The following is a 61,569-nucleotide window of genomic DNA, read 5'->3' as shown; positions in this document are numbered from 1 at the left end:
TGGGGTTTAAAGAAGTATTTCCAAAGGATTTTTAAACTTCTGCTAACTTCTGCTAAATCTCTGGTCCAAGGAATAAGTTGTCTTTATGTTTTGAAAGCACATCCAACACACACCTAAATTACAACAGCACAGCTTTTACCAAGAACGGAGCTTTCCAGAATATCAAACCTTATGCTTTGATAGGCCAATTGAAAATAATTTGAATCATTTTAAAGAAATCATTCTTAAATATATTATATTCTTCACTGCTTTATTAAACACAGTATATGAAACAGATTAAATGGATTCTTGGCTGAGTGGTTAACATCAAAAAGACTGCTTATTGCAATGCGCTAAAACATACGGTGCTACAGTTGGGTGAACCTAACTGGCCCCAGCTGCTCTGGTGGTTTCCCATTTGGTGATTCTTTGACTTCCTCTACACTTTCATCTGTTACTTCTGTGTGTAGTTGTTCTCCTCACAATCAGCCATTGCTGCTCATAATTAACTATAAGTTATAATTTAGAGAAATGGAAAGCTGTTATAAGACACGAGATAGCCAAGCTTGGCAAGTGAGTAATATCCTTCACTTCCTAATTCTAAGTCTGTGTGTTCTGACCTGCAATGTTTCTCAGTTCATTTGCAGAATAAAGTTTATGGGCTTCATTACTGCTATTTTTGTCTTGCTCAGAGACCTGTTTTCTCTTATTTCTGGAACTGGGACTGTGTTTCATTTGGTTCAACCTGATTGAAATTTGAATATAAGAGAAGCCTAATTTCACAATCATTACCCAAGAGGCTCACAGACAAAGGATAAGAGAGAAGTGAAGGTATTCAAGAGAGAATATCCAACATTGTCTTTCCTCGTTTCCCAATAATAAACAAATGGATTATGCCTAAATTTTACAGAAGGAAATCAGTCTTCAGCCACTATTCTTCAACTGCATATATGTAAATGGTAAATGAATATAGAAAGCATTTCACTATATTGTGTTTTTTGATTGTTTCTTAGAAAAGTTAAGTTTTGGGGCCAAGCAACCATTTAAGAATGATTAAAATATATATTTTTAAAATATCTATGCACTGAAATTATCTGCATAATTTAATTGAAACTATAACAATACTGTGATATGATGAACTGAAGTTCAAGCTCTGGAAAGGATTACAGAAGTTTTCTTAAAAGTTTAATCAATAAGGAGTACGAAGACCTTCACTGAAGCATCTTCCTTGTTTCTGTGACATTTCACCCAAGGAAGTTGAGTCTGCAAAAATGAAAGTTGAAATTGTTAAAGCTACTGAGAACTCTGTAAATAAGGGGAAATCCATCAACTTCAGGAGAGAAGAGCTAAAACTAATTACATGAGGTTTCATTGTAGCTTTTATGTAGGTGGTTTTTTTTATTGTAGAGACAATAATGCAATATGATAATTTTGGATCAAAATTCATTAAAAAAGAGTATTTTTAATGTAACAGCTAGGTGCTGATGCTGAACCCACACTTCCTTTCTTCAGGTACCTCTATTTATTTTGAGTTTTCAATCTTAGAACTGAAGCCTATTAAAAATTCAAAACTTTGGCTCAATATATGAATGGTTGGAGGAGGACACTGTATTAAAATCAGATTATCTTTCTTCTCAAAATACCTATGGGGAAAAGAAATCAGTATTTGTTCCGGAAACTAAGTAAGACACAGCAGCTGCATCTAGACTTGACCTCAAACCAAGAAAAACTTCCATGATTAGTGCCAGTTTCACTTTCAGTGTGAAGACTTATAGTGAAACCCAGAAGGTGAAAACCCACAAATAAAACTGCTCCAAAAGGGTATTTATTACCTCCTACAGAAGTGAAATAAAGATTTTCATAAAATCTGAGATACTGTTTCTGTTTGTTTTAGAAATCGATTAGCAGTGAAGTCAGCATCAAGCAATGACAATTTAGCACCTAGACCTTACGAATGGTCAGGAAGAAAATGATGACCTAGAAGTCCAGAGAGCGTGGGTCCTAGATCTTGCTCTGTCCGAGAGTTCACAAAATTGGGGACAAATCAGTGTTCTTTCATTGCCCCAGTGTCCTCACTTTGTTTTTAAAGAAAGATTTAGATTAAATGAGACTTTACATTCTTGAATCTCTAATGATTTAGCTGCATGATTATGTGAAAGTTATTTAATGACTCAAGTTATCTATTAAATGATGGACATACTATGCCTCTGTTTAATTCAAAGGAATATTGTGATAACAAGAAATAATATACCAAAAAAGAATTTTGAAAAGTTGAAAGGAAGTTAAGAATATGTTTTTATGGCCTTTATAATTTATTTAATATAAAACATGAAATTTCACATGAGGAAGTCAGAAAGTGTCTGAGAAATCTTGGTGATGGTGGCAGGAAATAGTGAAAAGAAACAATAGTTGAGCAAGTGAGCCCACAATGACTGACAAAAGGGAATTAGAAAGCACATGACGTGAAGTTCTTTTCTAAGCCTATTCTTTTGTGATATTACTAGCTTGAGATTTTAATAGTAAGGACAGCGACTGTCATGATACTTTTAAAAGTCTGTTAGGGAACTGCATTCACTATCTTGTAATAACCTTTCATGAAAAAGAATATGAATATGAGTATGCGTGTATATATATATGCCTGACAGGGACATTGTGCTATACACCAGAAATTTACACATTGTAACTGACTATACTTCAAAAGAAAAAAAAAAATCTGTTAAGTGAAGGAGATAATATCCTAACTTGGATTTCACTCAACAGTGATTCAGGAAACATTAATTGAGCTCCTTTTTCATAATTTAGTAGCTTTCTGGAGTTTTTACTCTCTAAAACTTCATATAAAAGTTTATAGGAAAAATGAGTTTCTTGTATGATTTTTTAAAAATCATAACCTGTTTTGGTTGAATTCAGAAATACTAAAATGGTAATAAATACTAGGGTTGCAAAGGTGGAAGGATACATGTGGAAACCAATTGAAATTAATTATTTTAACTTAGTGACATGATGTTATTAATACAGAAAGAAACTACAGGACGGTGGCCCTGATGTCAAGGAGATATTTGATTTTTAACAGCGCTTAGTTCCTACTCAGATACAATGCGGTGATCTTTAACAACCCTGAAGAGGGACCATACTTGGTATAGCTCTAGATATAAGGAGTTCAAGGAGTGTTTTGAAGATGGTGCTATTCAAAAGGCAGTGTTATTGGCTAAGTTCAGTAAGTCCTCCTATATTTATGGACATTCAGTAACTTCATCACTTCATTGATCAAAGACTCCACAGAGGAAAAAAAAGACAATTATTTTAACTAAGTCACTCTGAGAATGAGAAAGCTGACACAAAATGCTGACTTTTCACTGTGGTTTAGAGTATTTGATAAGGAGAAAAAAAATGGCATGATTTAAATTCAAAGAGGGTCAAGGCTCATGTAACGCTTCTGGGGCCTCTGTATCGTCAGTGTCTGAGGATTATCTTGAGAAAACCAGAAAGCAGAGTTTTCTCTCTGTAGCCTGAAGTTGTTAAAGCAGTTACGGGTTGTCTTATCTGTCTGGGAGGAAGGTTACATCCTCTGTAAGCCCTACTGGGAGAAAATACATTGCCTAGATTTTACACCCAACAAATATTTAGTGTTTAAAACATATAATATTTGTGATTACATATATTGTTTAAAATACAGGCTAAGGATTTAAGCCTTCTGGAGTTGAATGCTACCTGTATCACTTACTAGCTATGTGGCATTGTGAGATAATTATCTAAGCTTTCCACTTACTTGTATAATAAGAATAATAATAATTGAGTACTTAATACATGTCAGGCACTATTCTAAGTGTTTAATGTATATGAACTCATTTGTCCTCAGGACAATGCAATGTGGTAAAAATTATTATTATCCTCATTTCATGAAAGGGAGTTTCAAAATTTAAGCAAGTTGCCACAGCTGACAGATAGATGACCTGGAATTTGACCCACAAAGCCTGATCTACTTTTACCCTTATAATGTACTACTTCTTATGATACTGAAATAGTAATAGTTTTTACTTTATGGAACACGAGGACTAAATGAAACAATGTATGTATAGCACTAAGTTTTGGGGTCAGCACAGAGTGAATTTTCAGGACTGTAATATAAGGTATTATCACTTGTGTGTCCAATACATCCTAGGACTAGTACAAGCATCTAGTTTAATCCTCACAAAACCTTTATGCTATCATTTAAATGTACAAGCTACAAAGAAATAAGGTGCCTTGATGGGAACAAGATAATGAATGTCAGAACCAGGATTTGAATTACGTGTCCTGATTCCATGGCGAATACTCTTTCTTCTACATCATTCTCTTTCCTATGTTCCATGGTACGATATTCTAGTAATGTAGTTATTGGCAACAAAATGATATGTGTCACTAGGATGTGTCTTCTTCATGATAGAAGTATGGTTATGCGTGAATGTATATTTATGAAGGTGATTTATTATTAATTAGAATTGCAATCTTTTTTGGGTATTAATATTCAATAATTATATAGGAATCTGGGAGAATTCTTAAGTCTTTTTATTAGGGTGAAGTAGATCTAAGATATTGTTTTTTTAAATATCATTTAAATTATTTAGCATCAATATACTGATTGACTACAGAAATGTTTGAAATAGAGAATTCATAAGCTAAGAAATCAAAAGGGGGACTTATGAACCAAGATGGGTCAATTGGCCCATTGTGAGATGTTAATCAAAGCCTGCATGGATTGTCACTTCTTCAAATTGTACTCACAATTGCAATCCTTTAGCCTCTGGAATTTGAAAGTCGGTTTCTGCCAATCCGATCCACGGGGATACCAAATCGCCTTTTTGGATTATCTACTACTTTCCTAAAAACGAACCAAAAATAACATTTTTAAGCTAAATTCCAAGTCATCAATCGTCACTTTCACACTTTTAATTCATACAGATCTAGCGGCTTTCTACCGGGGTTGAAATAACCGTGAGAGCTTTCATTCATTGGCACCCGCTCTGTGTCAGACACTAGCTCGTATCTTTTCAGCGTCTGTTGAAGTAGGTCTGACTACCTCTGTTTTACTTCTAAGGATACCAAAGCTTAGAGAAATTAAATAACTTATCCAAAATCAAGTCGCCCAGGTGAAAAGCCAGGTCTTACCGGCATACCAACTTGCTGAGTGTTTCGTTTGGGTAAGTCCTTTTCCCTTTTTAAGATTTTGGTGTATTCCTCTGTTAACTGAGGAAGGTTACACTAGGTCAATGGTTTTCCCAACCCCTTTCTCAGAATGGTTCTTCTTTGGAAGGGCGGTGGTGGGGGAGGGAAGCACTGATGCCAAGACTGAGTGTGGACTAAGTGGGCCTCTCGCGTCTTCGCTCAGATTTTACCCAGAGGAGCTTCGTCTGTCTGTGATGGTCTACGTTTGTTATACACGCTCTGCGTCAAATATTGCTTGGGAAAAAATATTTCATTATTAAAATAAAGTTTAAAAAATTCCTTCAGGAGGCCTTACGCTTTGTATATTCCATAAATTATTTCTTTCAAAAGAAACATTTTATCTTGATTTGTGGTTGTCATCACTTGGTGCTAAGAAATTTAGCAGGAAAGGTCCCAGAACTTTGAGTGCATAATGTTCACTGACCTTGGAATTAAAAGAAGTTATCAGTCGTCTTAGTAAAGATAGAAACTGAGAGAAGCTAAAAAGCCTGTGTTAGTGACTTGTCTCACAGCTGATGGCAGTTGACTTACAGATTTGTTAGGCTATTTATTGGTATAATATACATGCAAAAAGAGGATAAATATTTTATAACTGAATATTATTATATATGTACAGATTACAAGCACAATAAGGACCCAAAATCAAGCACAGAACACTACCAGCAGTTAAATACTTCTGGAATAGGAAAGAGTCTTAAAGGTTATTCTCCCACCAAATATTAGAATTTCTGCTTCAATTTTTGACCAGCTCATCACTTGAAAATCTCAGTGACGAAGGGCTAATCACCTTATAAGACAACCTTAGTCAATATTCAACAGCTTAAATAGTTAAACAAGGTTTGTTTCAGAACATTTTCAGCAGCTTCTTTAGTTTTTTCTACTTACTTGTTTTATATTGTCAATATATACTACATGATTTAAACACTAAAAATGAATGAAAACTACAATATCTATGATTTTTTTATAGTATCATTTACTATGTAGCTACTATGTATAAATTTCCTTTTGTGGTCATCTTGGGATCAATACGTCAGAAATAGTCTTTGCTTTCAAAAACCTGTAAGTAAGTACTGTAATATTGGCAATGATTTTATAAAAATAGTAGAAGGAAAAATCCTCTCATTTTTCTTGATGCCAGGTTTTTAACTTAAGGCAAAATTTTTCAATTTTTCTCATATCACTATTAGGTAAATAATTTATTTTAAAAACTCTGAAAAGAATAAAGAACAATGAAAATGAGAGGTTTTTATTACTGTATCTTGCATATAGAAAGTTTTGTAAATGTTGTTTAATTCTAATTAAAACAATTAATTTGAAGCCAATTAATATTTATCTAATGCTTTCAATATGCTAAGTACTGTACTTAGTGCTGTGTATAGAAGGATGATAAAAAATAGGCATTGAACCTGATGGGGAGCTTACCCTCAAGTGATATTATAGAAATAGAGTCATATTATTTTTTTTTAATATAATGTAGCCTTCTTTTCTGCTGATTCACATCGGTCTTCCTTTCTAGGTTGGCCCTTAGTTTTGCTAGTCAGTGCAGATAGCATTGTATACATGATCTTATAAGACTGTCTCTTAGACAGCAGTTTGATTAACAGGGGAAAATTTGGGGAAAAAATACTTAGTACCTATCCTTAACCTATCCATATTCTACTCTTCAAATTTCTGAAAAACACACCCTCTTAAGTGGTGCCTATTGTTTGCACTTCTGGATTTCATGATAAATTAACTACATATTTTTCAATTTGATAATCAACTGGGAAATATCTGTAAAATTAGCCCAAAATTAATTGTCAAGAGAAATAGGAAACCATGCACATGAATTGTGCTTTAGGTCTTCTGATGTAATTATAAATAACGACTGTTGAAAAAATGTCTTCTTTATATTTTTAAATTATTTTTATTCACATAAGTAAATTTATAGACTCTTTACTTAAGCAGTTGTTTTCCTGTGGTCACAGTAATGGTCCCCCCCACCTCTGCTGCTGTAAAGGATGTCTGTGTCACAATCCACAGAATCTGTAAATATGTCACCTTGCTTAGCAAAAGGGACTTTGCAGATGGGATTAATACAAACCTTGAGATGAGAAGATTATCCAAGATTATCTGGAAGGCCCTGCCTAGTCCTTAGAAGTGGAGGACGACTGAAGAAGAGTGGGTCAGAGAGCTGCAGTCTGAGAACTTAACCCACCAGGTTGCTGGTCTGGAAGGTGCAGGAAAGAGCCACAAACCAAGGAACGCTGTGGCCTCTGGTTGTTCTCAAAAGAAAATGAGGACCTCTGTCCTATAACCAAAAGGAATGGAATTCTGCCAACAACTTAAATGAGCAGGAAATAAATTCTCTCCTAGAGCCTCCAAGAAGGGGCACAGCCCACCAACCCCCTGACTTCCTCTGTGCCTTGCTGGTAGACCAGCTGAAAGAGAGAGCCCAGAGCAGCACACAGAGGAGCCTTAGGGGCCACCCACTGGTTGGCAATCAGTCATGTCAGTGTTGGCCAGAATGATACGTGGTGACCGGTGAGGATATACTGGACTTCTGACCTACACAACTGTAAGATAATCAGTTTGTGTTGTTGTCAGTCCAGAAGTTTGTGATAATTTATTACCATAGCAATAAAAAAATACATATATATATTTGTATGATTTAGGGCTGATGTTTAAGTGTAATGTAGCTAATAACCCCCCCCCCCCAAATTAAACTGATGATATTTTTATTCCTTGAAACCTTAAATTCCTTCACGGACTACTCCCATTATAAGTCTAGGGAAGGGGTAAGGTGGAAGCTGCCTGAGGATGGAGAATAGTGCTCAAGGAAAGTCCCAGACAAACAGGAAGAGGAAGTGAGAAACCAGCCCTTCCAGATGTTTAAAGGACTGGTGAGAAGAGGAAGGACTTGGTAGCTGGGAAAAAAGTCGTGCCCCATATGTGAGCTGACCTCCCAAAGCATCTGCAGAATGGAGGGCGCCACAAAAAATAATCCTTTCACTTTTTTAAAGAGGAGGGTGATAGTCCCATACATCATTATAAATTAGAACAGAATATTTATTGGTCCATACTACCAATGTATTTTTTTCAAAAGTGACTGTAAAATAAATGAAAATAACATTTTTTTCATTACTACAATTAATCTACTTTTCCTGCTCAAGTAAATGAGAGGGAGCTGTGGTATGGTGAAAAACAAAACTAACCCCTTCTTTTTTCTTCCTTCTTCCCTGATTCCCTGTTCTTTCCTTTCCTTTTTTTCCCCCAGATTTGATAAAAAAAAGTATTAGAAACCAGGAGATGGTTGACTTTGATTCTATTTATTTCTCCTACTTATCAAAAAACAACAATAGCTCAGTAAGTTAAATAGTTTTTATATAGTTTCCATCTATTCAGAAGCCAAATGGCAAAACAGTATTTAACAGTTCTTGCTGATACGAAACGTATGTAACAGTAATATATTCTACAACACATACCCTGACACAGTATGTAAAACATAAATGTTAACATAGAAAAATACTCTTAAGACCAAGAGGGAAAACTGTACTTTCTGACTATCTAGTCCCTCTTGTGACAAAATAACGGTATAACACGGCTTACATAATGTATCCATTTAAAACAATCCACCTTTTCCTTTCTACAACATTCTGAAAGTAGTTTAAGGATACAGAATGTCTATCAAAGTAATATAAGGAAGATGGATGATTGTAAATATAACTTTGAACTTCACGCTAAAATATAGACTTCTTGAGCCAAATAAGATTTTCTTTCAAATTTATATTCTTGGATAATTCAGTTTCTAAAGGTGTTTGACATTCTAAAAAACTATCAGAAAACTTGGATTTAAACTTTTTGTATAGAATCACCTCACACAGACAAGAGTCTATAAATTTATCTGTGTGCAGTTGAAAAAATAAAATGAACATCCCTATTGGTAGCACCAAGTTAAGAAATAAAGTATCACCAGTGCTTTAGAAGTCCTCAGTGTTCCTCCTCCCAAATTGACTCCCTCTCATGGCTTAGTCCCAGATGTAATCTGTAAGATGAATTTTGATCCAATAGCTCCCTTGGTTTTTCTTTATAATCCTTATGTATTCTTGGTTAGTTTAGATGATCCTAGAATTTTATTTGGAAGAAGTTATGTGTGAATTCTTTGACTTTTTTTCAGCAAATATTATGTGTTTTGAGATTTGTCCATGTTGACATGTGTAGATGCAGTTCTTTTATTTTATTTATGTTGTAAAGTAATTCACTGTGTGAACATACAATAGCTCATTACTGTGTTTTACTGTGAAAGGGAATTTGAGGCATTTCCTTTTTGTTATTATTCTTACGTACTGTTCAGCTAAAACATTTCTTACACATGTCTGTAATGCACGTTTAAGGATTCCTCTCTGGTATACTTTTAGAAGTAAGTTGCTCACTCTGCCTATAATTCATTTTATTACCTAGTGCCAGACTCTTTTCCAAAGTTGTTATATCCATTTACACATCCAGAGCAGTGTGTGACAGTTCTTATTGTTTCAAATCTATGCTAACTTGTGCATTGTGGGCCTTTAATTTTGCCAGACTAATGCATTTGTTATTGTATCTCATTGTGGTCTTAGTTTGCTCTCTACAAATACTAATGAAGTTGCACATCTTTTCCTTCGATTATTGGCCACTTAGGTTTCTGCTTTTGGAAGTACCTGTTTAAGTCTGTTGTCTGTTTTTCTATTGGTTTGTTTTTCTTTTAAATGTTGATTTGTAGGAGTGTTTCTTATACTCTGAGTATTAGACTTTGTCAGTTATAAGCAAATATATTTTCCCATTTATGGTTAATCTTTTTTATTGTGTCTTTTATGAAAATCTTTAATGTTGTCTTAAAATTTATCAACATTTTTACTTTTTGTTTATTAAATCATCTCTATAATGTTATAAAAATATTCTTTCATGTTGTCCTAAAATCTTTTTGAAGTTTTGCCTTTCACATTTACATTTTTAATCCTTTTGAAGTTATTTTTTATTTATGGGGTGACATAGTGGTCATGTTCCTTTCTTCCATTTTTCTCTATATCTGTAGCTAATTATTCATAAATTTTAGATTCAGCTTGTCAAGTTTCATGGAAAATCCTTTCACAATTTTACCTGGAATTGTATTGAAGTTAAGGTATAAATAAATTTGGAGAAAATTGAAATCTTTATAATACTGAACCCTGCCATCCAAGATCAGTTATTAAGTTATCTTTAATGTTTTCTTATTTTTTTTATAATTTTCTCCATAAAGATCTGTAATTTTTTGGATTTGTTGTTTTTTTAAGTGATATCACAGGCATTCAGAAATAAACCAGGAGCACTGGAATCAAATAATGAGATTGAAAGGATTTACTGTAAAGTACCCAGGCATGCTTGATTTGGAAACTACTGCAGGGTTGTTGGATTAGGCAGAAAGGATTTTCATTTGCTTGGCTCATGAACCTCTTTGAGAGTCTAATGACACTTGAAAGTTCTATCCAGCAAATGAATTTACACAAAAAATGTCTTCTAGAATTTTCTTTTTTGGGGGAGTGTGTAATGTACATTTCAAAGTCCATATAGAGAATCAAGTATTACCCCTTTTGGGAGAAAGTTTTAAACCTTCATATACGAGTTAGGGTAGAGGGGAAAAAGTAAAGCAACTGTGTCTTTCTGTGAAGTTGAGATGGGGTGGAAAGAGGCAAGCAGTAGAGAGTAGTTATTGGGAGAAATGGCCCGAGATCAATGCTCAAGGCATTTCCTAGAGCACAGCCAGGCTTTTCAAATATGAGGAAGAAAACATGGAAATAGGGCACCACACTCTGAATCCTTGTTCTGTGGTTTCCACTCTGAAATGAAACCCATTTTTGAACTTCTTCCTTTGGGAGTTAACAATTAAGAACTGGAAAAGAAATAGCAATCGTGAGATACCTAGGATGGCCTTGGTCTGGGGCATGGCTTCCTGATGAATTAGAGAGGTGAAGTGCTAGGATTTTTAACCTTTAATCTTTGGCCCTGTCATCGAGAAGGGCAATTGTATCTGACAAATTAAAGCTGGAATTGTTATTCTCAACTTTAGCCTGAACTTTTATGTCTGGCTTCGGATAGAAACACATATATCATTTGTATAGTTTTTCCAAAATGATTTCTTTAATGCATGCATTCTAAGTGAATCTCACTGTTACTGACCTTGGACAAGTGCCTTATTCACACATAACTTTAATTTCTTTACATAAGCAGCTTATTTAAGTGGACAGTCGTTGGTGTTCAAGCTAGGTTATCTCAGGGTTATTATTTTATATCTGTGAAAGTATACCAATAAAATGAGGATAATATTTTCTTAGGGCATTATAGGGATTAAAAAAATTGTACCAGAATGTTAAAATGGGGTTCTTTCTATCTCAGCTTTTGGCTGTGGCCCAGAAAAGCTGAGGGGCAAAAAGAAAAAAAAAAGAGAGAGAGTAGTCTTTCCTCTTGGATTCCAAAGTGAGGTGCTAGACTTCTGCAGTATTTGTAAAGGAGTTTGCTACAAATCGTTTTTCCCAACTTTAATCCACTAAAAAATGATATTGAATAGCTACAGAAGGAGGATTTCTCTGGAGCAAGTTATTGAAGAACAGTGACAGTTTCCCTCTTCTTTTGATAGAGAAAGAGTTTCAAGAAAAGCTTGACATATACCCACTGAAGCCGGGTAGACCCCATAGAACAGACTGTGAAATCTAAAGCACAGAGTGAGGAGATGGGTTTCACAAGAACAACTTTCCTTTCAGTGACCAGAGTCAAGGATGTGGGTTTTCTGGGGAGCAGATAAAGAGCAAGCATGTGGGTAGAGCTGGTCTAGGTTAACCATAAAAGGCAGCTTCCCCGAAGGGCTGCCTGCCTGGGGTTATGGGTGAGGTGACCTCAGCAGGATGCTGGTGGTGGTGTCAGATGAAGAAGCTGAGAGGGTAGGGTGACAATGAGGAGGAACACTGACCTGCATGAAGAGAAGCATTGCTGGAGGCAAGGGTATTTATGTCAGTGTTCTCAGCGGGGGTTATACAATGACCCCACAAAAACAGCCCATGGTAAGTTGTCAGCTTTGAGCATTTCCTGAGGCCAGAGAGCATACAAATCAGGTCATGGTGGTATCAGTCATGCACGACTTTTCTTTACCTCTCTGCACCTCCATCCCCAGTGCCTGGGGAGACAGAAGGCAGCTTACTGCGGCTGGGAAGGGGTGAGGAGAACCTGACCGCAAACCGCTTTCCACTGCAGCTTTCCAGCTTGAAAAGGAGAAACTTTTATAATATTCAGAGTTTAGTCTAGGACTATGAATGGTTATTTTAATTACTTAAATATAGTTATTTTTCTAATAAAAATGAGGGGCCAGATATTTGTTATTTCAATGTGACCTGCAGAGCCATAGTACCTGCCTTTGTTTTTACCCAAGAGATAGGAAACAGCTAGCACTGAATGTGTTTGAATGCATGTGGGTGGGAGATAAAACTGCTTTTCTGATTATGTCCTATGGAGTCCTCCTCTTTCAATTAAGTAGTTATAACAACAATGATATGGATACAAGTGTTTATTGACCTGATTCTGTAGAATGTGTGTAACTGTGCTGAGTATCTTCTGTCTGCTCACCAGATATATTCTTTGCCCTTTCTCATTCTACTTTCAGTCCAGAAAACTAACCTGTCTGAATCCCAGAGAAGTTCCTGTGCTCCCTGTCTTTGGTTTGGGGCAGGCAGTGAGCAGCTTTGGCAGGAGAGACCGGAAGGAGAGAGGAAGTGAAAATCAGAATAATTTTCCCCTCACTCCTTCCTTGCAAGATCACTTCCTCTTAACCAAAGGTCAGGGCTTCTCCAAGGCATCTGACTCTTCAGGCCAGAGTCCTGGGTTGCTGCTCCATCCATTGTGATTTGTCTCTACTCAGCCTTTTGAAAATAGCCTTGCTGTGTCTAACCATCCTTGTATTCTCCTGTTTCAAATATGCTACCTGTTTCCTGCAGGAACCCAGACTGACACAATAGTATTACTGTTTTGCTGACCTCAAGATATTAATGGGAGAATTAAAACAATAGGAGTTGTGAAAATGTTTCTAGCAATTAAATTCAAATATAAAGTATTATACTATTGTTAATGTTTTACAAGGCATTTTCAGTATTGTGTGAAGTGAGGGAAACCATCCTTTAGAAGAATTCCACGCAAATCATCAACATTTTCTAATTAAAAGGTTTTTTCAAAGAGTAGATAATATTTTGCCAGGAATATTGTCACAGCTGCTTCTTTTTATTTGCATAAACTGAATGTTCACAAACTTCAGGCTTTCAGCAAGTGAACTGAATGAAGAAAATATTTTGGATTTCAAAGAATGATTGAGCTAACTTTGTGTTGAGAGTTAAAGTAATTCTCACATCCAATTGAAAATGAAGCTAGGGTCATGTTTAGATGAAAAAAATGTTGAATATAATTTAAAATGGGAAACAATAGATGGCTGTCTGCTTCATTTCAATATGATCTGATATTGACTTTTCCCTGTTTAACTTTTTAAATATTTCTTTTCTTTTTTTATTTTTCCCCTAGCTGTTCTTTCATTCTTATATTTCCATGTCTTATAGACCTTTTTAAAAGCAGAGTTTAAAATTTTTCTTTTCTGAAAACTTTATAGTATGTTAAACTAAAACAATTCATTTCTTATGGTTGAGACAGAGTTTTAAAACCCAGGACCATGTCCCAATGTAATTCAGAGATCCATAAACATGGATGGGAAATGTTACATCTTCAGTTTCATTATCCTCTATTGAAATATAGCATTTTCTTCAGTTATGAATGCAGAAAACAAGTCACAATAGTATTGGCAGTAAGTAGACCCATGCCACAATTAGAAATCACAGATACATTCAGATCACATTTTTGTCATTATGGATACTTTGAAATTGTTTTTATGTTCCGCATTATTTGAAATTATCATTCTTTTTTAGAAACATCTCAGATCTTATTTTATGCCTAAATAAAGAAGCATATATGTTGTCGTATTACAAAGTGATTTTTTTAAGTCTTTTGATAATTCTGTTTCTATATATTGGTAACCTTTAAATTTACGACTTTTGTTCATTTAAAAACAACATTCTGAGAAGGGGTTCATGGGTTTCACCAAAGTGCCAAAGTGGCCCATGACACAAATAAAGCTTATGAATTCCTGGATTAAGAGATGGGTGAGATCTTTGAGCTACAGTGTAGAAAATGAATCTCAGATCTATAATCTTGTCTTGGTGAGTATAAGAAAATAGAAAATGCATGTCTGAGAAGCAGAAAAATTGATGACATATACTTGAACAGCACAGTTGTTTATACGCAACAAAGAAAGTGTTTTGTATACATTCATGCTAGTAAGGTAACAAGATAATTCCCAGCCTTGTGAAGAATTCAAAAACAAGTAAGGAAGAAATAAAGCTATCTGGACTAAAGGACCAAAGCTATTATCTCATGTAATGTAATCAAAGAACAGCAAATAACTTTATGTACAGCTCTCCTAAGCAAAATTATTATAATTTTTATGAACCTTTTTTTTATAAAATAGTTGCAAAACTCTAAACTGTATATTCTTGCTACAAAATATGCAAAAACATTCATTTTAATCCTGTGACTTTATTACATATATTTAAATGATGCTCAAATAATCTTTGTAACAGACAATAGAAAAATTTAACATTTAATTTTGTTTGAGTTAGCATTATACTTTGAAAGAAATCTAAAATTATTTTTCAGTTAAAACTCAAGAACGTGTATAGAAATCCATTATGCAGTAGCTATTACTTACCTCCCATTGTTTTCCAACTCTTTAATATACAAATTTAATATTTACTTTAAGACCAAGAACAAGAATTGTAATAAAAAGTGAATCCTGAAGAAAAATTTCATAGGAAGTATCCTTGGAATCTAGTTTGAAGGAGTAAAACATCAACTATGGAAAATAAAAATATAAAAAACTTGTACATAAATTGTAAGTAAAAAGAAAATTATTAATTTGTATATGTCACTCTAAATAAATTCTAAATAAAACAATCCTGACATTGAAGGTCACCTCTCTCATAAAGCCATAGAGTACAAAGGAGCAGTCTCTGTGTTCTGATCTAATGGCACTCATGAAGCAAAATATAGAGTATAGATTAGGGGAAATCCTCAATTTTTCAAGCCCCTGGGCAAACATCTATGCAAAGTAAAAATAAAAAAATAAGCTCTCTTTAATACTTCCAACCTTCTGAAAATAGTTGAAGGTAAAGGAAAAGAGAGAAAAAGGGAAAAGAAAACTGATACTTTTTGACCTCTGAAGATCATCAATTACTCTACTTAAATTCTTTCTTTCTTTATACGACACTGGATGGGACCATCACAGTTTGGTTCCAGAGACACTGACTAGGGTTATAGAGGTTTTGTACTGCATAGTCCAGAGGTGACAACCTGAATGATCGCTGAATACAGCATCCCTGTGTGGTCCCAACTGTCCTTCCCAATTTCACTTCTTGTCCTGCTTCACCTGATACTGAGCCCACATCATGCTATTTAGTCCTCCCAAGAACATGCCCTGAATATTTGAGCCTCTAAGCCATCACTTACATGACTGCCTTTTAACAGAATAATTGTTCTTACCCAATTAACTTTTCAAACATGGTACTAGTTATTCGGGCCAAAAATGTTGTTATTGCTGAATTTGACAAATCAACTTTTTTCATCAATTCTGGAACATTATTGAAAAAATGCCTGGGGGTGGGTATAGCTCAGTGGAACAGTGGGTCCTTAGTATGCACAAGGTCCTGGGTTCAACCCCCAGTACCTTCACTAAAAAATCTGCATAATTAAAAAAATAGTGATTCTGTTCTTTTTCTCCCCACTAAACTCTAATTAGATTAAATTGTATGTTATAATTTCCCATTCTATTATCCATATTTTTGTGATATATTCTGAGTCATTTTCTCAGTGTTATCATATGATAAATGTATTTACTCTTCTGCCAGATCTGCTTTGTGGTTTATCTCACTGTTTAATTTTATTTCTTTAATTTGTTATGAAGCATTTCAGACACGGACCAAAATAGGATAGAATAACTGACTCTTACGTGTGCATCATTCTAAATTAACAATTACTGATTATGGCAGGTCTTGCTTAATTTATTCCACTCCCACTCCTGCGTTATTTTGAAGCAAATCCTAGAAAAATACCTTCAACTAAATATTTAAATGACAATAAATCTAACTTTAATGTAACTCATCCACAGAATGAGTGGATGAGGTAGAAATTCCCCTTTATAGAATTATTCTAAGCTAATAAATGAAGAAAGAATGATAGAATATCTCTATTTTGTAAACCCTAATGAAATGATGGCTCTAGACAATGATCATTAATTTCTGGTGATCATATTTAACAGTAAACAGTATTTTAAAATTAAATAATAATTTAAAATTAAACATATTTATTTACTAAGTATAGTTGATTTTTAATATTGTGTTAGTTTTAGGTGTACAGCTTCACATTCTTTTCCATTATTACAAGATATTGAATATAGTTCCATGTGCTGTACAGTAAATCCTTGTTGTTTATCTATTTTATACATAGAAGTGAGTATCTATTAATTCCATACTCCTAATTTATCCCTCCACCCACCTTGGTAACTATAACTTTGTTTTCTATGTCTGTGAGTCTGTTTCTGTTTTGTAAATAAGCTCAGTTGTATTTTAAAAAAAAATTTTTGTTTTTAAAGTTGTTTGTATTTTTTTTGGAGTGGGGAGGTAATTTATGTGTTTATTTTTAGAGGAGGTACAGGGGCTCAAACCCAGGACCTTGTGAATGCTAAGTTTGCGCTCTACCACTTGAGCTATACCCATTTATATTTTTTTTGATTCCACATATAATGATATGTAGTATTTGTCTTTCTCTGCCTGACCTACTTCAAAAAGTAAACATATTTAAAAGTAAACAATCATTACTTAAAATCATCAAGTAGCCACAGTTCACCATTGCCTCATATATGTTAATTTTAAAACATATCATTGTTTGAACTAGGACCTCCCCCCCAAAGTATGATTGGTTAATAAATCCCTTAAACCTATTTAATCTCTTGGATCCCCTTCCCCCTCCATCTCTTCTTGGACTTTTTTTTTTTTTTTTTTTGCAGTTCTGTTTTATAGGTAGTATTGAGTTCTTCCATCAGGGGGCATGTAATGACTTGCTATTTTTCTTCTTGTGATGCCAGCAGAAATTGATGATCACTGTCTAGAGCCATCATTTCATTAGAGATTGCCAAATAGACATTCTAATACTATCATTCCTTCTTCATTTACTAGCTGAAATAATTCTTTAAAGAGGAATTTCTACCTCATCTACTAATTCTATCATTTCTCTCTTTTTTATTGAAGTATAGTCAGTTTACAATGTTGTGTCAATTCCTGGTGTACAGCATAATATTTCAGTCATACCTATATACACATACTCATTTTCATATTCTTTTTCATTATAGGTTACTACAAGATATTGAATGTAGTTCTCTGCGTTTTCCTTTGATATATATTGTTGCTCTCTTTCATTTTTAATTTATATGTTTTTCTTATATAATTAGTCCATTCTTTTATTGTCAATCTTTCTAAAGCTCTTTGTTTTTACTTGTGTCACTTAAATGCATAAAAGTTGAATTTTTCTTTATCAGCCAATTTGAAAATAAGTGTTAATTACATTTACATTTATTGATATGATCAATATTTTTTGAATTCATCATATTTTAAAGGTTATATTTATACATGATTCTTTCACATATAGTTTTTCACTGTCTTATTTTATGTTGCTCTCTTTTTTATAGGAAAATTTTTATTTTTATTCTTACGGTTATTTTTTGTATTCATATTTTATATAAAAAACTTGGTCACCTTTCTTTTCAGTTTTTGTCTTTTATTTTTTTAGTAAAAGATTCACTAAACTTAGTTTGTAATCTTTTCTTTTCCTTCTTCTCCATGTCCCCAAGCAACTATCTGTGGTAATAATATCCCTTTATTCCCAGTTAATAGCCACGAAACAATCAAAAACTCATTCAAATTTTTATAAGCTCTCACTATTGTCCCTGAATTGTTTGATAATTTGCTGTATCTATATTGTCAGACTGTATACCTATAACACTGGGAGCTCTTTTTTTTTTTTTTGCAACTATCATTTGAATTTAATTCTAAAGTTATGCTCAAACCAATTCTTATGATAATATTTCTCCAGTCATTTTGATTGTCTGAAGAAATTCGTCTAAGTAGCTTACTCAGGAAGTGCTCATGAGAACAATATTCTCTAATTTTTGCTTGTTTATAATAGTTTATTTTTAGCCTTTATATGTGAAAATCTATTCAAGTGCATATTAAATGCTTGCCAATTTCCCTTTATTTCTTGAAAGCTGAACTATTTTCGAACTATATCTTCTAGTGTAGTCTCTCTTTATAACACTTCCTAATGAAACTATGATGAAACTTCAATGTAGTTTATATATATTTATGATATTTATGCAATACAATTTGGTGTATATGCTTATATGCTATTATAAATTCATGTATACATATTTACATTAACATTTATATGTTGATTTTCAAATTATTTAGTAGACTATGTTGCAAGGCTCAAGTTTAGTAGACTATGTTGCAAGTAATATTTATTAGAAGGCATAATATTTTCTTCACTTATATTTGGGATTTCCATGGACTTCTTTATAAATTGCCTTTAAACATATCTCTTCTTGCTTTATGTTATAATTCATTATAAGTATTTCCATGTTTTTTATTGGTATATGATTTCTTTGAGGGGCAAAGACTATTTTTTGACTCTGTACAACATAACCCACCACAGTGCCTAAAACATAAGTGGAACACGTTTGAATTTGTTCAAATAAACGAGGGTCTGAATTTCAAGATACAGGTGTGGGATTTGTTTCAAGTACAGGTAGGATAAATTACAGTCCCAAAGTGATGATTTTATTTCCTGTTGTAGCTTTAAGACCCTTTCAGAACAGAAGTCTAGCAAATTGCATCCTGTATGCTAAGAAACATGGAACAGAGTAAAGTCATGGACCAGGGATAAGCACGGCAAGTTCTGGAGCTACCCGTAACAAGGCGCAACTCAAGCAGTGATGTGGAGACGAGTGCATGAAGAAATTAAGTGCTGGATTATGAAATTCTTCACAGAATTTCCTTAAGGAGTTTGCTTTTGTCTTGTAAGTAATGGGAACATTTCCTGAACAGATTTTTGTGTGAGTTGATCCCCTGGCAGCAAAGTAAAGGATACACTGGTGATAAAGGGGCGGGCAGGGGGGTGGAAGCAGAGATGAGGAAAGACTGGAGAAAGAAGACATGTGGAAAGGATGATTTAGACCAGAATTCGGACAGCCTTAAAGTGAAAGATATTTCACATATAAAACAAATAAGAGTAAGAGAATTTTGTGAACACTGGAATGTTTAAGGTGAGCTAAAGGAATCCCAGTAAATTCCCCAAATTCCAGACTATGGTCAGTGGGTGGTCTTTTGTGCTCGTGCTGATATGAAATGTACAGCACGAGGAACAGATATTGAGGGGATAGGAAATGAATTCAGTTTGAATGACTGCTTTAAACAACTGACAGTCAATGATTAAAGTAATGAAAGTTAATGACTCTAACTCAGTTATAATGGTTAACAGTTTACAACACACTCATTTGATTTTTTTATGGAGGCAAGTAATTATCCCCATTTTACACACAAATAAGCTGAGGATCACAGAGGATAGGATTCTTATACAAATCACATGGCTAGAAATGATCAGAAATTTGACTTAAACACATGTGTTCTGACTCCAGGTTCTGAGAGCTCTTCACTACTTCTTAGTATAGGGGAGTGGCCTTACTCACATCATTTGGAAAGCTTTGTATCATGGGTAAAAATAAAAATGGTATTCTGGTTATTTCTATTAACTAAAAAACTCAGTTGACCAGAACATTTATGTCAGAGCACACATGTTCCCCCCTGCCAAATGCTGTTATGTCTTATAGCAACTATTTCATATCTGCACGCAGCAGAATCTCCCTCAGAAAACATTAGGACAAACATATTAACACATACCGTGGCAGTCATTTTGACCCCTAAACAGCTACTTCCAAGATATGATGCCATGAAACTCAGAATTAGCTAACACACTTTTAAATCTGTTTACCTACCAGGGTTTCATTGAATTTTCTTTTTTTTTTTAGCTTTGTTTTTTATTGAAGTATAGTCAGTTTACAACGTTGTGTCAATTTCTTGTGTATAGCATAATGTTTCAGTCATATGTATGCATACATGTATTCCTTTTCATATGCTTTTTCATTACAGATTACTACAAGATATTGAATTTAGTTCCCTGTGCTATACAGAAGAAACTTGTTGTTTATCTATTTTATATATAGTAGTTAGTAACATTTCTGAACCCAGAGTGGAAGAGATAGAAAATGTTCCTTCTCCAAGAGGTCTCTTACCTCTGTTTACCTTTGTGATCCACAGAGCCAGCTGAGAGTCTGTCCAGGGGAGAACCGAAACCAGAGAAGCTTCTTTTCTTCTTTGTTTCAATCACATCATTCTCCAGAGATACAAGTTCATCAAGAAGTAAGAGTTTTGCTGCCAGATCAGTGGCTGATTTCTCTTCCCTGACTGTGGGTGGCGACTGAACACCCGTGACTCCAGAATCAAAGGCCTAGCGGGTGGGAAGGGTGATCCCGTTCATTAAGAGAAAGAAAATCTGTACGATCAACTGCATTTGGCTTTTGCTATTTTTGGCTGACATGCCTATCATGACACTTGACTTCTCATGGAGTTATGCTCCAGAGGGAAAGACTTTGGGAGACAAAAACACATAGAGATGAAGTATATCCAGAGGAAATTAAAAGAAAACAAAACACACACACACACACACACACACACACACACACACACAAAGAAAAAAAAAAAGCATGTACTCCAGGCCTGCCTCTCCAATTTAGTACATTAACTAATCTGTCTTGCAGATTCTTTCCCAGTAACAGCTGCCTCCTTCGTTATCACTCCCGTAGCACTGTACCTACACTTCTTGCATCACTGACTGCATTCATTACATTTTCCCTTGTATTAGATCGGCTGCAATGTAATTGTATTGCGTATCAGATTGTGACTAACTTGAGGGCAAAGACTATGTCTAATTAGTCTCTATCCAATGCCTCTCCCAATATTTTGCTCATAGTTAGCACTTGTAAATTCCTGATGAATATTTGTTGAATAAATTCTGAAAAATATCTAACCTCATGCTATTTTCTTTTTGCCACTCATTCATTCCTTATTGATTAAAGCCACTAAATCCAGCGAGGAGGCTCTGCATTACACCCAAGAGATATAATAATGAGCAAAATCCAGTCTCTGCCCTAAGGGAGCTTAGCATCTCTACCCAAGTGATTTATTCTTATTTTTTTATTGAAGTGTAGTCGATTTACAGTGCTAGTTTCAACAATTCAGTTATACATTTACATACATACATATATTTTCAGTATCTTTTCTTTTATGGCTCATTACAAAAAATTAAATACAGTTCCCTGTGCTATACAGTAGATTGTTGTGGTTTATCTATTTTGTATATAGTAATGTGTATCTGTTAATCCCAAACTCCTAATCTATCACTACGCCCCCTGTCTCCCTTGGTAGCCACACTTTGTTTTCTATGTCTGTGAGTCTAATTTTGGTTTGTAAATCAAATTTGGGTTTTTGGGTCTTTTTTTTTTTTTTTTTGGATTCCTACATATAAGTGACATCATATGATATTGGTCTTTCTCTGTCTGACTTAGTTCATTTACTATTATACTCTCTAGGTCCATCCATGTTGCTGCAAATGACATTATTTTATTCTTTTTTTACGACTGAGTAGTGTTCCATTGTATAAATATACCACATCTTCTTTAGCCATCATCTTGTCAATGGACATTTAAGTTGTTTCCACATCTTGCCTATTGTAAATCATGCTGTTGTGAACATTAGGGTGCATGTGTCTTTTTGAATCATATTTTTCTCAGGATATATGCCCCGGAGTGGGATTGCAGGAGCATATGAAAAGTCTACTTTAAGATTTTTAAGGAATCTCCATATTGTCCTTCCTAGTGGCCGCACCAGTTTACATTCCCACCAACAGTGTAGGAGGGTTCCTTTTTCTCCACACCATCTGCAATATTTATTATTTGTAAACTTTTTAATGATGGCCATTCTGTCCACCCACATGATTTATTAACAACTATTTGTGAGTGTCTGTGATAAGGCAAAGCTAGCCCAATGATTTTATTGTTCCATGTCAAATTTCTTGTTTATTTATTTATTTACACATATTGCCACTTGACATGTCATTCAAGTCATAAAAATGTAGGTGTCCAGTTTGTGAGCCTGTCTTTTCCTTTCTTAGGACCAATCAGAGCATTTTAAAAAATGCTCCTATTAACGATCTGGAGTTATTCTATAGTCCAGGAGATGTGACTTCTTTCCCAGGAGCCTGTGAATGTTCCTCTGTGGGTAGAAACGTTAACCACAGGGTTCTTTTCTTCCCTTTTCCTCTTTGGTCACATTCTTGTCAGACTCGGTTTTGGTAAGAGTCTTCACTTCCTTTTTTCTGTTTAAATTATTTATTTCATTCTCTTTCTATTCTGTTCCTTTCCCCCCCCCCCCAATAAAATGAAAGACTAGCACTTTCGTAGCCTTTTCATCATCTGCTCAAACAGTTCTTGTTCGGAACACTTAGAGTTGGCCTCAAAGTTCTTGAGACTTAAAGTTAGTGAGCTTCCTCTTTCCTAAACCAACCAAATCTGTACCAAGTCTGGCCAGTTCTTCCTGGAAAACCCCTCTTGCCCTGCTCTTTCTGATTCACATCGATAATGATTTATATCAGACCCTCTTAACTGATTAGTGTACACTCGCCATCACCTTATAACTTATTTATCTCCTCTCTCACTGTCTTTTCTAATCTATCCTGAATGCTGCCATGAAGTTATCCCCAACCATTACTTTCATCAGATAAAGAGAAAATAAAAATCTCTATAGCAATTTGTTATTTACAGTGCAAAGTCCACAATATGGTTCCAAACTCCTCTGAAAATCCCAGCTTCTGTCACTTCCCCATATAAGGTTGGCAACAAGAAACTGAAGAGGGGAAGGACGCTATGATCACGAAAAAGAAACTCTGAAGAGCAGCAGACAAAACTTCAAAGGGCAAAGGTACAAGATCTTTTTTTATCTCTCAGAGTTTCCTCCAAAAAAATGTGTTCATTCTTCCAACTGACATACATACAAAGTAGATATTTTTTTCTTTTTAAAGATATTCTTAATCCTCAGCAAAAAATGCCACAAAACTTGTATAAAATTCATCCTTCAGTAAAATGCATTTCAGACTCCCACTTTATGTTACTTAAGAAGTACAAAGAATGTATGTTTCTACTGAGATCCAATGAGCCAAGTTAACTTTTCTCTGGGTGGAGATGTCCTAACAATTCATTTCCTTTGTAGTTTAGTCTTGGCAGCAAGAAAACATTTGTACAGTGATAAAATTTTGGCCAAACTACTCAAATGTTGACATATAAACAAATTCAAACTTTACAGAAAAGCACTTCATCTTTATGCAACTGACTTAATTATAAATATGGCTGAAATGATAATGAATTTTCTCTTATCGTTTTTGGTTTATGGAATACAAATCTTTGTTATTACTTCTAGTTTTTTTCATTTTAACATTCAGATACCTGGCTTTTTCTGAATCCACAGTGAGAACAAGACATAGAAAGAAATGTCTATTTTCTTTATTTTGTATTATCAAGGCATCTCCCTAGTTGTCAATGGCACCTGTTTCTAACAGTGATAAACATGGCTAATGTTTATAAGAAATATATGGTCCTTTAAGCTAGTTTCCATTACCTTTGTCGTGACATCCACTGAGAGCACTTTTCCTGAGCTCCAGAGAATCACCGTCAAAGCCAGGATAGAATGTGCACTTGCCAATCTCCAGTCCAGCATCTAAGGGGCACATGCATCAGGGTTCACATTTACTAGTTTGGCATACATACAAAGGTAGAAAACAAAAACTATAAAGCTTGCTATAGGCAGGTGATAAACTAAATTATTCAGCTTCTATGTGCTGGAGTGCACCTTGGGAAAACTTAAATTACGTTTAATAGAAGATGTCAATCTTCCAGAATGAATTCTATCAAGGCTTCATTTTCATGGAAACCTAGACTCAGGTTGTAAAGCCAAAATCATAATTTAATTCAAAGTAACCCACAGCTGAGAAATCTAGTTTGTGTAACTTTATTCTTTGACTGTCTAATCCACAGATCACAAAGTCATGTACCTAAGGGAAATGTGTTAGATTGGCTAGGTATGAGAGTCTGAGGCCTGGTAGGGTCTATGGCGAACAAGAGAAAATGTGCCATGTTTAAAAGTAATTAAATTCAAAATTTCAAAAAACACCACAGATCCAGTAGGATAATATCTTTATGTCCTTGCAGTATGTTAGGATTTCTTGAGCAAGATTCAAAAGGTGGATCTCATAGAAAACATTTAAAAATTTAATTATATCAAAATCAAAAAATTCTGCATGATAAGATATAATAAATTACAACAAAAACAAATTACAGGTGGAATATATTTTCAACAGATATAGAAAAGAAAGATTAGCATTTGGAACATCTAAGTAACTCTGATAAGTAAAATTTTAAAAAGAGACACACAAGTAAGCAAAAATGGGCCAAAATTTATAGGAAGACATATATCTGAAAGTTCAGTCTCATTGCTTATAGTAGTAAAAACTGAATTAGTCCAACCAACCCAATCAATCCATTACCTTGCTCAAGAGGAAACGGATTTATCAACTGACGTATATTCATACTGTGGACTTAAAGCAAGCAATTTAAATATATGTGTATCTACTCCAAACAAATGACCTAAATATTATGTGTACTTATATGAATGGATTTTTAAGGAAACAGATTTGAGGGGAAATAAGAAGTTCCAGAAAAATCCATATGGCATGCTACCATTTACCTAAATTGGAAATAACACAAAGCAATTTCATTTATTTTGAAATCTATACATATAATTAAAATATAAACCAACGGAACTTGATTAATCACTATGATTGCTTCTGGGGAGAGTGGGAAGTAAATAAGATTATGGAAGAAACATAAGGGACTCAGGTTTTATCTATGTACATATTTTAAAGCCAACATGTCAAAAGATTACGTTTGTCAATTCTGTGTAGTAAGTGCAAAGGTGTCTCATTTCTGCACTTAGGAATTTTTGTACTAATAAAACACTATAAATCCAACTAAAGCTTATCTACGATCTGGATCAGGCCTGCTGGTGGCCAGTCTGACCACTGGTTACAGTGGGAAGCCTTGCTCTGCTGGGAGGAGATCACGGGGTGTCCACTACAACAGAGTGGGCTTGACTTCCCCACTTAGTACGTGGCACTTAGAACTCCCTCAAGCCATCCTTTTTGAATGAGAAGTCTCAGTAAACTTTTATTTCCTTAAAAATAGAAGCATTTGGAAATCTGCAGAGCGCGAAGAGAAAGGAATGCCAAGAGCAAACTGAAAAACTGGATCTGAGACTCATTTTTGCCTTAGTAATTGTCTGACCTTGGGTGTGGGTCATTTAACATGAACTTCATTTTCCGTGTTAGTAAAGTGAGGAGTAATTCTCACCTCAGAGGAGCTTTAAGAGGATTGACTTGATTCATGCATAACCTTTTCATCCTGTTTAGTATTTGTAATAATGTGTAGGTGAAAGAACATTTATGAGATGTTACTGAATATTTCTTTGGTAACTACATTTTCTTTGGTGTGACTCAAGGTTTTCTTTTATGACATTTCCTTAAAATATTGTTACTATGAAATCTCAGTGCAGATTTTAGTAATAAATGTATCCTCTGTAATACAGACAAATAAGTGTTCTATGTTGATAGAGTAGAATCTTATTAACCATGCATACTAAGACTTAACATGGCAATAAAGTATTTTAGCATTATCTATATTATTTACTTATCAAATAGAATCTTAATTTTCATGTAATGTAGTCTAAACTAGTTCTTCATTATGTCACCAATTACTCTATTTTGGAATCTAGTCACATAATGTTGGTCACTAGCTGCTTCTCTGTATTCAACACTTTCTGGAAGGGAGCAGGAAATTCTTTGTGTTCTCTTTCTGACAAATTGATATTTGATATTTGAGTTTTTTGGTGAGTATCAAAAAACAATTAATCATGATTATTTCTCTAAATTGAGACAGTAGAAAAATAACAAGAACAAATGTATCAGTTATCTGGTAAAAATACCAACCCCAAACTGCATTATTTATTCCTTTAAAAAGACCAGCCTTGGAACATATTTTTTCCTTCTGATTTTGCTGATGTCTCTGACTTTTCTCCACAAAAGGGAAGATATATTAAAAACATAACTGTGTTTTTAAAATGATCTCATATTTCTGGCATATCTTTTTTTAAAAAATAGCTCTCTCATTCAATCAAAGATAAACTGCAATTTGCCATGTTTTCCTTCCTTATTTTTTATCATGTTAAAAACAGGTTACAAAGTGTGAAATTGCTCAATTTTATAAGCCTTTCCATGTGGATTTCCTTCAACTATTTTTATGCACATTTTACTAACCAGGTTTCCCTTCATCTCTGCAGTCTTATGAATGGTACAGGATGATGGGTGTTTATAATATTGATGATTATGTCTGAGGCATATATTTTTGTGCTTGGGTGTATATAGGAAAAAAGTCATAATGCATCGTCTTACAGATAACCACATCCTGATTATTTGGATAGGGAGATGTAAAAATAAATGCTGAGTTTAAATACACACATTTAATGGTTTAAAGCCATGCTTGCAGCCAGTTAACCAAAAGGCCAAGTTCCTAAATATGGCAGTTGGTACACTAATGAAAACAAACACCCTGGCACCTGCCACACAAAAGACATTTGATTAACTAGTTGAAACTTGATTGCTACAAAATTAGAAACAGAGGAAATTATAGGGAGGGAAGGAAAAGACTGCGTTCAGCTCTGTTTCCCTATTTTGTTGATAGTGGGTAAATATAGCCAGTGACTTAAAAATCTACTCGGCCCCATGCACACTCCAGATCGCAGAAATGACACTCAAAGGATATTCACTGTGTGACTACACCATAGTGAAGGTGTTTGCAATTTTTTCAGTACAATGATAATTTTTATTGAGTAATTTCTGAATAATATTCCTCTGATGTGAGGAAGTTTAAGAGGGACAGTGGGCATGGCATCCACCTCATAAGAAGATTAGATGTGTAGCTCATTCATTTTCAGCCAGTTGGTCTACCAAGTGAAACTGTTTCAAAGACTTTTCACATGTAAGAATTCATTATATCCCGAAGGGGGGTCCTCCAATCTCTGGCAGGAGAGGCGGTGGAGGGAGCAAGGTGGGGAGGTATGAAGTTTGTCACTGAAGTATGGGATGCAGCTCTACATATTGTATGTTCCTTTAGAACAATGACAGTACATACTGACATTTTAAATGCTCTGAAAGTCTAGTAGTAAAATAACTGGTTTAATTATATTTAAACTAGGATTAAATGAGAAGCCTGTTAAAATGAAGAAAGGCATTTGCATTATTGAGAATCGGTGCTGCAATGAGTCATTGTTACTGTGGGAAAAAAAAATCTCTCAAGTGGGCTGAGGCAGAAAAAGGAAAGATTGGCAATCACTGATCCAAGCTCTCTGCCTTTGAGGGCTGGTGTTGAAGAGAAACAAATCACTCAGGTGACTAAGGAAACTGATCTTCAACAACGTCTGACTTAGGGATAGTAGATCGAACCATTAGAAACTCACAAGAGGACTGAGTTTTGGAAGTGAATCTTGATGATTTTTGGGAATTTCTTATTTATCCTAAGTTCTTGATTGGAATTATTCAAAATAGACTCTATTCACCTTATTTTCAAAAGAAATTAAAAATAAAGACTTAATTAAAGGTAAGCGACTTAAAAAGTAATTAACTTAAAAAAAAAAAACTTTCTCCTTCTACTTTGACATTGCAGACATTTAAGTGAGATTTAACAGGACGTGTTATGAAGTGTCCCTAGTTCTGACATGGGGAAGTGACTGCGTGTGCCTGCACACAACAGTCCCACAATCTCCTTTCTCTGAAGGTGGAGGTGGTCTTCTAGGCAAGTGGTGAGTCAGCTGGGCCCCCCAGTAAATCTGTTAAGAAAGAGTGAGTTCTTCAATGTACCTTTACCTGCCCTGTAAAGTCGTGATCACTCAGGTCATTTTGTTAACAGAGAAAAGCTTCCAGAATAGTAGATAACAGAGTATCTGTCATTTTTTATTTTAAAATTAGACTTGAAGGATAGGGCTAATGGCCTTGCTGTGCTAGGTGACCTTAAGCAAGAGGCTTAAATGGTCAAAATTGTCTAAGAAAACTCATTTTATGAATTAACAACATTCTAACTAATTAATTTGAATTGAAAACTATTTAATTAATTCACAAAAAAGGGATGATGGTTAACACACCATCTGTGTGGCTTGTTGTGATAGAGAGGGACCTGATCCAGGGGTTCTGAGACTCAGGCCTGCCTTGGCTCCACTGCTCTTTTACTGAATGACTCTGGGCAAACTTTAAATCTTTGATTTTCAGATGTCATTTATGGTAAGAGATCCCATTTTTAAAATGTATTTTAAGAAAGAAAAAATGCTACCAGTTAAATTATGATGTGCTATCAAGTATAAGACTCATGCTAATTTCAGAGATGTTAAATGTGCATCAGAATGGATGAAATATGGTCTATCTATTGACTTTCAAACGTTTACTTGAGTTTTTTTTTTCCATCATGCTTAAGTCACTATACTCAATTCCTCCACACTTTCAAAACAAGAATTGTTAGAAGAGGGGAGGGTATAGCTCAACAGTAGAGTGCATGCCTAGCATGCATGAGGTCCTGGGTTCAATCCCCAGTTCTTCCATTAAAAATAAATAAACAAACCTAATTACCTCCCCCCCAAAATCCAAAAAAATAATAACAACAAAAATTGTTAGAGCTGAGGGAGGATCCAGATGCCATAGCAGGCAGTAGTTATAGCCCCTCTTTTGGGCTCAGAGAAAGAGAGGATAGTACAATATTTAACTCATTATCAGATATGAATTTTTAAAATCACATAATCAATGCTAAAAAGTGTAAAGATTTTACTGAATCCCTATTCCTCTGCATTTGTACTAAATAGTCTATCAAGATAAAAGAATCATTAGACAATTTTCACAGCAATCACAAATTTTTGTATTAGTGAACACAAAATTCCTATCAAAAATTCCAATTCCAATTCCAATTGGAATTTTTGATACTAAGAATTTTCAGAGATCTGAAACACCACCAGTTTCACTTATACACCCACATATGCACATACATTTTTCACATGCTGTTTCTTCAAAAATCTTTAGATACACTAATTAAAAAAATTAAACTCTTTCAGTCAATAAATAGATATTCAGCATCAGAAAAATATTTCTGTGATGGTGAGGAAAACTCAGAATTAGATTTCAAGGTTAAGAATGTGTCTTTGCTGTGCCAGGTGACCTTCAGCAAGATACTTTAACTGTCAAAATTGTCCAATAAAACTCATTTTATGAATTCACAACATTTTAATTAATTAATTTTAGTTAATTTAAAACTAATTAATTTACAATGAGAACAAATCATTATGGATTTGCCTTATTGCCAAGTAAGAGCAATAGAAACATTTAATTTTATATTTAATATTATTAGCAAATAAAATGTATAAAGATGTACATTTATCTGTGAAAAAATACTGCATCTTTTTTGTTTTTATTTGATCATAGGTGAAACTTTTCAATGGGAACTTGCATGAAAACAGTTTGTAAACTATAAGGTAATGTGGAAAGATTAACTACATGGTATAAAAGTGATTACTACTGAGCTGAAGGCAGGTGTTACAAGTCAAGTCCAGGGAAAGTAAAGCTTATACTCAGCAACTACCTAAGGAACTGGAAGCCATTCACAGAGACAATCAGCAATGCTCATGTTACAAATCAAGAGGATACATCACAGTTTGACATTATACAGATAATCTTGATACTTCAATGAGTGACATTTGAACATGGTGTTGATGAAAGAAGCAACCAGGGGCTTGAGACACTTTCTTGCTGAAGTCCCTTCTTTACTGGCACTGCAGTTCCACAGTCTTTAGTGCCATCGGCTCCACAAACGAGAGGACCAAGTGTGGCTGTGGCACTTAGAACTTCGGAAGTGGGGGGTTAGTTTCTGATCCTCGTAAACTCAGATGTAAAATTTAAAATCGTTGAGAGATTTTCACCCAAGAGCAACTGAATTACAATTTGCGGCTTCTGTCATCGACATGTGTGTCATCTATGCCATTCTCACAAAGACACATCTGAGAAAACTCCTGCTGTTGAGCCGTTTACTTAAAAGTCTCTTTGTGAAATTTGCTATTTTCAGTAGATTGTGTGATAGGCATTTGCTTTGTATTTTGAGTATGATTTTGCAGGGAAGGTGCAAACTGAGACCGAGAAATTTAACATTTCCGTTTTTTTAAACACTTAAAATGTCAGGAATGTGTTCTTTCTCCTTTCTCATTGCTCTTCAATCACAGTAGTAAATTTTCCAAAGTCACAAAGCCAGTTAGAGGAAGAGCTGGAGCAACAGTGTACACTGTAAGACTCTCAGTTTCATGCTCCTTCAAGTATAACCTATTTGTAGAAGTAGAAAACATTTTCCCATCTCCAAAACAAATTTGCTTATAAAGTAAAATGTTTATGGATGAGATGTTCTTAATGTGGCAGACACTTGCATTTTAAAATGAGCTTCCCTGAATGCTACAAATCAGGAAGAATGATAATTTACTAGTATACATGCGTTAACTGATTTTTATTCTATCTGGTATCATTTTCATTTTTTTTCAGACACAATCGCCTTCCAAAATCATAAAATTTTGTGGTTAAATATCTTAATTTTTTTTCTATTTGGAATTTTCAATCATACTACTAATATCTTTCTTGTAAACATTTAAGAAGGCAGAAACCTACCATGATACTTTAAAGGAAGATCTCATTATTAAAAAGTCCATGTATGTGTGTTTAACAAAGTGTTTAGTTGTTACTGTAAACTCCTTGAGGGTCAGAACCATGTCATCACCATTGTATCTCAACACCCAACAGAATGCTTGGCATAGAGTCGACATCATTTGTTGAATAAATGAATGAATGAATGAATGAATGAATGAATGAAACAGCTTTATGTGATAGGTAAACAGAAATGTGGGACAGTTATACATGTCTCAGTTTTATTGATATAGAAACTGAGGCTTAGAGATGTGAAGAGATTTGTCCAGGTTTTAAAACCACAGTAATATGTGCTGAAGTTCATGCCAGAATCCTGGTATGTCCATTAATGTTTCACATCACAGATTCTCATTCTAATGAAAGGAACATGTATCAATATTCCCTAACAATTATCCCAGTATAGTTTAAGATTTCTCCTTGTCAAATTTTAATTTGCACTTAGATCCCTGAATTATTATGCTTTGTCATATAAAACTATGTCTTCTAAGAATAGAAGAGAACTTTGTGTATGATTCTGTACAGTTCTGATAAGCAAATTTATTGTTTAATTCTAATAATTAGTAATGGTGGAAACAAGAATCTTTAAGACCATAGATAAGGAAAAGCTTGTAGAGTTGCACATAAACAAGCTACTTGGCCGTTTGACACCTAAGTCATTTTTATGTGGTATAAAAAGGCTTTCAAAGGGCAAAGTTGATACCTAAATGATAGACGCAGTTACCTATGGCATATATAGGAATCAGGATAATGTGGAATATTAACACCTCCTTCACCATTTACCCCACTTTGTACTTACATATAATATTAATAATTATTAGATTACATTTTAATTACATTAAACTAGCCAATATAATCAACAAAAAGTAATCTAAAATATAAATGAAGAGCCCAAAATATAAATTTTATAATCCTCAACAACAAGATGTTGAATACGAGGTATACACTGTATATCAGGCACTAGGAATATAAACATGAAAATACACGCTCCTGGTCATCTAGTTGCTCACAGCCTGATGGAGGTGAAAGCTTTCCAACCGCTTGCCCTGCCCAGCCAAGGACCTCCTCCTGCAAGAGCAGACTCTTTCTTCAAGTACAATTGTTCAAGTGTATTTCCTTCAAGTACAATTGTTATAAATACCTTTTTTTTTTAAAAACATTTGCATAGTACTTTATTATTTTGAAATCCATCTATCTCCTTTCATCTTCACAACAGTCATGTTCAATCTGTATGGAAAATCTTATAACCTTTTTTTTTAATAGATGAACTGACACAACCCGGGCTACTTTAGAACGCTCGTCTCCTGACTCCTGGTCTTGCATGCATACTTCCTAAGACAACAAAAGCAGTCAGTGGAAAGAGACTGGTTTGTCTTCAGTTACACAGACCTGGATATGTCTCCTGACTGGAAATGTTACTTAGCCCCTTTGTCTTTGTGTCTTCGTCAGGAAAATGGGGCAAAGACTTACTTTGTAGATTTATTGTAAGGATTAGAAATAATACGGATAAAGGGACTAGCACAAAGTGGTTACTCAAAAAGCAATAGTTATTATCCTGATATTGTCTTCTAAAAATGGCAAATTTTCAAAATATGTCTTTCTGCTTTTTAATTTTTATGAAAAAAATTTTATCCTTGTTCTTTTAAGGAATAAAATTAGTCCTTGGAATCTAGAATTATAGCAGAGTGATAGGAATATAATAAAGAAGGTAATACTGATTGGGTGAAAGGAAATATTGTTAAAAAGAGTTATAAGTGGCAATCATTCTGACATTTAACGTTACAGTATACTATACATTATCATTAATACATACAACTCTAAAGGATACCATAATGAGAAGAGAACAAAGGGAAGATACCTCAGTTATACTTAAAACGTAATTATTTTCAAGGTCTAATTAAATCAACAAAAGTAAATTTTTAGTTGAATTTTAATATAATTTTATATGATATATATTTTGTTTTATAGTTCACAAGATATCTCTATTGATTTCATTTAATAAATCACTGTGTTGTTAGAGTCATGGCCTTCACAGTGTTTCAGTATTGGCAGTATAGCATCGTCAGGCTGTGTCATGGAAGAAGAGGCACCGCAGGCGTTATGGGAATTAAGGACCTTGTTATAGGAACTCGGCTTTACACAAGCATGGGAGCAGCTGGAGACGATTGGGCAGCAGAGGAGGTAGAGGAAGAGAGAATGTCACTTTCCAATCCTCTTGGAGCCCTGGTGTGAATGGACAAGTCAGAGTTTGCAAGGAAATGCAACCACCAAAGTGGGACCACCGGGAAGCCACGGGGAGGTCCGTGGAAAGCCATCACTTGGTGGGTCAGTAGCCAAGTTATCAGGAGGAGCCCAGGTGATATTTTAAAAGTGCATTTTTCACGTGTTTAAACTCTTCTGTGTCATAGAATTTTAGAAAGGAAGGGGGCGCTCGTTAGAAATTGTGGAATTTACCCATTGTCAGTAGATGGAGAAAGTCAGACTCAGAGGTAATTAACTTGTCCAGGGGAGAGGAGATGAAGGGGAGATATAAAATGGATGGAGAGGAGTAGGGGGCAGGAGGAGGCATGGCAGAGGAGTTGTTCCTGGATGGAGAGGGTGCTTTGTGCTGAGGCTTGAGTACTGAGACATCGATAAGGGAGAGCGGCAACAGCCAGTACAAGCCAACCAAGGCACCAGCAGTTACTGGCAGGTGATGCTAACCATTGCTCCAGAGAGGTGCTGAGAATTATTTGGAGAAAGGAGAAGGAGGGCTCAGCTAAAAATAGCTCTAATCTTCAGACACATGGGAGTTGGCCTGTGTAGAGACGTGCCCAGGGCTAGGAGGGAACTTGTGGCTCACCTTTTGTAGCCACATGGACTCCAGATTTACTGAGGGGAGAGGAAGTCCCTAGGAGGCTGAGCAAAAGCTACTGAAGTCAAGACTGGGATTAGAAGTTTGACTCCAAAGCTGTGTTCCTCCAATGACAGCATTGAACCTAAGCAAAACTTGTCTGGTGGGTAGAGGTCACAGTGGATGAAATATTGGCAAGGAGATTAAACTAGATGATGTTTGAAGATTAGCCTCAAGATTCCATGATACTCAGTCTTCATTGTCTAATTCAGGGAACACTGACTTGGGAGCTGCCCCAGGTCAGTGGTGCATTTGGCATCCCTGGCACTTTTAAGTTCTTTCATCTCTTTCAATAACAGCAAAATATTGTTGAGTCCTACTCTGTGCTTAAGCCTGCCTGAAGCTGCACGACTGCTTAGTGATGGAGTTGGGGTAATATTTTGGGACTGCTTACTTTAAGTTCTGTTCCTTGGAGACAAGCTCAATTAATCTAATTTTATTAAACAGATGTTCAAATCATTTACAGTATTTGAATAAGAAGTTAAAATTATAGCCCTGAGATCCCCAAACCTAGTTCACTGAACATATCTGCTTCTTTATTGCCCATGATTCATTGTGTAAAAATCAGTTTAAAACCCTGAAAAATAACAGGGAGAAGGCAAATGTCCACCTTAAATATCTTACTGAATGAAGCCACAGTGCAATTCACTTAGAAAGAGAAGATGAATTCATATCTACAGGAGGCTCTCCCTAGAAAAGTTCTATAAGGGTTCTGAAGCATAGTACCAAAGTAAAGAGAAGACACAAGACGTGCCTGAGGTTTGTGGGGAGACCATTAAACACAGTCCTGTCAATTCTATAGCTTATGTGGGCATTAACATCATCATAAGTCACTGTTAAAATTATCTAATTTCTAGGAAGGTAACTTATAAACAAACAGTATTCACATTCCTATCCTAGAGATTCTGATTCAAAGGAGCAATATTTGGTATTGCTAGACTGAATTTATTGAGTATACACAGCTTCCACCGATCAAAACCTAAAACAAAATTTTAAATTTCTCCTTAAACAGAACTCAGATGTGTGTTTGAGATTAACTCTTAATTCACTAACTCCATAGCAAGAACACTTTAAATACTGAAGAAGAGACATGATCTGAGTCTAACCTATGTTAGCAATATCACACTTGCCTATTTGAGTTTTATAAGAAGAAAAACAGAGGATAGTGTGGGTTTGAAGAAGGTAGAAGATGGAATTTAGAATTTGATTAATTTAAGGATGTTTCTTAAGTTCCAGTATTGACAGAAATAAAGATAAGAGAAAACCTTTCTTTTCTACCTGCATTTAAAAAATTAGACCACTTTGTACATTTAAGAATTTCCTAACACTGGACATATTTGATGAAAGCAAAATTAATACATCTAACATACATATAGAATCATTATCCTGCGTTCCCTTTCTCTTTGTTTTGAAACGGAAAATAAAACAAAAATAATGTAATAAATATAAAATGCCTGAGCAAGCAATTATCTCCACTCTGCATTACAAATATATCTTAAGAGTTTTTACTCATTTTCAGAGAGGAAAATAGTATCAAAAAAGACTCTAATTTTAACAAAATCAAGGTATAATCAAGACATCTAACAAGTATGTGAAAAAAACTTTTTTCAAAAAGTTAAAAGGAAAATAAAAAAACCTAAATCTTATCAGCTTTTAAATAACTTACCTTGTGAAAAGTCAGGAGATTCTAACTTTAGATTCCTCTCTGTGCAGTTTCTCCCAAACTCAGCTCTGATGGTGAGTTTTCTCTCTGAGTTTTTATAGTCTCAGTTATACACCCCTTACTCCAATCCCTGCCTCTGCTTTCTCTTACATCATTTCTACAGATTTTTCCACTGAATATTTTCCCAAGCTTCTCATCAATCTCTCTCTCTCATTCTTTTTTTCTCTCTCTCCCAATCCCTGTCTCTCTCTTGTCCTCTCCTATTCTTCCTCTCCAAATCTGTTCTATCTATTGCTTTGATCATGGCATTTAAGTAGCAATAGGAGAATGAGCTGTGGAAAATTTAAGTACACATTTATTACAGTGTTCAGCCTTAGACCCATCACCCCTTCCTGAGGTTTTAGTACAACTTTGATAATTACAAATCACATTTGGGAAATAGGATGCACTAAGATTTGTTTTAAAAATAAGTCACTAGGGTATTTCAAAGTAAATTTAGGAAGACAAAATCAGAAACCCAACCTGATTTATTGGTGGATACTTTCGACCCTTAAATTAAATGATCATGTATGGAAACGGTGAATAGTTTCACCCTAAGTCAGGTGCACAAGCTTGTCAGTGAAACTGACAGCTACTTTGCAATTAACGTTGCTATACTGGGAAGGCTGTCACTAAGAAACCTAAAAATACTGAACTGCGGCATGTGGACTACAAATGCAGACGTTGTAATCATTTTTATCTTGCTCTTGTTCTCTGGTACTTTAATTTCCTTTTAACCAAAATATTCCTGCCTCTGTCTGAAAGTTTCTTTCATTCCCATTTCCTACTAATCACATTTGCAACATTACAGACATGAATTTAAAAAAATAAGTTATTAAGTCCAAAAGGTTGTTATATTGTCAGGTCATTATTAGCTCATTTAATTCACCGTTGGATCCCCATTTGATAGATAAGGAAACTGAGGCTAGATAAGTTAGGTAACTTTGTAAGATCACACAGCTAGGAAGTAGCAGCAGAGCCAGATTTCGAATACAGACTTTCCTAATCCCATATCCAGTCTTTTTCCCACGACTTCATTCTGCCTCACTATTTAAAAAGCTGGAAAAGAGAACCCAAGTCAGATTATGTTTTTGCACGAATAGAAATACATTTTCTCTTTTTTGTTTTTGCTTTAAAAGCCATTTAAAATACTGTTCACTAGTGTAGGAACTGTTACATGGTTAATTTAGATCTAGATGGAGAACTGACCAGAGCACACTGAATTGGTGGGACAGTAAAATGCTTCATTTTTATGAAGAGTTTCTAGGGATAACATATGTCTCAACAAGCTTGAAATTTGAGTAGTTGGCAGTGATAGTTCACAAGTCAAGATAAAAATACAGCCTAATTGTGGATCCTTGTTTAGACATTACTGCCATAAAATGATTATGTTAACTTGAATCCACATGATGGAAAACTCTCAATATAGACTTAGCGGACACATTATAATGCTACTAGAAGCCAATCTTCTTGACGTACCTTCTACTCTTATTTGAAACGCAACCCTTAGCATGCTGGCAAGTGATATCTGTGGCTGATTTATTCCAGATCTGTCCCTGCTTAGACAGTCCAAAGATTCCACCCTATTTGTGGATTTTGTTGACCTAATTCAAAGGTTTGACTTAACTGTTCTGTAGCAGTAGACATAGCCACAGTTTATTCCAGGAATAAAACCATGGTACATTTAAGCCATTTTACAGACTTCTGCACATTATATACCCCTACGTAAATTACTTATGCAATGACACACGATAGAGAAATTCTGTTACTTTAAAGTAGAGGTAAAAGCATATGAAGAAGTAGGAAGAGAAGAGGAACACCCAGTGATAGATGGAGAATCTAAGAAGAGAAAGGGAGAAAATATGACTGAAAATTTGTATCATTATTTAATTCTCGTAACAACCTTGCTAAGGGGTATTATTATTTACATATAACAGGGTAGAAAACTGAAGCTCAAATACGTGAAGCGGATAGCCCAAGTGCTCAAGCTTAAGAGTAATGAGACCAGGAGTTGAGCCTCACTCTCAGTATCAGGATTCTGGCAGGACAAAGATGGCACATTCAAATTGAGTACTTTGAGAAGAGTTTAATGTGGGCAGGGTGTAGAGGAATCAGAATGGATAGTGCAGAACACTGAACCCCCAAGAATAGCCAGGCATTCTTAAGCCTGAAGGGTTAAAGGTGATTACGGGGACCTGGATCTGGGTGGAGAAAGTTCCCTGACAGAGGTGTGACCTTTCATCAAGGGACACAGCTAGGCAAGAGTGACCTAATTTATGAAATAAACATTTATGAAATAAACAGAGATCTCACTCTGCTTCCCGGATACAATCTCCTGTTGTGTTTATCTTTGGTCAAACCCAAGTGATAAAGGACCCAGCTCGTTGTTTAACCTCAAAACTGTGCTAAGAGACATATAAATGAGATTCTTTGTTATCAAGTCAGGTTTATTGAGGTGTAATTTATATACAAAACCCCACCCTTTTAAAGTGCACAGTTTGATGAGTTTTGACAAATGTGGACAGTATGTAGCCTCCACTGCCATCAGGATAAAGACCATGTCTACAATCCTCACTCCCAAATTTCCCTCCTGCCCTTTACAGTCAATCCTCTACCCTACCCTCAGGTCCTGGTAACCACCAATCTGATTTCTGTCCCTATAATTTTGCCTTTTCCAGAAGGCTGTAGGAAATTATACAGTATGTACTCTTTGGTGTCTGGCTTCTTTCACTTAGAATAATGCTTCTGAGATTTACCCATGTTGCTAAATGTATCAGCACTTGGTTTCTTGTTGATAATAAGAGTGTTCTATTGGATAGATGTGCCACAAATTGCTTATTCACTCACTAGTTGGTGACAATTTGAATTGTTCCCAGTTTTTAGTGATTGTGAATAAAGCGTCCATAAACATTAATATAGGGGTCTTTGAGTGGATATGTGTTTTCCTTTCACCTGGGCAAATACATAGAAGTGGGATTCCTAGATCACATGGTAAATGCTTGTTTAACTTAGTAGGAAATAGCCAAACTGATTTTTAAAGTGGCTCTCCCGTTTTGCAGTCCCACCAGAAATGAATGAGCTTTCTAGATGTTCAGAATCTTTGTTAGCATTTGACATTCATTGCCGTTTCCAAAAATTCAGCAATTCTAATAAATGCGTACTGGTATCTCACTGTGTTTAACTTGTATCTCCCTAATGACTAATGATGCTGAGAATCTTTTCATTACCGCTCCTTTGTATATTTTCTTTGGTGATGGGTCTGTTCAAATCTTTTGCTCAATATTCAGTCATGAGAATTCTTTATATACTCTAGATACAAGACTTTTTATTAGATTTGTGTTTTGCCTTTTTTTCCCATTCTGTAGTTTGTCTTTTTGTTCTCATAGCAGTTTGTTTCACAGAGCAGGCATTTATAATTTTGATGAAGTACAATTAGCCAAAAAACAGAGCATGCTTTATGTGCCCTAGGAAATCATTCCCTCACTCAGGTTTGCAAAAATTTTTCTTCTGTTTCCTTCTGTAGAGGTTTTCAAAATTCTTTCGGCTATTCTTGGTCCTTTACGTTTCCCTACAAATTATAAGATCAGCTTATCAATGTATACAAAACAGCTAGCTGGGATGTTATTAGGAAAACTGACATTTTAAAGTATTCTGATATGTGAACACAGTATGTTTCTCTTTTATTTAGATCTTCCACTTCTCTTTACAATGTTTTTAAATTTCAAAAGCATACCAATTTTGTACATATTTTGTTAAATGTATCACTAATTATTTAATTTTTTGATGCTATTATAAATGTAGTTTTTAAAATTTCAATTTTCAGGTGAACATTCTTCGTTTACAAAAATACAATTCATTATTGTGTCTTGATCTTTCATTCTGTGATCTTGGTAAACTTATTTATTGGTTCTAGTGGTTTTTGGTAGATTAAACAGGATTTTCTATGTGTATAAAATCCTTTTGTTTGGTTGGGAAGAAAAACTGTTTTGCATCTTCTGTTTCATTCTGTATGTCTCTTATATCTTTGTAATTGTCTAGTCTCAGCCAGCTCCTTCAGTGCAATATTGAATAGAAGTGGAGAGTGAATATTCCTGACTTGTTCCTGATTTTGGGGTGAAAAAGTCATTCATTTTTTCACCATTATGCATGTTGATGTAAGGTTTTTTATAGTTGCCCTTTATCAGGTTGAAGAAGTTCCCTCTGTTATTAGTTTTCTGAAAATCAATTATAACTGTGTTTTCTGAGATAAACTCCACTTGATCATGATGTATTGTCCTTTTTCTACATCGCTGGATTTGGAGTACTAATATTTTTTATGGATCTTTATTCATGAAGGATATAGGCCTTTCACTTCCTTAAAATATATTTGTCAGCTTTTGGATCAGGGTTGTGGTGGCTCATAGACTGATTGAGAAGAGTCACACCCCTGTCTTAGTCCTTTCAGGCTGCTAAAACAAAAATACCATCGACTGGGAGGCTTAACCAGCATTGTTTTCTCATGCTCTGGAAGCTGGGAAGTGGAAAGTCAAAGCATCTGCAGATTTGGTGTCTGACGGGGGCTTCCTGGTTCATAGACGATGAACTTCTCAATGTGTCCTGACATAACAGGGAGTGTGGCAGAGTTCTTTTAAAAGGGCAGTAATTCCATTCCTGAGGGTTCCACTTTCATTATCTAATCACTTCTCAAAGCCCCCACCTGATGCTATCACATTGGGAGTTAGGATATCAACATGTGAATTTGGGGGGACAAACATTCAGCCCACAACAATCCTTATCTATGTTCTGGAGGAGTTTGTATGGAATTTGAGTTATTTTCTCCTGAAATGTTTGGTAGAATTTGCCAGTGAAGTCATCTGTGGCATTAGTTGCCTTTTGTGGGCAGGTTTTTAACTAAAATGTCAAATTCTTTAATAGACTTAGGGCTAATCATTTTATGTAGTTTTCCTGAGTGTAGTCTCACAGTTTACATCTTTCACATCAAAAGTCCATTGCATTAAATTATTAAATTGAAGTTATTCATATTATTGTATTTTTGTTATTTGTACGGTCTGTGGTGATGTCCTCTATTTTATTCTCAATTCTGGTATTCTTTTTCTTCAGTCTTTTTTCTTGATCAGTCATTCTAGAATTTTATCCATTTTATTTATCTTCTTTAAGAGGCATTTTTATCCTTTTTTATCCTTTTATTTCACTGATTTTGGCTATTTTTTTCTTTCTTTTTTTCTGATTTGGGTTTAATTTGCTCATCTTTTAAAATTTTCTTAATGTGGATGCTTAGATTATTGGTTATATTCACTTCTTTTCTCCTAATACAGAGATTTAGTACTATAAATTTTCCTCTGAGCACTTCTCTAGCTGTATTTTATACATTTTAATATGCTCTGTTTTCATGTTTTATTTAATTTGGGTTGCTTTCTAATTTTCTTTAAAATTGTGACTATTGGTTATTTAGATATTTGTCATTTAACTTCCAAATACTTGGTGATTTTCCATATATTTTTCTGTTATTGATTCCTAATTTAATTGTTTCATATTCAGGACACATACTTTGTGTTATTTCAATTCTTTGAAATTTGTCAAGATTTATTTTATGGCCAAGAATGTAGTTGTCTACTTTGGTGAAGTTTCATGTGGACTTTAAAAAGAATGTGCATTCTATTATTATTGAGTGGAGTGTTCTTTAAATCTCAGCTAAGTTAAGTTGACTGATAATGTTCGAGTCTATATTTTTAATGATTTTTGTCTGCTTGTTATTTCGATTACTGCGAAAGGCATTCTGATGCCTTTAAGTACATTTTAAAATTTCTTTACTTCTGTTTTCAGTCCTTTTGGCTTTTGCTTTATGAATGCTTGAGCACTTTATTAGGTGCATATCTTCTTTATCATTATGTAATTTACCTTTTTACCCCTAAAATTCTTTGTTTTGAAGTTTACCTTGTCTGATATTAATATGTTCATATAGCTTTCTTTTGATTATTGTTGGCATGGTGTATCTTTCCCCACATCCTTTTTCTTTTAGTCAATCTATACCATTATATTTAAAATGTGTTCTTATAGAGAAGGTAGAATGGGTTTCTGTTTTCTTTTCCCCAATCTGACAATCTCTAAATTGTAATTGGTGTGTTTTGACCATTTGCATGTAGTATAATTATTGATAAATTTATTTTTTAAGTGATCATCTTAAAAATTGTTTTTTTTTTTAGGCTGGAGGGTATAGCTCAGTGGTAGAGTGCATGCTTAGCATGCACAAGATCCTGGTTTCAATCCCCAGTACTTCCATTAAAATAAATTAATAAACCTAATTACTACCCTCCCAAAAATATCTTAAGCAAAAAGAAATAAATAAAAAATTCTTAAAAAAATTTTTAAAACTTCATCTATTCTTTGTTCCCTATTTCCTCTCATTCTGCTTTATTTTAGATTATTATTTATACCTCTGTTTTATTTTTAAGTTTTTGCTATAGGCTCACAGAATGCATCATTATATTGTCACAGCCTTCCTTCAAATCATATTTTTCCACTTCACTTAGAATGTAACAATCTTTCAATAGTATAGTTCCATTTTATACCTCTTATCCTTTGGAGTATTATTTGTCACATATTTTAATTTTCCCTGTTATAAATCCAATTCATTTTTCTAGTTTTGCTTTACACTGTTAATAATTTTTAGTGATTAAATCTCTAAAACACTTATATTTACCTACATGTACTGTGGCTGATACTGCTCTTTGTGTGTGTGTGCGTGTGTGTGTATTTGTGTGTGTGCGTTCATATTTCCAAGTAGCACTATTTTCCTTTTGTTTGGAGAACTTTCTTTAACATTTCTTACAATGTTTTTGTAAAAGAAACTGCTTAATTCGTCTTCATTTAAAAATTTTATTATTGCTCATGATAGAATACTGCGGTGATAGCTTTTCTTCTTTTGGTGTTTTAAAGTTAACATTCTATTTTCTTTTGCATTGCGTAGTGTCTGATGGGACATCTGCTATCATCTGTTTGTCTAAGATGTGCTTAGCTGTATTTTTTCTTTATATTTATCTCGAGGGTTTCTGAGTTTCTTGGTTGTTTTCTTTCATTAATTTTGTGAAAAAGTGGCCATTATCTTTTCAATTTTTTTTGTCTTATTCCCTTTTTTTCTTCTGTTATTTTAACTACCTAATCATTTGATATTGTCCCACACCTGTTGGAAGGTCTGATTTTTTAAATATCTTTTTTTCCTGTAATTCAGTTGAAATAGTTTCTATTGATTTAGCTGAAAATTCATTTACTGTTTCCATTCTTATTCCAGTTTCTCATAGTGTGTGTGTGTGTGTGTGTGTGTGTGTGTGTGTTTGTGTGTAATTTTAGTGTACTGGGAGGGGTATATGTGTAGCTTAGTGGTAGAGCACATGCTTAGCATGCATGAGGTCCTGTGTTCAATCCCCAGTACCTCCATTAAAAAAAAGGAGCTTAATTTTAGCATACTAAAGGCCTAGCATATGAATGACGATTTCACTTACATCTTGGGCTTCTGGGAACTCTAAACTCTAATGCAGCCTACACACCTATTTTAAAAATTTGTTAAAATGTCAACTGTTTTTTTGTTCTTAACCACTTTTATGTTGGCTTCCTCTTCTTAAAATGCCCTACCGAAGGTGAAACAATTTGTGTGCCCTCTCTCCCCTCAAAGAAACTGCGACCATTTGAAATTTATTATCCTTGGTTGTCTATTGACCTCAACTCCCAGAAGGGATCAAAAAAAGTTCAAAGTTTTGCATAATTTTGTCAAAGTGACATTGTCTTTAACCTTCCTATATACTAAACAGAAGCACAAGTCTTCTTCCTTATATATTTTTATGCTTGTTTTGCAGTTATGACAACATTTCAATAACTCCTTTCCATTTATTTTTTCTGGCAACATTGTTTTTATTATCATCCCAATTTTGTAGATGTGAGAACGGATTTTAAAGCACTCACCCTATAGAAATAAGATGCAAGGCATGTCTCTTGGCTAAGCCCTACCTTTTCCACTGCATTTTTCATCTGTATAAATCATCCCTGCAATGATGGAATTCAGAGGTGTGAGAACTGTGCCCACAAGCCTCCTCCTATTTTCCCTGGTATTTATCCTGAAGTGAACCCCTGAAGGTTATATTTCCATATTCTAATCTCCCAATCAGAAGACTGATTTCTGCTTCTGGATTCCATAGGACTCCTCATGTTACTCTGATCTGCATTGATTTCTGATATATTCCACATACAGGGCACATTGCATTTATGTAGTTGCTGTGGTAGGGGATTTTACAACAGACTGGAGGTTTACAGCGGACCTTTGGCCAAAGAGCTTAGTTTTCACCTTTATTTTATAGGGCTAGAGCCTCAACTAGGCTTGTTGGCCTTATTTCAAGAACTTTTACAGCCACAGCATTTGCTGACCCTGATGGAATGCCCTGGCCATTTGATACCTCCACCCTTTACAATCTTCCCTTATTAAGATCATACCCTGCTGGTTCCATTAACTACAGGATTCTATCTGCTGAATTCTAACAGTTCAAATCATGGACTTGATCAGTTTAAGAACATGAAAAAGCAAGGAATGCTGGAAGCCACAGTAGAAGACCAATTGCCATGTATTTCCTCAGTTTCATCACACACACACACACTTATACACACACACAGATTCAGGGACCTCCTGGAGAAAATCACTTGCCTACAATGGTGTACTAATATGGTAATCACAGCCTATCAACAAATAGCACTTCAAAACTTACAAATCTGTTTATAATTTATATTACTGCTATAATAATTGTTTTCTTGTTGATACAGGAGTATTCTTAGGTAATGGGGCAACTATTATTAACACCATTATACACCACCAACTACTATTAACACCAAATGCAGAATTGTATTTACTTGTCCCCTTTGATGTGCAAGGAATTCTGCTGTGTCTGTGGAACTCGTGGTCCTGCTCTCTAAGAACCTTTATTCAAATAAGGAAGGTAAAATTGAAATGTAAATAACTCCATACTATTCTCTGAGGAACTCCACCCTTATTTAGCTCTTGTTTGCATCATTTTCATAGTGTTTCTTTTCCTAATGGAGCTCATGATACTCTGGAAAGTTTTCTACCAATTATCATATCAAGTATGTTTGTCTCTCATGTTGAGTCAGAAACTGTTATATGGTACAGTTATAGGAAAATAGGGGTGGACACTGTGTATTAAGAATAACCATTTTTGATTACCTTCTATGAGACAAGTACTTACTATAGGTTTTTTTTTTAACAGTCATTGTAATAATCAACATAATTAATTGAGAACTTACCATGTGACAGCATTATTGTTAAATCTTCAGTTCTATACAGTGAAGGAGAAATGATTATTACCCTCCTTTACCAAAGGAGAAATAAAAACTTAGCTAAAATCAGTAAACTAGTTAGTGGTAACGCCAAGATTTAAACCAAATTGTTCTGATCTTAAAGCTCATATTTTTAACAATTACACTGTATGGTCACTCCATCTAATCCTAGAAACATTTTACAAAGTTAAGAATTATCCAAAATTAAATCATGGGGAAACTAGGTTCAGAATATGTTCAAAGCCATGGAGGTATAAATGCGAGAGCTGGGATTTGTGTTCATGAAGGGCCACTCCAAAACCTTGTATTTACAACTTTCTCAACACCACTTTCCACTCTACTACACCAGTGACATTGAAAGGTCAATGTGACAGCGCCAGCATCCCTGACATTCCTGGAATGCATCTATTTAGGCCATCAACTTCCATCATTGTGGAGAAGTAGTGTCTCTGTGAATTATATATCCCTGAAATTCATCCCTATGAACTTGCACTGTGACGGAGCCTCCGGCATCACAAAATAAATAAATTTTGTTCAATATGCCATAACTAAGGTAAGAAAGCTGGAACTTCTTAAGTAAGTAGGAAATGCCACTGACAAGGTTATTAAATTCTCTTAAGCATCTAATAAAGCAAAGCATGACTCTAAGTAAAACACCGAGTACAAATCAACAATGGTATGGATGCCTAAGAACTTTTGACGAAGACATGATATCCAAAGGATGAAGATAATAGTCTATGCTTGTCAGATTGCATCATATTTTGAGAAAGATACAGACAAATCAGAGTGTCCTGAAATGGGGACTCAGCACAGGGCGGGATCTGGAAGGCAGTTACTCTAAAAATCACTTTGAAGTATGGACATGTTTAATTTGAAGGGGAGAAAGAAAACATAGAGTCCTAATACTTATCTTGAGTTGTAAAATACAGGAAGGGAGATCTGAAATCAATAGAAATCAAAAGATTCATAAATAACATTTTTATTTAGATGTTTTGACAATAGAATTATTTCTCTCAAAGAGCAATTAGCTCCCCCACAACAAAAGGGACTTAGGAAAAGGGATTTCTTGGATTGTTGAAGAAAAGACTGCCACTTCAAAAGGGAGGTTAGATTAGAGAATTGGTAAGGTTCTTCTAAGCTCTGTGATTGTATTAACAACCATGAAAAGTAGATGCAAACATATTCAAATAGACAAAGAGTGGCTTGTTTAGATAATCTGTCATATATATCAAAGTTATTACCATGTAAAAGTATGAAAATATAAAACACACACCCTGGTGTGGCTGCCAGACATGTTGGGCAAATCAAAATAAATTTTCATTTGATAATGCTCTTCTTTACCATAAAGTCAATTTACATCTTGCCACCTAAACAAGTACACTGGCTGAATAAAACATACATGTAATATGTGACACAATCATTAATCTCTTTTGCTTCAGAATTGATTATCCTATTACATTATATTTGCTCACAAAATTATACAATTTTCCAATTCCAATCGGGGTAGACAGGTAGCAGGTATGAACGTAAGTCCTAGTCAGGAGTATTCGTTGTCAGATTTCGCTCTTCCCTCTGAGTATTACTTCCAGATATTAAATAATACTGATTTACTTAGACCACAGGCAACCGGTTCTGGAGGGGTAAACTTTTGTTTTCTCAAGCAAAAAAGACGTAGTTTTCTCTGTCTGTCTTTTTAACAATGAACTCAAACTGAGGAAGGAAAGAGAGAATGAGTTATAAGTGATTTGAAAGTTCTTTAAATTCCAAATTTCTTTTCAAGTTTCAGGTTAGGAGGCATATTGAAGGATTTATAATTCAATGTTTAGGAATTGGAAATACATTTTAAAATAAATATTTAATATTTATTGATTACTCATCCTGAACCAAATACTGCTCTAAGGTGTTTTACATGCACCAGTTTATTTAAAATCATCACAATAATCCTATGAAGTTAATTTTAAAATTATATTTATTTTGAAAATAGGGAAACTGAGGTATACTCAGGTTAATCGGCAGATTCAGTATGGTCCAGAGGCCAGGTTTCTGGCCATTATTCCCCATGTCCTCAAGTAAATTAAGGTCTTGCAAAGAAGAGGGCTAATTTGATATCTTAAAATTAAAGCTTCATTTATTAATCAATTTAATTCAGTAAGCAAAATTGATTTATTTAATTTAATTTAACTTTTTTAGTTGATTTAAAAATATTGATTCTGGGTTCAAAATATAACATTTTACGCTTAAATTCAAAAGCACTAAAAATGAGTTTAAAGATGAAAAGCAGTGCAATCTTTTTGTTATCACCTCATCCGATTTAGACCATCTTAAATAGCTTTTACTATCTCAAAAGTCTTGTTTTCTTTCCTATATTTCCTATATTTCTTTCCTATATATACTCTTATTGAGGCAGAGGAAAACTTTGGTTCTCCAAAAGTTTCTTTTCAGATAAGTTTACATCTGCTGTAAGAAGAGATTTAGTTCCAAGGACACTGTAAGACAGACCAAGTAGACTGAATAATACATGGAAACAGAAATTTAAAAGGTGGCTTTATTTCTGGTATCCACTGTTCACATCTTCTGATATGAAGGACGAGCACCCTCCCTGCTCCTCTCAGGCTCTATCAGATGTTCCTGACCCACAAAAGCCTTACCTGTCTTGGGTTTGGCTACTGAAGCCATCCTTGATCCACTTCGGGGAACACTTCCAGATCACTTCCTTTTGGTCCACTCTACAACTTTTTATCCTTAGTTTTTCTGGTTTCTCATCTCACCAGTTGGTTTTGTTATTGGCTCCCACTGGTCACCTTAATATTTGGTTTGACTATTTGATTTTTTAATTGCCATTGGATTTTAATCTTTGGTGCATGACTTCTGGGATCTTTCCTCTCTCTATTTTCAAGTTATCAAAGTAAAAGTTTCCCATTCTAAGCTATATTTCAGTTGTAAGAAACATGTCCTACTTGGAATCACCTTTCACTCATATTCCATCTGACAAGGGAATAGAAATTATTTTTCCTTTACCACCATGGAGTGAGAAATGTGAAGAAAGTAAGGGGATAGTGCTTGGAAAGAGAAATATCCATAGAACTGGTGTGAAAAACTAAATTTATTCACTAAATATTAAATTAGAATGATGGAACTTAGTTAGAATTATGGAATTTCATTTAATTCCATAATTAATGTATCTTCAAAGACAGTATTCTTATTTCCCATTTCATAGATCTTATTAAAAAAGAAACTAAATCTGATTGTTTTGCACTCCAAATTTGGCTGAATTTCTGGAAGAAATGCAAAACATGAGCTATATTTGTTTCTTTACAGGTTTTGGTGCTGTCTGGGAATATACTTTTTAGATAAATTGTGAAACTGTGTTTTATTTTATGGTTTAAATTCTGATGATTAATATATTTTGGTCATATGATAACAATTCCTTACATCTGACCAGAATTTAGATTTCATTCTGGGGACACATGTCTTTTGGATACACATTAACTAGAATATAGCACCTCAATAATTTCCAAATAGACTAGATCCTCAAGAAGATATATCTAAATAGTACATGATAACCTTATGTTTAATATCCCTTATTCCCCATTTATCAAGTACTACTCAGTTCCCAAAGATCACATGAATGTTATCTCTTCTGTAAGACCTTCCTAATCTTTCCTTCCAGTTGGATTAGTTCTTTCTTTCTCTGACATTCCATAACACAAATATTTTTACTTCTCTTTGCTATTAGCTTAAATCTTTTACTACATCTCGGATTCCTCCGCTAGATTATGTAAGATCCTCTACCGTATCAGCAGCATCAAACCTTCTTCATTTCCATCTTAGCAGTCCAGCTTGATACCTGACATGTGTTAGGGAAAGATAAGCTTTCCCTTAACCAAGTGACAATCAGTTTTAGTTTTGCCAGTATCATACAGCTTCTTCTGAGTTTCCATCTCATGATCACTTTTTTGATTATTTGCTAAAATATTCTTAGATTTTAAGTTATTTTGTTAAAAATAAAACAGCTCTTGTTTGAAAGCTGATTGCTGGTTTATTGTCTTGGCAACTTTATTTTTATACTTGATAAAAATCCATATTAACTGAGTGGTCTTCTCTCCCTGTTCATTTGTCGTATTTCAACTAACTATGGCCGGATTCCTATACTAGATATATTCTCCTATACACACATGTGCACACGCACACACACACATATATTTCTGTAGAGGGTGGATGCCGACACTTATTCCTTAATGCTATAGGGATGATTAAATTTAATAATATATGTAAAGCAGGTGTAAATGCTTAATATGTATTCAATAAATGGTGACAATCATCACAGTTTCATATTGAATCAAATTTTATAAAATAATGACTATCATTATCATATTTTTCGGTTGAGGACTTGAGACAAATTGAAGTGGCCAACTCCAAATCACATATCCAATAAAGTACAGAGATTGTCTTGAACCTTGGGCAAATTTTTCTCTCATTCTCAGGTAATGTGTGCACCGGAAAGTATCAGCACACTAACATGCAGGGAAATTAATGGTTGATCTTTCCCAGCAGTATTGGCAAGTTCACATAGAGCTGGGCAGTGATGTAGATGAAGACACTCTGATGGCAGAAGGTCTGGCAGCTGAGGCAGCTTTCTATAGTTTCTAAAAAGACAACAGAGAACAGGTCTCCTATACTGTCTATCAATGAATGTCTTCTGCCTCAGCCATGCAGACGGGAACCACTCTTTGAACCAAATGATTGTAACAAAAAGTGTGAAATGGCAAATATCCTTCCACGTCTGAAGTCTAATAAAATGCATATGTGATACTGGGGTGAGACGCTATGGGAAAGAAGATCCAAAAGGTAGTTTGGCTCTTTTAACAAATCATTATTTTTCTCAACTATGTTCCAGAACTAGGCTCAAGAGGCCACTTCTGTCCCCGAGAAACTCATTCTGAGTGAAGAGGTAGACAAATAAGCATGCTATTGTAATAAGTGCAATGGCTGCTGTAAATTCAGTGGGAACGTGAAGGAAGTAGCCTAACTGCCTCTGCCTGGGGGAGTGGAGGACCGTTTCATAAAGTAGGAGATATTTGCATTAAGATTTGAAGGATGTTTAAAAACACTAAGTGATGAGGAACACTTATGTATTTGTGGATTAAAGTGCACATTCTAGGAAAAGAAGGTATTCAATTTGGGCTAGAATATACAATAATTGGGGGCAAAATCTCTTAATATTAGACATAAAATATTTAAAAATTTTAAATAAGTAACAAGATGCTTGTCTCATATTTAAGAGAAATTTAATGCAGCTCTCCTACCAAGTCCAGATTTTTATGCACACTCCCCTCATGCCTGTGATTAGGGCTATTCAATACACTCCATTTTGAAGTAAGGAGATTAGAGAAGTATGGGCTCTGTATAGTCAGAAAGACTTAAAACCTCAGTAACTAGACCAGACCTTTGCTTATTGGCATAGGTACACGGAAGGATGTCCTCTCCTCACATTACCAACATGTCAGGATTTTTAACAGATGTTATTAAGAGGCCACAGTAATGCAGAGACATATGTAAGCTGAGAGCATAATCACTATGAGGACTGAAGGCTGATGATTTGACTGTGTTGAAATTACTCCGGTGTCCCTCTAATTTGTCACATGACTTAATGTTTGACTCTGGTACATGGTTTTAAAGTCTGGATTCTTGATGATTTCTTTTGCTTCTTCTTTTCATGAAGTGGATGATGATTTGTAAACTGACTCTGCATGTTCCTAAACCACTGAGCACTCTAAAAATTAGTTTCCATGAAACAGAAGTGGTTTCAAAGGAAGTCTTGGCTCAAGTAGCTTCTGTTTGTGGACTTTGACTACCAGGGTATGTATTCAAAGAAAGATGGTGATTTCTAAATTATTCTATTTTTACTTTGATACCTTCCCTGTAACTCTACAGTTCTCTCCATGCTACTTCCCAGGATCTCCCTCCTGTTTGTCCTCAGGGTATGCTACCACTAGCAACTGTTGTTACCAACCCCCCTTCTTCCATCAACTACCAAGTCTTAGGGTGAAAGTGGAAAAACCTTGCAAATATAATTGCTGAAGGAAATACTTCCACACGTATTACTTGTGGTGATCTTAGCATTCCTTTTTACCATGTTGTTACGTGAAAAGCAGGTGAGAATCAAGAAAATAATCTTGATTATTTAGCATAAACTAAGCCAAAAAATTAACCTTAACATAAAGACACAACAGTTGATTTACCTCTTGTTCTTTTGAGTTGATTTAATTCTTTTTATTTCTGTGTAAACTTGAACAAAAAACATGAACAGAATGCTTAAGCCTGTATATAAACTATCCACATAAACCTATTCTATTCCCCAAATCAATATTATTTCCCATAAGTGCAGTTTTCATGTCTAAATTTCCTTTTATTTTTGACTCAAGTAAGTCACGTAGGTGTATTATGAGGTCTACTATTTTAGCACTGGTTAAATATTATAGTCTTTATATATTTGTTCAATATTAATTTAGAGGAGATGCTGACTACTGTGTCAGGGAAGGGATCTGGGCCAAAGAAGAGAGGACAGCTGATGCTATATCCAGTCTAACACCCCAAAATAGACTATTTTAAAAAAGAAGAGACTGAGACACCTTTATTTGTCAAGGTCAAGTGCTGTCCATTATCAGTTGTCATAGGGGCTTGATAGTATGATGATTTCAATAAGAGAAAGTAATGTTGTCTCATACTCCATATTCTGATTATGTGTATATACATATGTATTTTTATTTATATATACATATATAGTTATATATTCTGATATATAATTCTAATGTATAACACATATATGAAAAAGATTGTAGAGAAAACATATTTGCACAGTTCAATTAACTGTCACGGAGAGAACATCTATGTAATTGTCACCCAGTTGAAGAAATGGAATATTGCCAGCACCCATTCTCCCTCCATTCACTGTTTCTTCCCTCTGAATAAACATAATGATAATACTAACTGCTAATATTACTCTTAGGTTTTGTTTATTATCCTTTCATTCTTGAATTACATATAAATGGAAAATACAACATATATTATCCTTTACTGAGTTCTTTAGACAAACATTTGGTTAATAATGTTCAAATACGTTGTTGCCTTTTACTATAGTTTATTTTCATACTATTCCAGTGTATAAATGTGCTCTTAGTTAAATATCCATCCTTCTGCTATTGGTTTTTTTCCCAATTCTTGACCATTATGAATACGGCTCCTATGAAGAATTTTGTATGTGTCTTTTGATGCCTCTATGTATGATTTTTAAAAATATGATATTGAGCAGAATTCCTCCATCATACAGCAAGACGTATTATTTCAACTTTAGTAGAAAATGCCAAGATCCTATGCTCTAAATTACTTTGTTTAGTCATTTCCTATGGGTATTCCAAGTGTTTTTGAAAGAATGTGTATTCTGCAAGTGTTGGGTGAGGTGTTCTACATATTTCAACTGAGTCAAGCTTGCTAATCCTCTCAAATTTTCTCTACATTTACTGATTTCCTTTTTTCTGTTTGTTCTATCAGCTAGTGAATAATTTGCATTAAAATATCCCCCATCAAGTATTTGTCTATTTCTTTTCATAAATCTGTTATTTTTTTGTCTCACATATTTTGAGACAAAGATACTGTGTACAAATACACATTTTATGTCTTTATTTTATATAACCCTAGTGGGTACTCTTTTACCATTTGATGTGTCTGGCTTTATTTCTAATACCAATGTTTTGTACTAAAGTTTGCTTTGTCTGACACTGATAGAATTTAAAAGCTTTCTTTTGGTTAATGTTTATATTCTATGTATTTTTCCAAATTTTCAACTTCAACCCAGCAGTACTCATATATTTTAGAAAATGTTTCTTGTAGGGAGTATATTATTATTTTTGAGACCTATATCTTTCCTTTAATTAAGGAAATTAGAGCACTTAGTCCACTTATAAGTAATATAACTATTGATATGGTTGTATTAAAATCTGTCATCTTCCTATTTAATTTTCATTTCTCTCTCTTCTCTCTTGTCTTATTTTTACCTTCTGCTAATTTTGGGTAGATTATATATTTATATGGCTGCATTTTTTTCTCTGCTAGGTGAAAGTTATTTTTTATTATTCTTTTTCTGAATATTTTAGGAATGTAATATTCTTTACTTAGTCAAAATTGATTGGCACTTTTACCTTTAAAAAAATCCAAGAGACTTAAAACATTTTAACTCTTTTAAGCACTACATCTTATCTATGTGCAATTGTTATATATTTTAATTCCCTCTCCCCTCTTTCTACATTTATTTCAGGCATTATTAATATTTGATATAGTAATTATTATTTAATATAGTATATATTTATTTAGATTCACCCTGATATATACCACTTTTATTCTTCTTTATTCCTTTCTGTACCTCTCATCTTCCATCTGAGATTATTTCCCTTCTGCTTGAAAAATACTTCTTTATAATTCACTTTGTTTGTTGGGAAAGATTCTCAGAATCTTACTTATATGAAGGTAATTTTATTTCCCATTAATTTTCGAAGATGCTTGTTTTATTTTTTTTTTCTGGGTATAGCAACCTAGATTTGTATTTATTTTATTTTAGCACTGTAAAAATAGTGCTTCACTATATTTATCTCATTTTATTTTATTACTTCTGTTGATGATTCAGCTCTCAGTCCACATATTGCTCCTTTGAAAAAAATTTTTTTAGCTTCTTTTACATAGTAGTTTTGTTTCACGTTTTCAAGAGTATGAGTAAAATGTAGTTGGTTAAGAATTGCTTGGATCTCATATACCTTCATAACTTTTGTTTTATCATTGGATAATTCTCATCTATTATGTCTTCATATATGGCTGCTAATTTCTGCTTGAGAGTTTGCTTTCCAGGGAAACCAATCTATGGCAATTGGTTATGAGGCTGAGGTTCTGTTTTGAAAACTGGGTAATAGATAGGTTATTTAATGAGATAGGGAATCACAGAAAAAAAGGCTTATCTTAAGAAGTAAGAAGTTTTAGGTGCCAATGTGACAGTCTAGGTGGAGCTATTCAGACATCTCTTAACTCTTCAGATCTGCATTCTGGAAGATAAGCCATGGAGGTTGAGAATAAAGGAGGCAGGTAAAGGAATTAGAGAATTGACTAGAATGTTTGAAATCATGATTGGGTGGATGGGAAAATAATTGAGTAGAATATGAAAACACAGCATAAACTCTGAACTCTACTGTGAAGAACTATACTTTGGCACATGTTTTACGTGAATTCTTATAAAAATGAGAGGAACTCAGAAAAAATATCATGGCAAGGCTACCCCTTTTTAACATGAGACCTAAAGTTCAGTTCTTAGGTGACCATATCTTCTATTGAGCCTGGTTGAAATGTTTCTGTAGTGCTCAAATTTAACCAGCTAAGAGGGACCAAGAAACTATTTCAATTCATTTGACAGAAATCTTCTGACACAAAGAATGCATCCCAAAATAAATGTCTCTGGATGAAAAAAAGCATTACAGTAGAGTGGAAGTTTGGTCCTGTCTTTTAAGGTCAACAGCATATTTTGGCTTTTGTGTGATTCTCAATTCAAAACATCTGTCCTTATTAATGATGTGGTAAAAAGGGTCATGTAAGATTTGGCACCAAAGGATTGGTTACCCTAAAAGCCAACAGAGAAGATACTGTTTAGGTGCTTCTTTGGATCTGCTTTGCAGAGAAAAAAAAAAAAAAAAAAAACTTTTCCGTACTGAGAATTGCCTTGTCAGACAATTTTTGTTGACTAGAAAACTATCTCAGTCACTCATAACTTATTTTTTATTGACCAGAAACCAGATCATAGACCCAATTTTTCCATTTTATTTGAAAAGATATTAGATACACAGAAGAAAGAGATTGCAAGTATGTGTCAAATAGAAGCTCAGAACCAACACATGATATTTATTAATACAGAATATATTTACTTGCCTACCATGGGAAAAAACTGCTCACTTCACCTCTTTCCCAAATTACTTGGGATGGTACTCTCGAGTAACTCCACTGTTATTAGTCCTAGGTTCTTGCTCTATTTCTCATACTTTCCCTCTTTTAGACCCATAGCTTTGACAATAATCTGTTTTGAAACCCTCCTCCAATTATTTAGTTTGAGTGTGCCATTTTTTTCCTGCTAAGAATCTAGACTGAACTACTTAGATAAGGGTTAATATGTTATTCCAAATTGGTCTTCAAATCTCCTTAAAATATTGGCATCAGAAGTAGGAATTAATCAACTTTAAATGCTATTTTAAAAGTATTTGCCACCCTTTAACTAAGCTTCTAAATACAGCTGACCCTTGAACAACAAGGGTTTAAACTGCTCAGGTCCACTTTTACATGGATTTTTTTCAATAGTAGTTGCTGCAACACTACAGCATCATCTGCACCTATAGTTGTTTGAATAGTGGATGTGGAACAGTGGATAAGAAGGAACTGCAGATGTGAAGGAACCACTAAGGAAGGCTGACTATAAATTACATGCGGATTTTTGACTATGCGGAGGGGCACCCCTAATCCTAGCGTTGTTAAAGGGTGAACTGTGTATACATTCATTATAAATGGATGATTTTTTTTTATTACTTACTGTGTGCAGGGAACTGGGAATGGAAATGAATCAACTATCAAGCCAGCTCTCAAGATGCTGACTATAGGGTAAGAAACATGGAGCATACTAAAAAATGTAGATGACCGCTTTGGAAATTTAGCACATGTTCCATATGTTGGATTACTAGTTTTATATTTGATTTTGTTTTCAGTTTTCTTTTGATCTCCTGTACTTTTAGTCTGTGTTTGCTTTGTTTCAATGTGCTTTTGCTTTTGTATTTTTCTGGTAATTTGGGCAGCTATATTCTGATTGCTATTTTTTCTTTACTTAAAACTGTTTCCTAATTTATAAACTTTGAACATTATCTACTATTTCACCATTGTTTCTCTGCTTTCAAAGGATGAGGAATTCGTGTACATATTTCTTCCTACCTCCTATACTTGCTTCCATCATCTAAATTTTTATTGAGTGGTATTTTTACAGTGTGATGATTTACAACTTTACATCATCTTCTATGACCATAATTTTCAAAGCTGTTTAATATTATTTATAATTAAAAGAATTCAGTGCTTACGGGATTTTCTTTCATAGCACAACTTCATTCATTTAGAATTATTTTGGATCATTGTTTATTTTGGTGGGTTTTGATATTAATAATTTTTATGTGCTCTTTTTATAGTTAAGAGATATTTATTAGCATTACATGTTGCAGATATCTCCTCCCAGTCCTTTACCCTTCCATTAACATTGTCTATATCTGTCATGAACACAAATTGTGAATTTTAAGGTAATCAAGTTCCTCAAGTGCATATCTTATGATTTATATTCTCAGAATTTAAAAAGAAATTATCTTTATTAGCTTTATAATTTAATCTTTCATACTTAATTTTACAAAATTCACCTGGAGTTCTTAGTGTCTTTTTTTACCAGATAGTGCACCAGTATCTGCAACTGTGTCTACTAAAGCATGCACATTTTCATTTCTTTTTTTCCTTTTTTAAAATTTTCTATTTTATTTATTTAAAAAATTTTATTGTGACATAGTTGACACATTTTCCTTTCTGATGTGAATTAATAATAACTAATCTTTATTGAGCACTTACGCTCCACCCACTAGTGGTCTAAGTGCATTACTCAACTCATCCTTATAAAAAACCCTACGAAGAAGGCATTATTTTGTTTATAATATATATATTTGAAATATCAGCTTTATTATGGTATTATTGACATAGGAAATTGTAAAATATTGAAAAGATACACCATATGATTTGCTATATTTTTATTTTATTTTTAATTTATTTTATTTTTTAAATAGATAAATTTTTTCTCCATAAATTTCTTGTCCAGGGTTAATTCTTTGTTGGATGAATTTCTGTCTTTTTTTCCTCTTATGAATGGTATCTAATATATACTCTATACTAATCTAGTTAGATATTACCAATATAAATACATGTTTTTAATTAAAAGCATGCTCTTACGTTTTTAAAGTTCATTTTGTGTTTAGAAGCTCACCTAAACTCTCTAATTCTAAAGTAATTTTCACTCTACTGACTTTTCAATGTAGTTAATTCTATCATCTATAGATAATAACAGTTTTGTCTCTTCCCTTCTTATCATTTTATCCTCTAATTTTTTTTTTGTGCCAACCATTAGCCTGTGCTTCCTGAGCTTTTCATCTTGTTTCTGAGTTTAAAGATAATATAGACACCTAAAGTTTTACGTGGAATCATGAGCTTTCCTATGAGTTTTTGATCTAATTAAGAAAGTTTCAGATATTCCTAGCTTTAGATTCTTTATCTAAACATAAATATTTGTTAATACTTTTCAAATGCTTTTTCTGTGTCTATTGAACAGTCCTTTGATTTTCTCCTTTACTTCACTAATATGATAGATAATCTGAAGCTCTGAGTTAAATCTACTGAATTACATATATTATTTTAAAGTACTTTTGAGTCTGCCTATCAGACATTTTAGCTTGGATTTTCAGTTATTTTCATTGGTGAACTAGAGCTATGACTTTTGTGCTGTCCTCACTCCACTCTCAGGCGTGGGTTCCTTATAAAGTGGATTGCACAGCATCCCCCCTCCCCCCCTTTTTTCATAACAATGAGCTTAAAGCAAGTTTGCGAGAATTGGTCATACAACTGTTTTGATTTGGAGACTTTTTTTTTCAGAATGAGGAGGAGTTGTTCTTTGATTGCTCTTTCAATTTTTAAGAATGATTATGGGACACGTCAATGTTCCTTTTTTTCGTGTGTCCAGTTTTCCATTTGATAGCTTTCTATCCTGTCCATGTAGGTTTTCAAATCTTGCAAATTTCCATTGAATCCTATTTATCATATTATTGATGACATTCTTTTACTACCTTATATAAAATGATAAAATTATAAGAAATGTTTTACCTTTATGTTTGCATTATTATCAAAATATTTATGTAATTTTCATGTATATGATTTGATTTAGATGCATTCTGTTTATTAATTGATAAAAATCTTTTATAATCTGTAAACCTTTGTTATATTATATTGCATTTATTATCCTTTTTTAATGCTCTATTTTATTTTATCATTTGGGATTTATAAATTTTCTCATCCACTACTCTGATATCCACAGTTTTAGTATGATAGACGGAGCCAGGGTGGTTTGTTATTTTGCCATATTGTCCTTCACTGAGCAGCATATCTCTTAATATATATATTTTCCATTCCATTTATGTATTTTTCTCTTCTTTGGAAATACTATTTATGTCTAGATTGGGTCTCTTTTGCTTGCTTTCCATAGCTGCTGTCTTTCAGCATTTTTGTCTCTATTTTTTCCACTTGGTTTTTCATGTTTACTCCATCCTCTACCTCATTGCTTCTCTTTTAATGCTCTCTATTTTATACCTTGCAAACCTTAATGTATTTTCAAATTTTAATATTTTTCCTTGTTATTTTCAGTGTTTTTCCTGATCTTTTCTAGTTTACCTTTCATTTCTTCTGTCTTATCATCACTTTTTTCTATTTCTTGTACTTATTCTTTGAAGTTTCTTAGCAAATAATTCACATTCTCTTTTTTTATATAATTAAGAAATTTTACTTAAGAAAATTCCATTTTCTAGGTATGTTGTTTATTTTCACATTGTTTACTTGTTTTATTGCTTTCTTTATCTTTTGCTTAAGAGTAAAAGTATCCGTTGCAGGTTGTGTATTTCCTTCTCATCATCTCTGAATGTTCACCATCTGCAACACCATACAGACTCCTCATTTGCTCAGTGGTATAGTGAAGGGTGTAAGTGGGCTCTGTAAGCCGTGGCAGCTAGTGCTCATTTTTAGAATATGTTTCATATAATTTGTGGTGTTCTCTGCTGCGGTTTGTTTAATCTGAGTCCTCTGGAGGTGTGCAGATTACACGAATGAGGGTCGTTATTTCTCACAGTGAAGCCTCATAGATCAGAATTCCCTTGCTTTACTTAATGATTACTTGTATCTTCTCAGCCATTTTAGAGCAGAGCAACAAAGTTGATTTTAGCTGGTGACCACATGTTTGTGCTGTCCCTTTCACAGGTTCCCCTTCCCTAACACTCCTTGGAGTGGAAATAATGACTAAGGACCCGTAAGGAGTTACTTCTCTTCTCCATGGCTCACTAATACCTGTTTTTCTTTTAAATTATTCCTCTCTGTCTCACTGATATCTCTGTTTTCTTTTTTTAATTATTCCAACAAAAGAATCCTGATTATGTAATTTAGGAGCTTCTCACAAACTTTTAGTAAAATATGTACACAGCTTACTTCGAAAAGTGAGTATCTGTTCTTGTGTTCTCCTATGATTTACTTCAAATATTGAAACATTTGCCAACTATTCTTATTATGAGGTTTGGCATAAGTCACTGCCTAGTTTTATTAAAGAAGAGATATATACACTTTTTGTTGTTATAATTGTTGAATTCCTCTGTTTATATTTCTTATAACATAGTCCAAATCTCAAAAAGCAGTGCTAATATATTTGCATAACTGATTGAAGGTAAAATAGGTAATCATGATAATATCTTTTGTCTGAAATGAATGGATTCAGAATTTGTGTTAATTAAATCGAATCTATGTTTAAATTTGCTTTTGAAATATCTGCCCCATCCCCACTCCTGTTCAAAAAAAAAAAAAAAAAAAAAGAGTGTGGAGGTTGATCAGTATTCTTAAGAAGATTTGATAGGACGTTTCACTTTAACTTATTCTTAAAATCTTGAATCCATTAATTATGTTTACGCTTATTAGCCAACAGTTATTTAGCACTTAACAATATGCTGCATACTACATCAATGGTGGGTTACACATTGACCCATTTCATTCTAATAACTACCTCATAAGGTGCATACTATAATTATTTCCACTTTGCAGATGGTAGAATTGAGGCATAGAAAGATGAAAGTACTCCTTAATGTCCCACATAGTTAAACGGAGCATCTGGTTGGTCGTGTTTGCTAATCAAAGTGGATTTTTGTGAGTTATTGTCATTTATAATTATAATTTATGAAATTTATGAATTTTATATTTTTATTTTTTGTATTTTAGAGTTACAGATGAGGCTTTTTTTAAATTACAATAATCAATTTGCAGGACAATCAACTAGAATAGGTCTTAGAGGCTACTTGGTCCAGTTCCTTGATTTTGCAAATGAGGGAAATAGGCCAGAGAGCCCTGTCTGAGTCATCTATCCTCATTATGCCATTTGCTGGTCTTTGAAATAATCAGAGGTCCAGCTATTTATGAATCACTTTGAAATATGTAAGGACTGAGGAATAAAATCTATCTATCATCACTTTTCCTTTATACACAATAATAAAGCAAAAATATAAGCTAGAATATATAAAAACTAGAAGACAATTTGGACCGAATGAGTAGTCTAAATGTGCTTTCATAAAATTATTTGCTGTCTCCTAAACATTGTTCTCCTCCAAAATTGCATTCACTGTGATTTAGGAGAAAGAGAAATAGCTCAGTGGTAGAGCGCATGTTTAGCATGCAAGAGTACTGGGTTCAATCCTCAGTACCTCCGTTAAAAATAAATAAGTAAATAGAAAAGGAGTCATTTAAAAAAACAAAGTAATAAATAAAGTGAACAAGCGTGCCTACCTAGACCTAAGAAATAAGTTTTTGATAATTCAGGATTATAAAATATATTTTCTAATGTATAGCTAATGAATGCTTATTAAGTGCCAGGCATTGTCAGAACAATGAACATACAGCAGTGAAGAGTTGCTGCTCTTAATTCTCTGCCACCATGGAATTCATAGATACCAAAGTAAACAAACTGTCATTTAGTATAAACATGTAGTGAAGGCCACGAAGGGAATGGAGTGATGAGGTTGGGGTGGCTTTTAAATAAGTTAGTGAGGGAGGACCTCTCTAAGGAGATATCATATGTGGAGACCTGAAGGAAAAGGTGAATTGAACCATGTAATAATCTGAGAGAAGAGCTTTTCACGGAGAGCATGAGCTGGGTGTATCTGAGGAAGAGCGATGATTCTAGTGGTGGAGGGTAAGGTGACCAAGGAGGAAACGGAAGGAGATGCTGCCTTACAGGTAGGCAGGAGCTAGCCCATGTAGGGCCTTGCAGAACCCGTAAAGAGTGGGAGTTATTCTAGATGTGTCTGTAGCCACTAGAGGATTTAAATCTAGAAATGAGGTGATTTGATTTATGTTTTAGAAAGACAATTCTATTACTGGTTGAAAAAGAGGCTACAAAGGCAAGAAAGGAAATCAAAATATCAGACAAAACACTTTG

General features: G+C 34.2%; 1 protein-coding gene and 1 long non-coding RNA gene across 3 annotated transcripts; one reads left to right on the top strand and one right to left on the bottom strand.

Moving 5' to 3' along the window:
- Nucleotides 1-954: 954 nt before the first annotated feature.
- OSTN (osteocrin) lies at nucleotides 955-36,092 on the bottom strand. Its single transcript, XM_010994368.3, has 5 exons — nucleotides 35,862-36,092; nucleotides 24,096-24,194; nucleotides 20,660-20,874; nucleotides 4,744-4,840; nucleotides 955-1,242 (listed from the first exon to the last, which is right to left on the bottom strand). Exons 2-4 carry the CDS (start codon nucleotides 24,192-24,194, stop codon nucleotides 4,756-4,758), a joined length of 399 nt encoding a protein of 132 aa, XP_010992670.1. The 5' UTR covers nucleotides 35,862-36,092; the 3' UTR covers nucleotides 955-1,242; nucleotides 4,744-4,755.
- Nucleotides 12,098-23,338, top strand: LOC116153469 (uncharacterized). 2 transcript variants are annotated; one of them, XR_010377350.1, is made up of 4 exons: nucleotides 12,098-12,233; nucleotides 19,165-19,387; nucleotides 20,685-20,786; nucleotides 23,313-23,338. It is a non-coding gene; the product is annotated as an uncharacterized LOC116153469 (long non-coding RNA). The 2 variants fall into 2 exon arrangements; XR_004137219.2 differs by lacking the exon at nucleotides 23,313-23,338 and having other exon boundaries at nucleotides 20,685-21,155.
- Nucleotides 36,093-61,569: the final 25,477 nt, after the last annotated feature.

Source organism: Camelus dromedarius, chromosome 2, assembly GCF_036321535.1.
Source record: "Camelus dromedarius isolate mCamDro1 chromosome 2, mCamDro1.pat, whole genome shotgun sequence".
In the NCBI taxonomy this organism is placed as follows: Eukaryota; Metazoa; Chordata; class Mammalia; order Artiodactyla; family Camelidae; genus Camelus; species Camelus dromedarius.
The sequence above is the reverse complement of the archived record's forward strand: the minus strand, read 5'-3'. Positions and strand labels throughout refer to the sequence as shown.

Coding starts and splice junctions, on each gene's coding strand:
- OSTN (XM_010994368.3), bottom strand. CDS start 24,194: ATGCTGGACTGGAGATTGGCAAGTGCACATTCTATCCTGGCTTTGACG. Junction 20,875..24,095: donor CAGTGGATGTCACGACAAAG/GTAATGGAAACT, acceptor CCCACCCGCTAG/GCCTTTGATTCTGGAGTCAC. Junction 4,841..20,659: donor GATCACAAAGGTAAACAGAG/GTAAGAGACCTC, acceptor GTTCGTTTTTAG/GAAAGTAGTAGATAATCCAA.